At 38.4% G+C, this 72,089-nt stretch overlaps 1 protein-coding gene and 1 long non-coding RNA gene across 3 annotated transcripts; one reads left to right on the top strand and one right to left on the bottom strand.

Moving 5' to 3' along the window:
* Positions 1-13,059: 13,059 nt before the first annotated feature.
* On the bottom strand, positions 13,060-68,136 carry LOC127797228 (uncharacterized). Of its 2 annotated transcripts, none has more exons than XM_052329921.1 (5): positions 67,782-68,132; positions 67,596-67,668; positions 45,144-45,195; positions 44,966-45,035; positions 13,060-13,551 (listed from the first exon to the last, which is right to left on the bottom strand). In XM_052329921.1, exons 1-5 carry the CDS (start codon positions 67,908-67,910, stop codon positions 13,465-13,467), a joined length of 411 nt encoding a protein of 136 aa, XP_052185881.1. In that variant the 5' UTR covers positions 67,911-68,132; the 3' UTR covers positions 13,060-13,464. The 2 variants fall into 2 exon arrangements, with proteins under 2 accessions (XP_052185881.1, XP_052185882.1); XM_052329922.1 differs by lacking the exon at positions 13,060-13,551 and adding an exon at positions 43,480-44,658 and having other exon boundaries at positions 67,782-68,136.
* LOC127797229 (uncharacterized) lies at positions 22,443-29,995 on the top strand. The gene is made up of 3 exons (XR_008022156.1): positions 22,443-22,711; positions 22,910-23,243; positions 29,896-29,995. It is a non-coding gene; the product is annotated as an uncharacterized LOC127797229 (long non-coding RNA).
* Positions 68,137-72,089: the final 3,953 nt, after the last annotated feature.

The raw sequence follows: 72,089 nt of genomic DNA, 5'->3' as shown, positions 1-72,089 counted from the left end.
CCATCACACACAAAGCATGTCCCTAAGTGAATGCAACCCAACCCCCTGTAGCACACACATCATGATATGCACAAATCAAGGTGGAAATCTGGAATACTAGCTCTTCTGACCTGTCTAACTCTTATCGTAACAATTGATGACGGGCGCCCATACATCCAACCATCAACTGCCACGACCCACGATCGACAGTTAGTGACTTTGTACCCCATACCCTTAGACACACTTACTGACACTATTAACTTTATATCCTCTAAACTTAGCATTACACAATATTTCTTCATAACTCTTCATTTACATAATCTCATGAACATCACAATACCGTTCTCATTCTCATCCCTTATAAACATGGAAATAAACCACCTACTTGTCCAATTAAACTCTTTAACATAACCCCATAAATCATACTGACTCTTCTACGAACCTAACCCATCGGGTTCGGCATCATTCCCAAGGAAAATGGAGCGATACAAAGCTCTGTAACGGTCAAAATGAAAGACATCAAGATATCTTTGCTTAACTTATTCTATCAAAAATAATCTCATTAATAACATATAAATCGTAGGGTGGTTGCCACGCGGAATATTATTATTAATGCGTGGAACCGAGTCAAGGTGAAGGAGAGTTTAGAGTACAAGATACCTCGAAGACTTTCACGGAAAATAATTAACACGAGGAGAGAGTTAGGAGCTTGCCTGAAAATGGTTGATTTCGGCCTCTTTTGTGCTCTCGTTGCGAAGTAAAACGTTTTGCTGTATTAATAGGACCGTAACTTAAATTAATTAAATCTAACCTCGTAAACTACATAATCTAACCGTATAAATTTTATAATTTAAACATATAACATTTATACTAACTTTACCCACTTACTTGAATATTTTAAACACTAATAAATCCCCAAAATCTCTTAATTTCCTCCAATTTTATTCCTTCCCAACTGCTGCTCGCGAGCTCTTCTTCTTCTCCCTTAATTTCTCTCTTTCTCTCCCTCTTTTCTTCTCTTCTCTGTTTTGCCTGCAAAATGGCCAAATTTGGCCTCTTAAAATGCAGCAAAATGCTGCTTCGTGCGCAAGGGACAATTGGCGACCCAGGAGCCGCCACGTGGCGCGGCTTGCAACTGCATATGGCTGCCACCGCCTTGGGCAGAAACCACGTCGTTTCGCCCCCCCTTGGCTGAAAAATTCAGCCATTTTCCTCGCGCACGCAGCCTCCCACGAGAATTGAACCTGCGACCTCGCCCAGGCCCGTCTCGCGCGCGAACCACCCGACCCAACTGCACCCTCACACATATAATGCACTCCATTTAATTTAAGGGGACCCTTGGTCTTTTTTCCAAAATCACGCCAACCCCCCCTCCCATCTTTTGAAATTCACACACACACCCCCTCCTAATATTTACACTAACACTAGAAACTTCCAAAAAACTCCCAATTTAATTTATTTCAACTTTTCCCTATTTCCATAAATATTTCAAAATAAAACAATTAATTACCTTAGTTACTCATTTCCTCAAAACAATATAAATAAATATTTTTTCTAAAATCTCTAAATATTCAATAATGACTTCGAATATCAAAATTAATAACTATTATTTATCTCCAAATTTTGGGATATTACAAACACATCCTCTGTTCTCCAACGTTGACCATTTTCTTCCTTCATTGTCGGCGACTTTGGCCCTGGGCTCGCCTCCTCAGAACAAAGACAAATACAACTCCTTTGATGAACACACACACACACACACACAGGTATATATAAATTATATGAAAGAAAGAAAGAAGACAGAGATTGAGGTGAGAAACAGTCCGCCAACCCACCGCCATTGCTTAGGTCGGCTGTCAACCCATCGCCATCGCTAAGGTCGGCTGCCGACCCACTGCCATTAGGGCACTGTGTGTGTGTGTGTGTGTGCGCATGCAACGATCGCGAGGTGGGTCGGCGATAGTTGCCGACCCATTGCCATTGCCTGGGTTCCCCGACTGCGAAGCTTGGTTTCCCTGACCCTTCGCAGTCGAGGAAGCTTGGGTTGGCGGTGGGTCGACCGCCATCATCGACACACCTCACGGTTGTCGCACACACACCCATATACATATAGATATATACACACATAAAACACACACATATACATAATATACACATAGAGTTAGTATATAAACACACACACACACATACATATACACAACAAACATCACATACCTTTGAGATTTGGTTGCAACAGCAAACGATGGAGGGAAGGCGACGACGGCGTGGGTGAGTGTGTCTGTGAGAGGGAGAGAGAGAGAGGCAGGGAGTGAGTGGGTGGGTGGGAGGGAGAGAGAGAGAGACAGAGGGAGTTGCGCTGTGGACGGGAAAATTTTTTAATATCAACCATCAAATATCAAAAATTGATCATAGCCATTGAAATGTTTCTCTTTTGAGACATTTTCAAAAACTGTTGTGCTTTATTATATAGATATAATTTTGTAATTTAATGAATAACACGTGCATTAATTTATTTCACCGGGTGCCTACAAAGCTTTTTGTGGGAGAAAGTTTAAAGGGAATGGAAGTAGAATAGAATAAAATATAAAATATTTTCTCTTAATTTGAGAGAAGAAGTGAAGTAATGTAATGTGAAATATATATAAATATATTCATTTGGGAGAGAAATAATGAAAACAAAAAGAAGAGTAAAATATTAAATAATAAATGATTAATCGCATGGCTTTCTAATGATGAAAATATATTTAATGCCATCAAAATTTTGTAATCGCTTCGACGGTAGTTGCAGATTGGTCTGTAATCGATTCGCCTTTCTTTCCTTTGCTTTTCCTTTTCTTCTACAATCGATTCATCTCGTCTGCAATCGAGAGAATATGTGTTGTGAAGAATAAGTGTATGGAAAATGATTTTTTTTTTTTCATTAATTCAATATAAGAGGTATATACCATATATATACACATTGGACCAAAATAAGCACAATGCCTATCAGTTGGCTACATAACAACTAATAATTAACTTTAGGAGATGGAATATTTGGGATAAGATATTGCCTTGACATGCCTCCGCAAGAGTAGTGTGCCATTGAGGACACCAATCATGTGTTTGAGATAGTGATGACGTTGTTTGGATAGAGGCTTGGTGAGATAGTCAGCAAGTTGGTCGGTGGTGGAGATATGTTGCACGCAGAGAATACCTTTTTGGATAAGATCACGAACAAAGTGCACATCAATTGCTATATATTTCATATGATTGTGCATTAGTGGATTAAGGGAAAGATATGCGGCACTGATATTGTCACAATAGATGGTAGGGACTTGTGGAAACATGGATGTAGAGTTCAGAGATCAAAGACTGAATCCATGTGAGTTTAGTGGAGGTTGTTGCTAAGGATTGAAATTCGGCCTTTGTAGATGAGCGAGCCATTGCACGTTGTTTGGAAGATTTCCAAGAGATGAGATTCCCACCATAAAAAACAAGATAAACGGATGTTGAAATGTAATCATCCTTGTTGCCGACCCAATCTGCATCACTAAAGGCATAGAGAGAAGATGGACGACCTTTATGAAGATGAATTCCATGAAAGACTATAGCTTTGAGATATCGTAGTAGGAGTTTAAGAGTTTCCATGTGCATAGTAGTGGGTTTGTGCATGAACTGAGCTAGGCGATTTACTACAAAGGCGATGTCTGGCCGTGTCGTGGATAAATATTGAATAACACCAAAAATACGTCAATATTGAAAGTAGTCCACAGCTGCAGTACCATTATGCAATGTGAGAGATGTGCTAGTTGAAAGTGGAGTTTGAACCTCTTTTCGCTTCTGCCATTTTTGTTCGTTCAAGAAGGTCACGAATGTATTTATGTTGACTAAGAAAAAGACCAGTCTTGGTAGAAATAGCCTCAATGCCCAGAAAATAATGAAGAGAGCCCAAATCTTTGATGTGGAATTTCGTGGCCAAAGAAGAGATGTAATGATTGATGGTCGAAATGGCGGAGCCAGTAATTAAAATGTCATCCACGTATACAAGAGCATAAAGTAGCATGTTACCTCGATTGAGAATGAAAAGAGACGAGTCTGATTTGGAGGCATGAAAGCCATATGAGCATAGAAATGAGTGTAAAGTAGTGAACCAAGCTCGGGGGCTTGCTTGAGTCCATAAATGGATTTCTTTAAACGACAAACATGGGTGGAAAATTTATGAGTGTTGAATCCAGGGATTTGAGCCATGTACACTTCTTCATTCAAATGACCATGAAGAAACGCATTGTTCACATCCAATTATCTAATGACCCAATGGTGTTGGAGAGCAATAGAGAGTACCAAGCGAACTGTGGTAGGTTTAATAACTGGACTGAAGGTTTGTGTGTAGTCAAGGCCTAGTCGTTGATGGAATCTTTTGGCCACTAGTCTCACTTTATACCTAGAAATTGAGCTATTTGGTTTTCTTTTGATACGAAAGACCTATTTTCATCCAATAACATTTTGCTTTTGATCTCATGGAACTAGATTCCAAGTACCTTGGGCAAGTAAGGCATTAAATTCATTGCTCATAGGCTCACGCCATTTAAGAGACTTCATTACCTCAAAAACACATGTTGGTTCAATAAGGGGTGGAAGAGGATGTTTAGTGGTCAAAATGAATTTTTTATTGAGCTTATGGATATTATGCATGGACTGAGTAACTGGCCTTGAGGGAGCAGCTAGTGATGCACAGGCAAGTATTGGTGACTCAAAAGGTGATGATAAGGCATTGGCACATGAGGATGAGGTATCAACATGCATGGGGTCGGAGGTTGGTTAGCTTGTAGTGGATGATGTTTGAAGTTGAGTGGTAGAATGAGGAATGAATGGGCGTGAGTGTAGAGTATTGAGGGATACATGACGTTGAATTAGGGGATGACATGCAAGAGTTTGAGTAGGATTGGAAACTTGATATGTTGTGGAGGATGGGGAAAGTGACGGAGGAAAGGTAGGTGTGGGCCCATGGTGTAAGAATGTAGATAAAGAAGTAGATGGTGAATGAAAAGAGAATGGGAATTCCGTTTCAAAGAAGACCACATGCCGAGAAAGGTAAATTTTGTTGTGGACATGGTCAAGACATTTGTAGGCATGGTGCTTGGAAGAATAGCCAAGAAAGATACAAGGAGTGCTACGGTAATCAAGTTTGTGATTGGAATATGGACGAAGCCAAGGATAACAAAGACATCCAAATACCTTTAGGGTTTTGTATGATGGTGGTTTGTGAAAGAGTTTGGAAAAATGGGTGTCATGTTGTAAAGTTGGAGTAGGCATGCGATTTATGAGGTACATAACGGTTTGGAAGGCATAGCAACAAAATTTTGGAGGCATGAGTGAGGAGGGCAAGGGTAGTTTCAACAATGTGATGATGTTTGTGTTCGACTAGACCAACATGTTCAGGAGTGTATGGTGGGGAAATGTAATGTGAAATGCTATGAGTTTGAAAAAAAAAAGATTTGAGTTTGGTGTATTCAGTGCCCTCATCACTGTAAATAGAGTCGATTTTGTGATGAAAGAAAGATTCAACTTGAGCACGAAATGTTGGAAAAATGTCAGACACTTCACTTTTAAATTTCAATGGAAACAACCAGACATACCGAGTGAAATGATCAACAAAAATGAGATAATAACGAAATCCATTGATTAAAGGAATTGGTGAAGGTCCCCATACATCAAAATAGAAAAGTTCTAATGGTAAGGTTGAGGTGATAGAGCAGTCAGTAAATGGTGATTTATGACTTTTATTTAATTGACCAGCAAAATAGTGAAAAAAAGCTTTGGACTTGATGGAATCATTGTCCTTGAGAAAGTGTTGTAGAACTTTTAGGGATGGGTGGCCATGGCAAGCATGCTAGAGGATTGGAGTGGAGCGAGCGGTTGAGAGAGCAGTTGGTCTCGTGATTGCATGTTTTGGTGTAGGTTGGATGGTGTAGAGATCACCCCTACTTTGACCGTGCAACAATGTCACTCTCGTGGTACGACCCTTAACGTAAAAAGAGAAATGGTGAAATTCAATAAAAACATTATTGTTTTGACAAAGTTTAGAAATTGAGATAAGATTGTGACGAGCTTTTGGAACACATAGAACATCATGTAAGTTAAAGCAAAGGTAGGGGTGGAAATTTTTGTTGAACCAACATGAGTAATGGACAAACCTGTACCATCCCCAATTGATACTTCATTAGAGCCATCATAATGAGAGTGGAGGTTGAGATTATGAAGATGGTTGATGACTGTCGCATGTGTCAAGCACCCAATTGGTTGAAGATGGGGTGTTGGAGGTCGCAAAATTGATAGAAGGCCCGGGAGAACATTGAATTAGCCAGAACAATATTTGGCTATATATCCCTGGAGGTCACAAAATTGACACTTGGGAGGGGGCCTGTTGCTACGACTTTGTGGACCAGAAGTACGTCTGCGTGACTAGGCACCTAGGCTATGATTATAGTTGTGACTATGTGAGAGGGGACCATTACCATGTGGATTGCGAGGATAGAACCCACCATTGCCACATTAGTGATTGAACTGAAACTGCTTGCTGGCAGAGGTAGTTTTTTGATGAATATGGGCAATGGAAATAAAGATTTCAGAGGGAGGATCATCACGTTTCAAATACTTCTCGTGAGCAATTAAATGACTATGGAGTTCTTCAAAGGAGAATAGACAGTCTCTTATGCAGATGGAGGCAACAATATCCCTGTATTCATCACCTAAACCATTTAACATATAAAGGGTTATATCATTATAAGATGTTATGATCAATAATAGATAATTCATCAACGAGTCGCTTGATAGAAAATAAGTATTTTGTGATGGACTGGGAGCCTTTGTGGCTTCGTTTGAGTTAATTTTTGAGAGACATAACGTGAGAGCGCAATGGATTTGCATATTTGGCTTTAAGAGCAATCCATAGTTGGCGAGAGGTCTCATAAGTCAAAAGAGCTATATTGTCTCTTTTGTTCATAAAGGATAGGAGTAGGCTTACTAAGAGCTGGTCTTGGCAGAAGCATGACTCGTTTTCTGGATTTGAAATGGTGGCACCATCTTGAGTGATCGCAAGCTGTTGGGAGGGAGTAGATCCATCCACATAACCAAAAAGCTTTATTCCAGATGAAGGGATCGCACTTGTCGACGCCATGCTTTATAGTTGGAGGCAGAAAGCTTGAGTGTCATTTGCGTTCTTGAATTAAAAAAGACTATTGGTTTGGCTTGAGAGCCAATTGTGTTTTGAGTGTTGGGTGTGACAGCAAGGGCAGAAAAAGAATGTGAGGTAGCCACGGATCTGACTCGTTGGAGCAACTGCTGTAACTGGAGGTTGTGTAATACCCGGTATTACATGGTGTTAAAAATAAATAATTTTTGGTTATTTTGAAAGGACCTCGGGTGGTCCGGGAAGACCAAGGGTCAATCTCGGGAAATTAATTAATAAAACTGTCGAATTTGGGGCCGGGAGTGCCTCGGGACTTGGATGTCCAGGGAAGAGGGCAAGGGATTGATGAGAGTCTCGAGATGAGGATAGTGACGCTGGAAGCGGTCCGACCGGGAATAATTTTTGGAATAAACTCTGTATAAACCCGAGTGGGTGCCAATACCGAATAGTCAGAGGGGACGTCCTGGAAGCTGAGGGGACCCTAGGGGTGGTTCGATTTTCTGAGTAATGCAACCCTTAAGTGTTTCGGGGTCGAATAAAGGTCCCGTGCAGGCGCAGGGATAAGGTCGGTATTCCCGAGTAGCGATCGGTTATTAATTTCGATTAGACCAAGATTTTGGGTGGCTTAATTATAATTAATTTAAGCATTGGGAGGCCCTAAAGTAATTAGTAAATTCCTAAAATGCAATTAATAAATTGCTTAAGTGGAATTTGGAGAATTAGAGGGTTAATATGTAATTTATATATATGTATATATATATAGCCGCGTGAGGAAGCTTCCTTGAAGCTTCCTAGTGACCGTTTCTGTGCATTTGAAATGGCAGAAATAGAGCTCATGGGAGCTCGGCCAAGAGGAGAAAAGAGGCTCGGGAGAGAGAGCTATGAGCTAGAGAGAGAGAGAGATTGCGAGAGTGATCGAGAGAGAGGGTCGGGCTGGCCGGAGTTGCAGCGTCGCTAGTTGCAGCGACCGATGGCGGCAACACCAAGCTGCAGCCATGGCTGTTCGGCGAAGAAGATCGGGCAGAGCCGGACCAGCTGTGAGGGAGACCGACGACGGAGGAGCTGTAGCGGAGGAAGGCGGCCGCGGCAAGGAGCTTGATGTTCGGCCATGGCGGGCATGCGGGCCAGCAGCATCGAAGCCGCAGCAGCACGCAGGGGGCCGCGATGGCTCGCGCTTGAGGCGGTGGCGGCGTGGTTACGAGAAGCAGCCGACGGTGGGGAGTTAGCGGTAGCAGCGGTGGCCAACGGAGGCGAGGCAGGTGGCGGCCAGTGCTGGTCCGCGCGGGAGTCGCTGAAGAAGAAGGAGGAACAGGCGCGCTGGGAAGAAGAAGCAAGGAGGAAGAAAGAGAAAATAAAAAATATATATATATAGAAATAAAGAAAATCTGGGAAAAAGGGAAAATAGGAGAAAAAATTCCAGAAAAATCCAGAAAAGTTTTGGAAATTATTTCGAGACTCTTGGAGCATACTGAAAGCTCGAGAATGAGATTTTGAGCGCAAGTGGCAGCTCGAGAGTCAATGCCGGTGTGGGCGGTTGGCCGATTTTCGTTTTCAAATTGTCCGAGGTAAATTAATATTTCTTCCCAAATTATTTACATTAAGCGAATTAATGTAGAATAATTAATTATTGGATTAAACCCTGTGTTGGGGTTATTTGAAATCTTGTTGATGGATGATTTTTGGCGATGTGCGGTGTAGTCAAGGGCATTGGTTAAATGCCGGATGTTAATGGAGTTGGGCTTTTGTGTGTTTTGCATCTAGGTTTGACCGGGGAGGCGGTGATCCTAGAGGAACTAGAGGTTCGGGCTAGAGCTCGTGCCGAGGCGGAGTTGAGGCTTCGAGCCAGGTAAGGGATGGCCCCATGTGGAGGTGGCCTTGCAAGTTGGTAAATGTGTTTGATAATGCTTTTATGTTGCATTGGCATGTAGTGTTTATATCTTGTGTGATGCAAGCTCTAGTGGACCTGTGGCCATATGGAGGACTAGTGGTGGGGGCTGATAGGTTGATGCCTCAAACCTTAGTGGGTTGTGAGGATGTGTGAGCCTAGCCTCATTTGCATGCATTTGACATACATAAACATGATTATATTCATATTTACATGCATTGCACCCTTACTGAGTCTTTATGACTCATGAGGTTTTACCTCATGTGTAGATGATGCAAGTCCGGATGCAAGCAGGGATGGCGTCGGGAGGCCGTTGTGGCAACTAGTTGAGTTGCCCGAGTTATGTATTTTTAATATTGCTTGTATGTAGCCAGGGGGCGTGGTGTATGTATACCCTTGTGAGTAAATGTCTGTATTATTGAGCTTAAATGTATTTAATTGTGTAATCATCATAGTGTGATAGATGATTGTGAGATTGCTTGTTGAATGTGGCATAGTCGGTAAAGCCAAGTTTCGGACCGAGTCAAGATCAGCAAGGTATGTTCTCATAAATCTCCAATACTCAGCGAAGTGTTTGTATGCTAGCCTTGTGCCTGGGTCACCTCTGGCTTGCTATGGGGTGAGCTGAAGAGAGGTGAAGCTCACTCGGGTTTCGGGTCTTGGTCCGCTGGATTTTTCTCATTTGAGTTGGGACCGATTCCTGAGTGGAGCGAAGGGAAGGACGAAGCCTAGTTCCCACCTAGGGCGTTTTCTGTTGAAACATAGTCCAACCCTTCAATTGTGGTTGTCGGATGAATAATCCGGTCGATTATTTACCGGTGACGCCCGTAAGTGGGAGCGGGTCGTTACAGGTTGTGGATCTGGGAATGGAAGCAATGTGGCGTAGAGTTAGTGAAGAGATCGTGATCTAGAGGCAACTGTTAGATCTATCAGATCTAACAGCGATGGCGATTGAAAAGTAGCTGTCATAAGAAACGATGACGACAACAATCAACCACGAGACACGATGCCACAGTGAACGACGATGGTGGTCAAGGGCGAGATAATCAATAGCGAGACTCAAACGAGATGTCCTTTAGATCTGGTAGATCTAGCACCTATAGTAGCCTCGATTAGTGGATCTGGCCAGATTTGGGTGGCACGGGTAGTAAGTTGCGGGCTAAGGTTATAGTAGCTGGAGGCAGGGGCTACGATAGCCGTGGCTGGCTACAATTGCGATTGGAGTTGAGACGGCGACAAAGTGCCCAACAGGCGTAGGAAGGAAATCTGTGATGGAACAGATCTAATCGTTGGCTATGGCGGCGGTGTTGTACAACGATGTGTAGGGGCTGGCGTTGGCCGGATCTGAGATGGTGGTGCTACTATGGGGCAGATCTACAATGGGAGAGAGGATTTGGGGCCTTGGAGAGATGTGAGAACCTGTGTAGAAGATATCCAATGATGACCCGCTCTAATACCATGTGAATAATAAGTGTGTGGAAAATGATTTTGTGTTTTTCTCATTAATTCAATACAAGAGGTACATATCATATATATGCACATTGGAGCAAAATAAGCACAATGCCTATAGTGCCTATAAGTTGGCTACATAATAGCTAATAATTAACTTTAAGAGATGGAATATTTGGGTAAGATATTGCCTTGACATGTGTATTGGTTGGAAAAAAGCTCAAAGAATGTAAAACGAAGTAGTGGAATCAGTCAAGCCTTTTTGGAAATGGAGCATACCAAAGGATGAATCGGGGAAAAGCATAAAGGATGTGATTGGGAAAGCACATTGAATGCATGCGTTTAATGAGAAAGGAGACCATGAGACAAGCGCGTGCATTGGATGCGCTTACTGGTGTGGCATTTGATGACATGGCATTTACTCGCAAAAATAAACGCGTGTGTGCACGCACTAATAAACCGTTACAACGAAAATTTAAAATAATATTTTTTAAAAGTTTAGATACTAAATGTTAAATTTTTGCACCTCAAATATTATATTTTTTAATTATTGAGGAGATTCTATACGTATTAAGCTTGCATTATTTTCTTGAATCAAATCAAGTTAGTATGATTACCAATTCAATCCAACTAATTTAATTTTAGTAACTAAACTTAAAGGATTATGATTTGTAATATTGCAGGAAAGAATTCAAGATGCAAATTTTATGCAAAAAGAGTTATAAATTGAAGAATTAATTGTTAAATAAGGTATTAAATTTTGATTAGTGTATTGTATTTTAAGATTTGGGGTCAAATTAGTTAATATATTTTAAAAAGACTCAAACTGCAACTATGGGAGTTCTTCCAAGTCGTGTAGAGCTATTCTGATTAGAGCTAAAGTTTACTCTATAAATAAAATTAAAGTACTGTTAAACGACATTAAAAAAATCTACTATAATAATTAATGTAATATAAAATTTGAAAGTATAGTAATATATTTGATGTTTTTTAAAATATAATAATTTATTTAACTTTTTTTTAAAGTAAAGTGGCCATATTGATCGCGACTACAATACAATAACTTATTTACAATACACTAAAAATTAAAATTTAAATCAAACTATATTTTCTAGTAAATTAAGTATAACTTTTATTATATGAATGATTTAATCCTAAATCTAAAAATAAGTAAATTGATATTTCTTGCGAATACATATTGATTGGCTAAGAGGCAAAAAATAACAAAATATTCATATTTTAAATTTAACAATTGTTAAAAATAAGAACCAAGGCAAGATAGTTTTTATCATTTTGACGTCTAGGTCAATTAATTGGGCCATGAATTGGTGAAAGGTATCATTATTTATTCATAATTTCAGCTTAGTTCTCCGGTGGATAAATTTTCAAATCGGAGCCCAATGAAATTAAATAAAGTAAGGGAATTGACTTGTATCATAATACCTAAGGTTGCAACCGAGTTGAACTAAGTTGAGTTTCGTTGAACTTAGTATTGATAAGAAGTGTAGGGGCTCAAACTTGAGCTCAGATTGTCAGGAAGCTTGGCAAAGGCAAACGATTGCCTTTATCGGAGAAGGCAGATTGTCGTAAGCACAGAGGTCATCGCATACTGATTGATCAAAGAAGATGGACAACAGGGTCGGTTGCGTCACAACCAACGACCAATGAAAGAGGAGAGGAAGCCGTCGACTGTCCCTATAGTGTTAGAAGGGGAAAAGAAGAAGAATAGAACAAACGAAGAAGAGAAAAGAATAATAGTCAGTCCGTTGTCCCTACCTGTAGGTTGCGTTGGAGTAGAAAAAGAAGGAACAATTGAAGGGATGAGAAGGGGAGAGAAGAGAGAGCGATGGCAAAGAAGAATGGGTTTCTTAGAGACCACACAAGGCTCCATTTAGAGGGTGTTTGGCTTATCGGTTTGGCCGCCTATAAGTTACTTTTTTTAGTTTATAATTATATAACTTATTTTGTTATACATTGTTAAAGTTTAAAAACTTAAACTCAACCAAACTTATAAGTTATTTTAGTAGCTTATTCAAAAAGCTCCCCTCGCACACCCCTTCCCCCAACTTATCCTAATAAGCTCTTGACAACTCATTGCATTAACCACCAAATTATGAATTTACTCTTAAACATTTCAAATATTTACAACTTTATCCCTTTTCTTTCATCTCTTTGCCTTCTTTGTCATCGCCTATCTCTAGTTTCTTTGTCGTTGCCTCCAAACCCATTCCCAACCTTCATTGCCTCCAGCCTTCTTCGTTGTTCCCTCTATGTCTGCTGTCGTTGTTCGCCACCTCTTCCATCACCATCTCCATCATCGATGTCCTCCCCCACATGTGTGTATAGAGAGAGATATTTAACATATATATATTATATTAATATATTTTTTAATAATTATACATAATTTATCAACATATAATTATAAATATTTTACCTAGACATCAATTTATAATTTATTTTTATTAAAAAATAATATTTTTATAAATTTTATTTATATGATTCAACAACATATTCATTTTCGTCTTTTTGTTAAATTTTGATAACTTATCAAAATTTTCAAACCAAACACATAAATATATAAATAAGAGTCTAAAACATATTTATTCAAACACATTATCAATTTAAATACTACCCACATTTTTAACTTTACACAACCTGTAAATATAAAGACTTATAATCCCCTAAAAAAAGAGTAAGCCAAACAACCTCTTATGTTTTTCCATGTCGTGGTCATCATTTTTATTCACTAATAGCTGCAAGAAATAGATAGCCACATTCTTCTTCTTCAAAAAAAAAAAAAAAACCTGTCGCATTATCCTCTCTAATATGTTTGAAATCACGTTAACATCATTGAGATCATATGCGTCTTTACTGTACAGAAATGGTAAGACGCCATTGAAGTAACTATTGGGCAAAAAAGGTCGATAGATGTTGCTGGAAACCATGGGGATTTACATGCATTAATGCCATTTGTTGTCAAGATTCAAGATTCTTCCTTTGCATAATAACTTTGTGGCAGGGAAAAAGCTTCCTCCTGATTCATGATTTCTCTGTCTTCCTCGTCTACTTTCTGTAGTCAGTATAGTTCCACCGAAACATATAAGAGAAATTCGTTAACTTCAACTATCCAAATGGAAAACAAAAATGGAACATTTTTCAAAATTTATCTGATAAAATAAGGAATCATGCATTGAAAAAGAACTAACTCAACCCGTGGGTGAGGACTGCATTAAGTAGCTGACAACCAATGCAAAACTCGTTGAATCTAACACCATGAATTCTGGACATATGAGAAAATTGTTGGGGCATAACCCTCTTAACAACAACCTACATTGCTCAACCCCGGTGAAAAATGAGCTAAAGCTGCTGTATCAACGCCCCAATATAAATTTTAAGTTTGCAAAGATTCTCACATAATCAAATTTTTGCATACGGTTACGTGTAGAGAAGTTAGTTTAGGATCATAGATCAAGAATTGGACCATGGAACATCAGAAGTCAGGACATGAACAAGAAAATTTAGGACATGGTGATGGCGGGCATATTAATTAGGAAAAAGAATAATATTATGTTCCAAGAAACAAAATGAGTTGGTGAGAAGGCAGCTAAAATGTTGATAGAGTCTAGATAAAATCTTTGATACTAAGAATTGGACCGTGGAACATCAGGACATTAACAAGAAAATTTTGGACATGGTGAGCACATTGATTAGTGTAATAAATATGGACCCGGATCTGGGTCAAGGATCCGCGTCCATCCACCCATAAGGGCTCCGGATCCAGTCAAGATCTCGAACTGTGAAAACAGTGTCTCGTGAGAATCCATCTTGTGTACAACGAGAAGCAAACTCTCAAAAGCATTCTGTGTGTAAGTGAGGCTTTATATATACTGGGAAAACTAATGATGCAAAAAAGGAAGAAAAGAGTGCTCGTGTGAATCCAACATTGGTATCAAAGCTTAAGGATTGTTTTCTGGTTATACAGCGTGTATGTGCGTGTGGGGTAATACATATATACATGAATGCTGTATACATATATACATAAATAACTCTGTTAATACTATATGGAAGTATAAATGTACGGTAAGTATACATGTAACATATATACATATGCATATAAAAGATTAAATACGTATGTATATGAAAGGAAAATAAGTATTTTCATACTGTATTCGATTGTATGTATGAAAAAGAAATCAAAAGTCACAAAAAAATGAATCCGTTGGAAAAATAACGGAGACTCGTTGGCTATTGGTGATGAAGGGCTGGAGGGAGAAGAAAGTGGTGGCGTCTCCAATATCAATCGTTTTCCCCGGTGAGGATGACCGCATACGACCAGTCGCTTTCTCCAACCGATTCGCCTTCTCTAACCGCCCGCGACCGTTCTGTCTTCTTCGACCGGACGACCGCGTGCATCTACCATTTCCGATGACGATGTGTGGAGTTTGTGCTGCGACCTTTCGTCTTCTTTGTCAATCTCCATGCTGAGACCATTTGCCCTCCCCGACGCAACTTCGTGACTACGGTAGGTCACCTGGTGACGGCCGCAACTGCGATTGCGACTAAGGACAATGGCGACGGTGACGGATGCGGTTGTTCATCTTTTGGTCGTCGCTGAAAGGAGGCTGAGGGCAGTAACGGCAGACGGAGACGAAGGAAGTGACTGGAGAAAAGGCAGTGACCGACGATGGCAGCGGAAACCGCAAGAGGATTTCATGGGGATGGGTTTAGAGCAGTTTGGCCAAGATTTTGATTTGGAAAAGAGTTTCTTGTTTTGATTGAGATCTGTTTGACCTAAAGAGATTTTTAACTAATTTAAAAAAAAAACATTTTTTAATTTTTTAATAATTTTAAATAATTCAGCAAATTTATTGTAATTAGTTAACAATAGTTATTTTATTCTGACATAATTTTGAGATTATTAGTTAAGCTTAGGAGGATGAGTTCATAATATATATTTTTTTATTTTTTTAAATAGTTTAAAGAATTAAATTTGTCAAATTCTTAATCTGTTATATTTTTTAATTTGTTTTTAAAAAAATGACACAAGTAAGAACCTTAGTATTCATCTAGACTCTCGCTCAAAGATCTCAAATTATGGAGATAAAGAGACAATTGAAAAACTATCGAATAATAAATGGATAGAATATATGTGATCATATCATTATTGTCTGATATAATACAAGAGCTCATATTTGCTGGTTAGGAGAGATTACGAACTCATGAAGCAAAGTATTAATTTTTGGTTGTCACATGATAAAGAATTAATGAAAAACATTTGGGAATAAAACTACCCAAATAAAACATTTGTGTGAAAAGTAATATAGGCAATGTACCCGTGGATATCACTAAGGATATTGTTGTTAGAATTTCAAGATACATTCCTTTTGGTGTCATTTATTCTATTTCTCGAAGGGTTAGAATTATTCTTAGATAATTTTTATTTAATCTTTGTATCTAGTTTAACCTTGCTTTTGGAGCAAATTTCTAAATTATGTATAAATTATTTTATTTTTTATTAAATGAATTATTTTATTGTTAGTTATTTAATTTTTGTAATTAAATATGTTACAATGATACCTTAATATGTAAGATTAAACGATCTCAAAATTTGTTTTTGAGGTGAAAAAAAAATAAAATTAATAATATTTGAACAATTGAACTATGGTAATGAATGAGAGTATAGTGAACTTTTGATCTTGTATTTGGTTGAATATTTATTATTAATTTTGTTTAACAAATGTGTGTAAGGCATGGCATTAATGAGATTTATTTCATCCTATTATCATTTGAATATGGCATTTTTCAAGAATATCATAATACCAGAAGAGCAAGAGTCAATAGAAACTCTAAATCAAGCTATGGTGGAACTAAATGAAGGAACTACCGCATAATATAGGAGGGAGGGATAGAGAAGCTTACAATACTTAGAAGAAAAAAAACTCAACTATTCATATTACGTTGTTTAGCAATATCGAAAATGATATTATGCGTGAGTTAAGAAAATATGAGCTGGCAAAAGAAATACAGACCGCTCTTAAGGAGCAATTTGGGGTGACTTTTGTTGCAAAGGTAAGACAATTGGTTATCAAATTTGATACATACAAAAAGCGCTCAAACCACAATATAAGGCAACATTTTTGAGAGACGACTATTATGGTCAATGAACCCAAGGATGCAAGTGTGAATCTCAATGATGAACAAGAAGTATAAATTATCATAAGATCTCTACTCATGACTTGGAACATATGAAGATATATCTCACATAAAGTGAACTTCAAAACAATGGTTGATACTTGACACATTTGGAGTTAAAGAGGATCGTATTGAAGCCTCTAAGCCTAATATTGACATCTATTTGATGGTATCTAGCTCCAAAGGTGCTCCCTAGCTCAAATGGAAATTTTCTCATAAAGGGAAGAAAGGAAATTTTGTCCCTAAAAAGTCAAAGGTGTTTAAAAAAAAAAAATACCTAAGGGTCGTTGTGGAAAGGGTAAGAGACCAACTGACATTCCTTTAAAATAGAACATGGCAAAAGTAAAACCTTATACATGATGTATTATTTGCTCCAAAAATTCGAGAGTCTCTATACATGTTTTTCTTAGTTGTGGATTCAATCTTGTATTTCCATGATTCAACTATTGAATTATTTTTAAATTCAATATATTATAGATATGAAATTTCAAAAAATGATTTTATCGCACTTGATGTAGATTATGCTTCTAGTAGCGACCTACAAAATACAAGTTTTTCCCTTATCACATGTTTTACAAATTTCATTAAGATGTGAATATATGGCCTGCGAGAGTAGGCCATATAGGATAATAAATATTGGATAGATTAGCAAAAGTTAAATTGCAAAAGTAAATCTACCTACCTTTGAAAGTTATTAGTAAAAAAAATGGCAAGAAAATCATTTGGCAAAATCAATTAAATTTGAAACTTCATTGCAATTAATTCACTCTAACATGTGTGATCAATTAATGTAAGGGATGACTTTATTCGTTTTGACTTTATTTATTTGATTTCCCATAAGTCATAAACTTTAGAGTACTTCAAAAGATACTTAACTTTAGTTAAAAATCAATTAGACAAAAAAGTTAAAGCATTAAGAACCGACAGGGGTAGCGAGTATTTGTTTGAACAATTTAAATTATTTTGTGATGAAAAAGAAATTAAAAGACAACTAATCATTCTACACTCTACAACAAAGTGATGTGAAGAGAAGAAATAAAACTCTTTCAAAAATGGTTACGTTAATAATAGTAGGGGCAAAGTTGTCAATTATCTTTTGGGGTGATGCATTGTTGATGGTTGTCTATTTACTCAATTTAATACCCTCCAAATCTAGAACTTCAACTCCATATGAATTATGGACTGAAAAAAAAAAAAAAAAAAACTCATCTAAATCATTTAAAAACTTAAGGTTGTGTCAGCTATGTTGATGACCCTTATAAACATGAAAAGTTGGATCCGAAAGATAAAAAAAAAATATATTTGTAAGATACTATGATCCAAGTAGGAGCGAAACGAGAGTTCTTAAATCTATTTCACGTGAATCTCAAATTAGAAAAAGTAGTCGTGGACATATACCTCGACGTCGTTTCAATGTTGAAGGTAATTTTTTTCTAATTGCCCCATAAAATGAGGAAGAACCTAACACTGTCCAATAGGTTCTTTCTGAACCTGCTAAAGAAAAATGAAAAGCAAGAAAAAATTGACTCAATGAAATCAAATCAAGTTTGAACATTGATTCATCTTCCAAAAGAATGAAAGGCTACTGAAAATAAATAAGTTCTTAAAATCAAGCAGAAAACTTATGGCTTGACACATAAGATGGGAAAGCTATATATATATATATAAACTAGCCATGGCAAGAGAGAGAAAAACAAAAGATGTGATCAAAGTGAAATGAGTAAAAGATAAAAATCAAAAGGTACTAGTAAATGAGGGGGTGATTATTAAGAGATGGATGAACTATTTCTCAAAGTTATTCAATGAAACTAGGAAAATATGCATTATACTAGGGTATCTAATAAATCTAAAGAATAAACAAATTACATATTCTGTATCCATATCTATTCAAACAAAATAAAACATGTATAAAAAAAGATGAACAATCTTCAAGAAGATAGGATCAAATAATTTCCCAATATAAGCATATAAGATTTGGTAAAATACACATTTTTTGGTTAACAAAATTATTTAGTATCTTTAAATGAAAAACAATGTTAGATGAGTAAGGAAATAGTACTTTAGTGCCTATTAGTTAGAATAAAAGAGATTTGCAAAGTTGTGAATATTATAGAGGGCTCGAGCTAATGAGCCACATTATAAAGTCAAGGGAAAGGGTGATTGAGCAAAAATTAAGGCCTTTGAAAGCCAATTTGGTTTTTTTGCCCAGTGGGTCAACAATTGAAATTATTCTTATTGAGGTGTTTAAAGAAAATGTTTATATAAACAAAAAAAGATTTGGTAAATTCCACTCAAACCCTTGTGATTTGGGCCATTTTGACGTACAACTCACGAGGTTCACTTTTGGTATTTCAAGTCCGTGTGGTTTATTTTTTAATAAACAAAGCCCTTATCAATAAAAAAAAAATGCTTATCCCGCAAAATGTGTTTTTCAAAAATCGTAAGTACCCAAAATACAAAAAATAAACCAATGGGGAGTCTATAAAGATACACCAAATCACAAGGCGTCTGGGTATTTATTGACTTGAAAAAAGCTTATGACAGTCTTCAAGAAATCTTGCGGACAGTGTTGGAGAAGAAATGAGTTATTCAAACTTTCCCAATTACCATTGGATTACACTAAGGATTTGCATTGAGCCATTATTTCTTTTTCTTGTGATAGATGAACTCACAAAGAACATACAAGAAGAAAAGCAGTGGTGTGTCATGGGATTGTAATTGTTTTTAGTCAGTTGAATAGGAAGGAACATTAGTTAGGCCTATTTTCAAATTCAAATAATTTGTAATTGTTGATCATGCGGGTGCTTTGGTGCCTTTTCCTTAAGCAGGATCAGTATAAGAAGCACGCTGATACCGGTTCCGAAAGCATGTTGGGAAAAATCAATATAATTCTCCCACCTTTCTTCGCTCTCGTCTCTTCATAATTCTTGTTTCCCCCTCACCTTCCCCCCCCCCCCCCTTTAATTCCCCAATTCTCCTCAATTCAAGGAGAACTCCCCATGTCAGATTCAACTCTGACATTTTGGTATCAGAGCACGATCTTGGGCGAAGATCATCCTTCGTTTTCACCATGATCGATGGTACCCACATGAAACAGATGGAGGCATAACTGCAACAAGTCATAGCAGCGGTGGCCGATACACAGATTCAAATGGGAAGCATAGAATCGACCATGGAGACGATGGTGGAAAGAAGAATTGATGGAGTGATGGCAGGAAGAGAGCTAGGAACAACACAACCAATTGAAGGATTAGATGTAGATGTTCATGAGAATGTTTACGAGCCACAATCAAGTAAGGCTCTCTCCAGAATTCCCTCCCAGAGAGATATGACCTAATCTTGCTAGGACACATTCCGACCTCACGCACAAATGATGCCTTTGAATTTGAGGTAGACCTGGAAGCGATAGGAGAGAATACCATGGAGAGGAGACAAGGAATTTAGGTTGTTCCTCATCAACCTGATTTTCCAATCCCAAAGTTGGAGATTCTCATGTTTGATGGGGTGAATCCAAGATGGTGGGTACATAAGTGTGAGAGGATGTTTAGTTTCTATCATGTGCCCGAACAACAGTGAGTGACTCTCGTTGCTGCTTACCTCAATGATGCTGGGGACACGTGGTTTCAAGGGTGGATAGGTGCTAAGGAAGGGTATCGATGGGCTAAATTTGAGGAAGATTTTGTGAACAGTTTGGTGATAGAAATATGATGGACGAAGTGGAGGAATTCAACAAACTACGTCAAGAGGGATTAGTGCAGTCCTATCAATTGCGATTTGAAGAACTTAAGTTGCTCATGTTGATCTTGAATCCACATCTCACGGAAGGGTATTTTGTTTCCAATTTTGTGAGTTGATTAAGTGAAGAGCTAAGGCCTGCTATTAAGATGCAACAACTTAGAATGATCAAACAAGAAGCCAAGTGTACACGACTGCAAGAATTGAAATAGAGGCATTAATTAAGAAATAGAGGTGGCAAATGAGAAGCATGAGCACAAGAACACTACAGTATGGTGGCAAATGAGTAGGAAGGGAAGAAGGAAGAAACAATCAGGGAGGCAAAAGAGTGAGCAATTCAACCACTATTGTTCTTGTTCCTATAAATAACGGGAAGCTTGCAGAACAGATGAGACAATTAGGATTATGTTACCATTGTGGGGATAGGTATGCCCCAAGGCACCAATGCCAAAGGAAACCATTGCTATTGGAAGGAGAAAAGGAAACAGAAGAGATTGACAATGGAGTGATCACTCAGGTTAAAGGGAAAAGAGAAGAAAATGTGGAGATTTTACTCCATGCCCTCAAAGGTCTCACCAATAGTAAGATAATTAGGGTAGAAGGAAAAGTACAGGTCAACACACTCATGGTGTTTGTAATACCCCGTGTTCGTATGAGGATGCCACGTAATTTTGATAAGTTTAGAATATCGAAAAATTGATTTTATAGCAATTTCAGGTACCAAATCAACTGCAGGAAATGCCTCGGAGTGAAATTGTCTAAGGAAAAGTATATAGTCTCGATGAGCGTATCGAGTTGGGATTTATGGAGTCGAAAGAAATCGGATCAAGAATAATTTTTGGTACAACTAAAATACAGCTGCTATTTAGACTGTAAAACCAAATCGTCGTAGGAGGCTCCCGAAAAATCAACGAAACCCTAGGGGGGCGCTGATTTTGCGTAACGAACAACCCTTCAGTGGTTTCAGGAGGAAACAACAGCCCGGTAAGGACACTGGGGCGGAATCGTTCTTTTCAACTAAGAATTGGATTATTAATTTTGCCCTCTCAATATTAAAATGCAAATTAATTGAATGTTTGAGGACATAATTGCTATTAGGAAGTGCCCAAGTGATATTATGAGAAAATTAGAATTTAATTGTGTAATTTTTATATATTAATATAATATATAATATATATATAAATATATATAAATGTAGGCGTATGTATGGTGGGGTTTTAATTGCATCTTTAACCCATCCCCTTGCCAAATCATGTATAAGAATTGAGTAATCTTCACGCCAGCAGCATGGATAAGTAAGATGGGGTTTTAATTGTGATGTGAAGTGTATATATTTATATATGTACGTGGGCGTGCGTATGAGGCCATTTCACCCATTCTCAGCAAATCCAACTCCATGCTCTGCAATAAGCCATGCCCTGCCAGACTTGAATAGGTTGGCACGCAATAGTTGATGGCTGCCAGTAGAAGTGTTCTTCACGCCAAAGAAAATGGGCAATGCACGAGGGTGATGGTTAATCGGCTATAAATAGGAGAAGGATTAGAGGGAGCAGCCACCAAAAATGAAGAAGAAGGAAGCAGGGGCAGCCATGGTTGAGAGCTCCAGCAAGCTCGACAAGCCAGTGAGCAGGGGCAGCCGCGGTGATGCTGGGGGTGTGCGACGGTGATCGATGGGCTCGATGGAGGCCGAGGCAAGGGGCGACCGCTTGAGGGAAGCTGCAGGCGACCATGGCCGCGAGCTTCGCGGCTAGACGCGAGGAAGGGAGCTGCCGCGATGGCAGCTCACGGCAGCGAGCGCGGTGCGGCCGGCGGAAGCGCCAGCAGGCAGCGAGGGAGGCGGCGGACGCGGCCAGCGTGGGCGGCGGCAAGGTTGGCAGCCACGGTGCTCTGTTCACGCGGGTGCTGTGCGAAGAAAGAAGAAGCAGAGGAAAAGATGAGGGGAAGAAGAAGAAGAAGAGGAGAAGGAAGAAGAAGAAGAAGAAGAAGAAGAAAGAAAGAAAAGAAAGGAGAAAAAAAAAAAAAAGAAAGAAAGAAAAAAGGAGTTGCAGGCGGGAGCAGGAGGAAGAAGAAGGTGGAGAAGAAAATAAGAAAAGAAAAAGAAAAAGAAAAAAAGGAAAAGAAAAGAAAAGAAGAAAAAAAAAGGAAAAAATAGAGAAAATGTTGGAAAAATTTCAGAAAAAATTATAGAAAATAAGGAATTATGTTTCGGTGATATTTCAGAGATTTTGGTGAGAAAAACAGTCCGGGCACACGTTTCAAGGATGGGGCACGCATACCGAGAAAATTCGAGATGCTAAGTTAAGGTGAGTAAAATTTCTTAGAAAATTTCATAAATTCAAGAATATTATTTTATGAATTATCGTGGTGAAATATTTGAGAAAATATTTTAGAAATATTTAATCTGGATTTATTGAGGAAGAAATAGAGAGAAAATTATAGAAAATGCCAGAAATTATGAAAAAATAGCTTTTAATGTTTATTTAAATAATTATGGTGATTAGGATACGTTGAGACTGAATTTGAAGAGACTCGCACAAATTTTGAGGTTGGCACGCAAATCGAGGCAAGACACGGATATCGAGGTAGCCCGATAAGCTCTAGAAGGTAAGTGGTACTTCCTCGATAATGATTTCATCATATTGACATGCCCTGATATGTATCCATCACGTAGATTGCATACATGACTATGAAATGCATAAATACACGTTGATATCATCGATCACACGCATATGAGGCCGTAGGGGGTACGAACTGGCACCGCTGCCTTACCAAGGGTGCACCCATACACCCCGGCTTCGAAAGAGGTGGCCGCTAAAATGGTAGGTAACATGAGGGGTGCAGTTGACACTTACGATGAAAGACATTGCATACACTCATGACATAGCATTATGTTTCCTTACTTAGATGGTTCATCATCTAACTTGGGTTCGCCCCTGGAACATTCAACGTTCCAGTCGGGACATGCAGAGATGATTCCGAGAATGGTGATATGTAGTGACGTGAGACGTCAAGAAGCGAGTAAATGTATCATGTTCTGTTGTAATATGAGTAGTTTAAGAATTATGTACATTGTATTGTCAGACGCTTATCAATTAACTTTGTAATGAATATCATGTCTAGTTATTATTATATGAGCAGGTTCGATTCAGCTTCCGCTTTGTATTTATTTTCTAGTGTAGATATTTCGCACTAGATAAGGTCTTAGGGAATTTCGGGATAATGTAAAGAAAAAAAAAAGACCAAATTTCCTAAGGCATAACACGCCCTAAAGAAGTGGGCTGTTACAGTTGGTATCAGAGCTTAAGAGTATTGGAAGCCCTAAGTGACTCGAATATAGTTGATATCGGAGTTAAATCCTATTTGAAGATTAGGAAATATCAATTTGAAGACTTAAGGGTATCCGGTATTGATGGAAGCAGTTAGTAGGAACCCCAAGTGGAGGCTTAGGGAAAAGAGACAAGGATTCGTAAGACGAAATCCCTATTTAGGAGATTCAGGGATTGTCGGTTGAAGGCTTAGAGGTTACTGGATTTCAGTATTGAGTAGTGGAAGTGCATGTCTAGGCAAGTTTTGGCTAAGGAAAGACTTGGTATTTAAGTGTGTCCATTTGTGACCCACCTCTCTTTCCTGGGAACTTACCTGGTGTACATTTCACGTATAAACACTATTCCTATTCTCGGTGAAATGTAAAAGCCTCGTGGAAAGCTAATACAATGATCTAGCTATTGAAGTTAGAAGCCGATAATATGATTCGGGTATAAGGTTGACTCGGTAATCATGATTATGGATCCGAGAGATTTAGAGACTGTTGATTTGAGGTCATTAGTCAAAATCATTACGAGAAATGATAGGATAACTGTGGTTATCGAATCATGGATGATTAGTCTGATATGACATGGCCTAGCTAAAGAGTTAGGATCAAATGATAAATATTTTTCGAGGGTCATTTAGTGTCTTGGTAATGAGATGTAAAGATCAGGGATCCAACGGATTAGGTCAAGCAAGAGGTCAAAGATGGTCAAATGATGGCGTATGAGTTGTGACAATTAATCAGTGATTGTGGTGCAACCGATGTGACTCGCAGAAAAGGGATAAGGAACTCTAGCAAGCGTAACGACACTACTGGTTCGGTGTTCGTAGTGACAGATCTGGATCTAGGGACCCATGTGCAGATGGTTGAGGAATGGCTTGCGATAAGGTACGGGAAGCCCGTCGATCGAAGCATCATGTTAGACTGCTTGGGAGACAATCAGATGATGAAAATCTAGGACAGCCCAGTAGGGTCTGTACCTTGTATGGAGTCTAAGTCCTAATGGTCTAGCATGCAATGTGTGCCACTAGCTGTGATTAATCGAGGTCAGAAACCTAGGGAGTCAACCCGAAATAAAATCGAGTGTCATATTAAAGAATTGTATCGGGGTTCGCAGTCATCTTGGGAGTAAGTGACACAAAGAACAGTGCGAAGCTCAAGACGTAGAATACCTCGGTATCTAGTATGACAATAGGGTCATGAATGGTCGTGTGCCAATAGTCAACTGATCAAAATGCGAGAGTTAATAAAATTCTCGGTAAACGAGACTATGACCAGTTCAAGGCCTTGGCGATAAATAGTGAGATAGCAACATCGGTTCGAGTAGAGTTCAGGTATCAAAATAAATAAATAAATAAAAATGAAAGAGTTTCTTAATAGGTCGTATCGACCCTAATGATAAAGAGACCTAACCAACAGAGGTTGTGACTACGGTTCGGTGTGCCAAGTGGGCTTAAGGATTCAAAAGTCTGTAAAAGAAGATTCGCGAATAAGTTATGCCTTGTGCATCAGTATGTGGACCTAAATCGTTATTTGAGCTTTGAAGTATCATTCGGTAAAGAGTTCTTGCAAGTTTAAGATTCAGTTGTTTTTAATTGGAACCAGGTAACGTGATCTGAATAGAGATCTTCAAAGATGAATCGATTTTAGATTTGCAAGGAATTTCCTAAGGGATTGGAGTACCATGGGAGACATAGGTACTTACCCACTCCAGTTAGCGGGATGGTTACGAATAGATGTCTTTGAGAGTTTTGGCATGCTTGAGAGAGACAAGTAATGGCAAATGTGCCAGGGTGTCAGATTACCGTATGAAATGTCGCGTTCTTAATAGATCAAAATTTATTGGAGATCTAGAATTTTTGATTATTGAAGAGTAAAGGTCTTGTTAGGATAGACGATTAGTCTAAGATAGCCCTGGTGGGCAAATCGAGGATGTGTAGTGGGGCGATGATTAAAATGATGTCAATGAGTAAAAAAAAAAATCTAGCAAAGATTGAAGTACCGTGGATAACATAAGTACCCACCTGCTCTAGCTGACAATATAGTTATGGATTGTCGTCTCGAAGATTGTGCAAAACTGAGATGTGGTTGAGAGAATCAAGTGATGGTAGATGTACCAGGATAATGGGTCACAGTAGGAAAAGTTGCAGACCTAGATCGATTAGAAACCCGAGATTTTCAATTTTGGAAAAATAAAACCCTCGTATGACTAAACGGTTAGTTTAAGTAGCCTGGTAGGCAAATTGGGAGATGTATAACTAGATATTCATTAAAGTGATGTTAGCAAGTTATGATTACAAGGAGCCTATTAATTTATTGTACAAGCACTTGCTGTTAGTGAAAAACCATAAGAAAAAAATGAAAAATACCATGAGATATTCTCGAAAGATTTAATATGATTATTTCTTAATGATGAAATTGCCAATAAATAGCTTGAGATTATTAGACGCTTAGCTATAAGTGGCTTAATTGAGGACGTAAATTATCAAAGAGATGATAGTTAAGAATCGATATCATTACCTCAAATTTAATGAATTATAAACAACTGAAAGAGGCTAGGATAATTACGATTAATGTGCGGTTGAGGAATGAGACATTTCGAAAAATCGGCAATAGAGTCATGATTAGATGATTTAACCAAGTACCGTCTGCATTAAAGACGCTTTAGTGATGGTGTTTATCGAGGATATATTGGTGTACTCCTCAGATAGGGAAGACGCATGAGAAACATTGAGGATAATGTTAGGGAACGTCGCGATAGGTGAGACTTGCTTGCTAGGTCATGAGCCAATCGAGAAAGAAACGATGAGAGCACGAGGCTCTGTGAAGTCAAGGTCGAGGATTGAAAGTTCCAAAAAGTCAGATAACCCAGTAGGTTTCGAGAGATGAGCCAAATGTTTTGAGTAGAGGTTGGTTCAAGCAAAGGTCGGTAACTTGAGTATGTAGTTCCGAAAAAGGATCGAGCATGATTAAAGTTAATTGACATAAAAAGAGTAATTTGAGGATTAAATGATTGATTTGATGATATAAAATGTTATTTGAGGATCACTTCGAAAAGTTCGAGGAGTTATTTAAGTTATGGTATATGGATAAATAGGTATAAGTTTGGCGACCAAGTAACAAAGAAACAAGCATGCAAGGATATTAGTATTGCTAGACTTAAAAGACAACGTTAAATTTTGATCAAAGTTTTGGAGATAGATAGAATCTATTAACAAAGATTTCTTGAAATTACATTACATGATTAGAAGATGATTGTAGTCAATTGTCAGAAACTTGAGGTTATATCAGGTGATGAATTCCTACGAGAATGAGAAAATAACAGTTATAAGAAATTTCGTATAAGGATCAAGCAATGATTAGGTTTGATATGACCTAAACTAAGGCATAACTAGTTTCAAGAATAGGTGATAATGTATAACTGTGATGTTTTTGGATCCAAGGGTTCGTGAAAACGTTTGATAAAAAAAAAAAATTCTTTAAGGATCAGTGGATAAAAATTAAGATGTATCGAGATCAGGGACTTTTGTACTAAGGTTGGGAGACTATCAAAGCATAATTGATTAGTATAAGAGAATTAATGTCATGAAAAATCGGTAATTAGGAAAGTGTCGTGATATCGAATGGATGACTTAGTGAAAAGTAGATTAAAAATTGATGATATGAGAGTTGTAGGCTCATTATGATGATATGAGTACCGACTTAGATAGGAGCTCGAGCGAAGATTCTTGGCCCAAGGACCGAGTTATGCGATTATGATTTTTGGAAAGTGAAATTCGAAAGGTATGCGTGGTTGCCAAGTGTATTGGTTGATGATCATGGTTAGCACAAGGGTTTAGATTTTGATATGTGCATTGGCATTCACAAGTTTCGAGTAAGATTTTCTCTAGTTATTTGATCAGTCAAGTGTTGATTTCGATGATGAAATTTTGAGATTTAGAATATGTGGCAAATTTCGAGGACGAAATTTTTGTAAGGAGGGGAGAATGTAATACCCCATGTTCGTATGAGGATGCCACGTAATTTTGATAAGTTTAGAATACCGAAAAATTGATTTTATAGCAATTTCAGGTACCAAATCAACTGCAGGGAATGCCTCGTAGTGAAATTGTCTAAGGAAAAGTATATAGTCTCGATGAGCGTATCGAGTTGGGATTTATGGAGTCGAAAGAAATCGGATCAAGAATAATTTTTGGTACAGCTAAAATACAACTACTATTTAGACTGTAAAACCGAATCGTCGTAGGAGGCTCCCAAAAAATCAACGAAACCCTAAGGGGGCGCTGGTTTTGCGTAACGAACAACCCTTCAGTGGTTTCAGGAGGAAACAACAGCCCGGTAAGGACACTGGGGCAGAATCGTTCTTTTCAACTAAGAATTGGATTATTAATTTTGCGCTTTCAATATTAAAATGCAAATTAATTGAATGTTTGAGGACATAATTGCTATTAGGAAGTGCCCAAGTGATATTATGAGAAAATTAGAATTTAATTGTGTAATTTTTATATATTAATGTAATATATAATATATATATATAAATATATATAAATGTAGGCGTATGTATGGCGGGGTTTTAATTGCATCTTTAACCCATCCCCCTGCCAAATCATGTATAAGAATTGAGTAATCTTCACGCCAGCAGCATGGATGAGTAAGATGGGGTTTTAATTGTGATGTGAAGTGTATATATTTATATATGTACGTGGGCGTGCGTATGAGGCCATTTCACCCATTCTCGACAAATCCAACTCCATGCTCTGCAATAAGCCATGCCCTGCCAGACTTGGATAGGTTGGCACGCAATAGTTGATGGCTGCCAATAGGAGTGTTCTTCATGCCAAAGAAAATGGGCAAGGCACGAGGGTGATGGTTAATCGGCTATAAATAGGAGAAGGATTAGAGGGAGCAGCCACCAGAAATGAAGAAGAAGGAAGTAGGGGCAGCCATGGTTGAGAGCTCCAGCAAGCTCGGCAAGCCAATGAGTAGGGGCAGCCGCGGTGATGCTGGGGGTGTGCGAAGGTGATCGATGGGCTCGATGGAGGCCGAGGCAAGGGGCGACCGCTTGAGGGAAGCTGCAGGTGGCCATGGCCGCGAGCTTCGCGGTTGGACGCGAGGAAGGGAGCTGCCGCGATGGCAACTCACGGCAACGAGCGCGGTGCGGCTGGTGCCGCGGTCGGCGGAAGTGCCAGCAGGCAGCGAGGGAGGCGGCGGACGCGGCCAGCGTGGGCGGCGGCAAGGTTGGCAGCCGCGGTGCTCTGTTCACGCGGGTGCTGTGCGAAGAAAGAAGAAGCAGAGGAAAAGATGAGGGGAAGAAGAAGAAGAAGAAGAAAGAAAGAAAAGAAAGGAGAAAAAAAAAAAAGAAAGAAAGAAAGAAGAAGGAGTTGCAGGCGGGAGTGGGAGGAAGAAGAAGGTGGAGAAGAAAAGAAGAAAAAAAAAAGAAAAAGAAAAAAAGGAAAAGAAAAGAAAAGAAGAAAAAAAAATTAGGAAAAAATAGAGAAAATGTTAGAAAAATTTCAGAAAAATTATAGAAAATAAGGAATTATGTTTCGGTGATATTTCAGAGATTTTGGTGAGAAAAACAGTCCGGGCACACGTTTCAAGGATGGGGCACGCATACCGAGAAAATTTGAGATGCTTAAGTTAAGGTGAGTAAAATTTCTTAGAAAATTTCATAAATTCAAGAATATTATTTTATGAATTATCGTGGTGAAATATTTGAGAAAATATTTTAGAAATATTTAATCTGAATTTATTGAGGAAGAAATAGAGAGAAAATTATAGAAAATGCCAGAAATTATGAAAAAATAGTTTTTAATGTTTATTTAAATAATTATGGTGATTAGGATACGTTGAGACTGAATTTGAAGAGACCCGCACAAATTTTGAGGTTGGCACGCAAATCGAGACAAGACACGGATATCGAGGTAGCCCGATAAGCTCTAGAAGGTAAGTGGTACTTCCTCGATACTGATTTCATCATATTGACATTCCCTGATATGTATCCATCACGTAGACTGCATACATGACTATGAAATGCATAAATACACGTTGATATCATCGATCACACGCATATGAGGCCGTAGGGGGTACAAACTGGCACCGCTGCCTTACCAAGGGTGCACCCATACACCCCGGCTTCGAAAGAGGTGGCCGCTAAAATGGTAAGTAGCATGAGAGGTGCAGTTGACACCTACGATGAAAGACATTGCACACACTCATGACATAGCATTATGTTCCCTTACTTAGATGGTTCATCATCTAACTTGGGTTCGCCCCTGGAACATTCAACGTTCCAGTCGGGACTTGCAGAGATGATTCCGAGAATGGTGATATGTAGTGACGTGAGACGTTAAGAAGCGAGTAAATGTATCATGTTATGTTGTAATATGAGTAGTTTAAGAATTATGTACATTGTATTGTCAGACGCTTATCAATTAACTTTGTAATGAATATCATGTCTAGTTATTATTATATGAGCAAGTTCGATTTAGCTTCCGCTTTGTATTTATTTTCTAGTGTAGATATCTCGCACTAGATAAGGTCTTAGGGAATTTCGGGATAATGTAAAGAAAAAAAAAAAAGACCAAATTTCCTAAGGCATAACACGCCCTAAAGAAGTGGGCTGTTACAGTGTTGATTGATAATGGAAGCACTCATAGCTTCCTTGTGAGGGAACAACCAAAAAATTGAAGTGTGAATTGACAGGGACCCAACCATTATCCATGACCGTGGAAAATGGTCACAAGGTTATGTGCAGGTTTGCTTGTGTGGGATTTTATTGGGAGATGCACTAGGGGGATTTAACTACTTAAATTGGGGGGATGTGACAGCCCTTGGAGTGAACTAGATAAAGGGAGTTAGTCCTATGAAGCTTTGACTTCAACAAAATAGAAGTCACATTTGAGAAAAAAGGCAATATGATGACTCTCACGGGCAATCCTAAGACCAGGGTGCGCAAAATGATAACATGGAGAAAGTTGCAGAAAATTTTAAAGACAAAATGGACTCAAGTGGCTCAACTCTTCTCAATCCATGCACTTGAACATGTGGAGGAAGAGCCGGAGTTTGGTGGGAAGGGGAAATACCCCTTGACAATCATCATTGGAAGGTACATGAATTAGATTTACTCAATAAGCTTTTACTTGAATTTAAGGACCTATTTAAAGAACCACATTCACTTCCTCCCCACAAACACTATGACCATTCCATCATTCTTAAACCTAATACTAAACCGATTAACATTAGACTTGTTGGGTTTTGTATTGAGAAATCTATCTAGAAGGTTAAAAGAACAAAAGATCCCTCGAGCGTATGGAAGCGACTGGAAATTCTAAGTTAGAGAGAGACTAGCTTAGGTGTTTTATTATAAGGGTTAGTTTAGTTTTTGTGTAGGCTAAAATAAAAGGCCTTGTAATTATCGCCTTCTAACCTCTATAAATAGAAGGCTTAGGGTGAGGTAGTCGGACATAACAAACTATCATTCTGTCTCTGAATGCAAGTGATATTTCTATAAAAGAGAGGAAAGGCTTTGAGATAGAGAGTTCTTTGTAATCTCTGTGTACATTGTACTCGTGTGATAGAGGATAGGGATCTTGTAACTGTTTTCACCGAATTTCTAGTGAAATTACTCTTGGACTTGTGGTTGGATGTAGAGTTGTTTCCGTAACCTGAACCAGGATACATTGTGCGCCTCTTGTGTTGGTTTGATTGTATATTTTCATTCTTTTTCTTTGTTAAATTCTGTTCTTCTATTACAATTTGTATATTTCTATTTTTAGTTTGATTTTGGGTGAGAGAGAGAATGGGCAATAAAAATGATTGATTGAGTAATCAAAAGAGCTCATAATATAAGAGCCTATAGGTACCCCCCTAAATAGAAAGCAGAGATTGAGAAATTGATCAAAGACATGCCAACAAGGTCTATCATTCAACCAAGTCAAAGCCCCTATGCCTCACCCATACTTGTTAAAAAAAAAGATGGAAGCTGGCACTTTTGTATTGATTACCACTAGCTAATCACCCACACCTTTAAGAACAAATTCTCAATCCCTATAATTGAAGAACTATTGGATGAGCTTAAGCATGTTGTTGTTTTCACTAAGCTAGACCTTCGATAAGGGTACCACTAGATCCACATGAACCTTGATGACATACCAAAAATCGCTTTTACCACTCACCAAGAGCACTACAAATTCTTGGTGATGCCCTTTGGCCTCGCCAATGCTCCTGCCACATTTCAGGCTCTAATAAACCATATTTTTTAGCCCTACCTTTGAAAATTCTTACTTGTTTTCTTTGATGATATCATTTCCTTGTTTATAGCCCCTCATTTCAACAACACATTAACCACCTAAAAACTACCCTAGAAGTCCTTAGATTCAATCAGTTGTTTATTAAGAAATCTAAACATGCCTTTGCAAAGCCACAAGTTGAGTACCTGGGACATGTGATATCCTGTAAAGGGGGTGAGCACTGGTCCTAAGAAGGTGGTTGCCATGATAGCATGGCAAATACCTACAAATGTGAGGGCCTTGAGAGGATTTTTTGGCTTGACAGGGTATTACAATAGATTTGTAAAAAATTATAAGGTGATTAGCAAGCCCTTAACTAACCTATTGAAGAATGATGGGTTCTCTTGGAATAAAAAGGCAGAAGAGGCCTTTATACGACTCAAACAGGCAATGACTAAAGTGCCCACTCTGGGTTGCTTGATTTCTCTAAACCATTCAGCCGAGAAACTGATGCAGGTAACACAGGGGTGGGCGTAGTGCTTACACAAAAAGGGAGGCCACTGGCATTTATTGGCCAAGCCCTAAGTCCAAGGCACCAAGGGTTTGAGTGTGTATGATAAGGAATTGCTAGCAGTGTTAATTATGGTTGAAAAAATGAGACATTACTTAGAGGACTGGTCAATTTATCATTAAGACGGATTATGAGAGTTTTAAATTCCTCTTGCAACAGATGTTGCATACACACCTTCAAAAGAGAGGGATGGCAAGATTGATGAGATTAGATTATGTCATCTAGTATTAGAAGGGAAGGGAGAATAAGGCAACATATGCCTTATCCCAGTGTATAGAAAAGGGAACTATGGCATCCATCACCTCTGTTGTTCATTATTGGTATCAAGGCATCCCAACTAACTATGAGCAAGATGATTGATCAAAGGGATTATTGGAGCAACTCATCCTAAACCCAAGCAGCCGACCTGGGTTTACTTTGAACAACAGGGTGTTGAGGTATCAAGGAAGGTTGGTCATCAAGAACAATGAGACATTAAAGGAAAAGATATTGGAAACCCTATGTGGATCACCTCTGAGGGGGTCATTCAGGTACTTATCATTAGGTTAAACAACTGTTTTATTGACCAAAATTGAAGAAATGGGTGATTGACAATGTGATGAAGTGTGACACCAGTAAAAGATGTATGCACGAGATGGTAGCAACTCCCGGGCTACTGCAACCCCTCCCCACTCCTACTCAAGCTTGGTATAATATATCCATGGATTTTGTGAAATGAGTGACAAAATTCGAGGGGAAGGATTTCATCGTGGTAGTGGTGGTGGATAGATTCACCAAGTTTGCCTATTTCATCGGATTGACTCACCATTTCATAGCCCAAGAAGTATCCCGCCTCTTCCTAAACAAGGTGGTATGACTACATAGGGTTCATCAATCTATAGTCTCGGATAGAAACAAAGTTTTCATCAGTACTGGAATGAGCTGTTCAAGAATTGGGGAGCTAAGTTATATATGTCCTTAGCATACCACCCTGAGTTAGATGGCCAAACGGAACAAGTGAACCAATGTTTGGAGACCTATTTGAGGTGCATTTTCTTCTTATAGCTCAATGGGTGGCATCAGTGGTTGTCCCTAGCTTAATGGTGGTATAATTCTTACCACCACAGTTCTATAAAAATGATCCCTTCGAGGTCTTGTAAGGTTACAAACCCCCTCTACTTCCAACCATTCAAGAAAGTGTTATAATGGCTACCGTGGATTCCTACCTACAACAAAGGCAACAAGCGTTGAAGGTGTTACAGAAGGAACTGGCCAATGCTCAAAAATAGAATCAAGTAGTTTATATACCGGAGGAAGAGGGACAGGGAGTTTGTAGAGGGAGATGAAGTCTATCTTAAGCTCATGCATGCTCACCTAAAGGCCTTAGCTCAGGGCCAGCATTACAAACTTAGCCCCAAGTATTATGGGCCCTATCCCATTGTAGCAAGAATAGGTAAAGTTGCTTACAAGCTCCAGCTGCCCCTAGATTTCCAAATACACCTGGTGTTTCATATATCCTTGCTTAAGAAGTCAGTTGGAGCAAATCCAATGAGCACAGCTTTACCCCTCCCTGCTTCTTGATCCTAATGAGGCTTCTGAACCCATGGCTATCCCTGATAGAAAGATCATATACCGACAGGGAGCCCCTCTAATGCAAGTGTTGGTAAGGTGGTCTAATCTTCATTCGAAACATAGCACTTGGGAATACCTCCCCAACCTGCTCAACCACTTTCCTAAAGTGTTTGGATTACTCTAAACTTCTTGAGGATAAGAAGTTTCTAAAAAGGAGGAGAATTCTCATGGGATTGTAATTGTAATTAGCTGGTTGAATAGGCAGGAACGCTAGTTAGGCAGTTAGGCCTATTTTCAAATTCAAATAATTTGTAATTGTTGATCATGTGGGTGCATGGGCGTATTTTCCTTGAGTTAGATCAATATAAGAAGCACACTGATACCACTCCAAAGGCATGTTGAGAAATATCAATGCAATTCTACTTCCTTTCTTCTCTCTTCTCTCTATTCATTCCATCCTTAATTCCCCAATTCTCCTCAATTCAAGGAGAATTTCCCCCTATAAGATTCAACTTTAACATAGTGTATGTTTTTTGGAGATGATCTTGTCTTGATTGACAAGGCAAAAGAAATCATGAATAGTAACTTGAATTATGGAGATACACCTTAGAATTCAAATGTTTTAAATTAAGTAGGTCGAAAACTGGACACGTGAAATGTAAGTTCAGTAAAAATAGACATGTGTTAATGATGTTATTATGGAACTTAATAATCAAGTTATTTCAAAAAAATATACTAAACAAGGTTGAAAAAAATATATATTTCTCTATTTCTTAAGATTATACGATGATTTTCCTTTTCTCTTTATAGAGGAAAATAATAATACAAAAAGAAAATAACAAAAAAGAAAAAAAGAATATACACAAAATATACATAACTTCTAAGATATACAAAGAATATTCTATATTCAAAATACTTCTATTTCTACACTCTCCCTCACGCTGGCTTGAAGATATCTTCAATGGCAAACTTGCTCACAAGTTTTTCAAACTAAGTTTTGTATACTCCTTTTGTAAAAATGTCAACCAATTGGTCAACTGTTGAAATGTAGGGCGTACAAATTACTCCATTATCAATTTTTCCTTAATAAAGTGTTTATCCACCTCTACATACTTCGTCCTGTCATGGAGAACTAGATTATGAGCAATAGAGATTGCAGCTTTATTATCAGAATAAACTTTAACTCGAAGGGAAGTGAAGACCCTCAAGTTTAATAGAAGTCTCATTATCCACATAACCTCGCAAATACCATGGGCAATTGCACGAAATTCGACTTCAGCACTGCTTCTGGCCACCACATTTTGTTTCTTACTCCTCCAAGTAACAAGATTGCCTCCCACAAAGGTGCAGTACCCTGATGTAGCTCTTCTATCAATTATATTGTCTGCCCAGTCTGCATTTGTATAAGTCTCTATATGAAGATGTCCACGTTTTCTAGAAAGTAGACCTTTCCCAGGGGTTCTCTTTAGGTATCGCATAATTCTGTAGGTAGCTTCAAAATGTTGTAAACCAGGTGAGTGCATAAATTGACTTACAACACTTACAACAAAGGTTATGTCTGGTCTAGTATGGAATAGATAGATAAGTCTACCTACAAGTCTTTGATATTTCTCCATTTCTACTACATTCTTGGCCTCAACAGGTTGAAGTTTTAAGTTGGGTTCAATGGGAGTTTCAACAACCTTACACCCAAGCATTCATGTTTCACTGAGTAAATCCAGAATATACTTATGTTGGTCGACAAAGTTCCCCTCCTTAGATCTTGTAAATTCCATCCCAAGAAAGTACTTTAAAGGACCCAAGTCTTTGATCTTGAACTCATGAATTAATCTCCTCTTAATCTCTACAATCTCTCCCTTGTCGTCAACAATCATTATTATATCATCCATATAGACAATTAAGATTGCTTTCTTACCATCACCGGCGTGCTTGAAGAACAGTGTGTGATCTACTTGGCTCTGAATGTAACCATAGTTTTTCACCACCTTTCCAAATCTTTCAAACCATGCTCTCGAAAACTGTTTTAGACCATATAAGGATTTTTTTAAACGACATACCTTGTTTGTACTGAGGCTCTTCTCAAACCCTAGTGGAATATCCATAAACACTTCTTTCTAAATCACCATTTAGGAAGGCATTCTTTACATCAAATTGGTGGAATGACCAATCAAAATTCAATCGAGAGAAAAACTCGAATGGAGATTATTTTAACTACTAGATCAAATGTTTCTTGATAGTCGATGCCGTATGTTTCGGTGAAACCTTTAGCAACCAACCTTGCTTTGTATCTTTCTATACTCCCATCTGTCTTACATTTTATAGTAAATACCTACTTACAACCTACTGTTGTTTTACCTTCGGATTTGTTCACAATTAGAGATGACAATTGCAACTGAAATCGTGGAGAATCGAATCAAAACCGAACCGATCAACGCGGTAAAAAATCGTTTGACTGGATAATGATTTGGTTCGGGGAAAAACCAAACACTGTTTAAATGGATATAGTTTAGTTATGGTTTTAATTAAATCCAAACCGAAACCGAACCGAATATGTGAGTAACCGAACCGAATATACATATATATAATAGATATTTATTTATTTAATATATTATATATACAAATAATATATATTGACTAATGCATTTTTTTACAAGTATTTTAACTAATGCATTACAAATATATAAAATATTTTAACATTTATAAAGTAATTAACAAATAAAAATAACACTTAATCTTAAATTATTTTATTTTTATCAATCAAATAATTATATCCAAGAAATTTGAAGTTAATATGTAACTTTATGCAAGAAGAAGATAACTTTATTAGAGTTTGTCTTTATTTGTTGTGGAGTTATTAAAAGTAAGAATTTGTCTTTATTATGGATTAAACTAAAAAAGTCATGATTAAAACCAAAACGGAACCGAAACCGAATGGTTTGGTTATGGTTTTTAATTTTTAAAACCAATGAATAATGGTTTGGTTTTGGTTTTAGTAATTTAAGTTTGGTTTAGTTATGATTTTGGCAAAAACCAAAACCAAACCGAACCATTGCCAACCCTATTAACAATCTCCCAAGTTCCATTCTTTCTGAGAGCACTCATTTCCTCCTAGACTGCTAACATTCAATTTGGGTCACCAAGGGCATCCTGAATTGTTCTTGGGACATGCAGTTTAGAAATATTTGAAAGAAATGCCTTATGATGATTAGATAATTTTTTGTATGACATTATTTAGCAATTGGGTGTTTGGTGCAAGATCTCACTCCTTTCCTAATAGCAATAGGGACATCAAGATCGGACAAGTCAAATGAAGAATAATCTGAAGGAGTGAGTTTAGAGTTACCATGAGAAGAAGAAGTATTATCGAAAAGCCCATCATTCGAAGACGTCGATTGTTCGATTGTTAGAGGAATATTCGGATTAATAGTATTATTGCCTTCTTGTATAAAATTGAAGCTCTAATTTTGGAATATTTTGATTCGTTTGTGGTAATTCTCCCCCTAGTTCCAATCCCATCACGCTAGGCACTTGTGAACCAGACACACCCTGTTCTACAACGTTTGGAACATTTATATCCTTAAGTTGTTTATCAAAGTGGAGGAGAGCACCAATCATTGTAGGACAAAGATCATAGAGTTTTAAGTAATTATTCTCCTTAACATTAGAATTCAAAAAAATATCTTCTTTCTCAATATGCTCCCCCTGAAGATAATTTTTGGGAAAGTAAGGTTAAGTTTCGAGGAAAGACACATCCATACTAATATAAGTTTTTTTGGTAACAGGATTAAAGCATTTGTACTATTTCTTATTTGGTGTATAGCCCAGAAAGGCACATTTTTCAGCTATGGGATCCAATTTGGAACGAAATATTTGAGGAATATAAACAAAACAAGTGCATTCAAAAACTTTTAAGGGTAACTCAGAATATATATGACATAGAGGGAAGAGTTGTTTTAAAGAGTGTAAGAGAGTTTGAAACTATAGAACACAAGTGGGCATACGATTGATGAGATAGGAAGCGGTTAAAATTGCATCACCCCAGAGGTATTTAGGGACATTCATAGAAAATATAATGGCCCTAGCAACCTCGAGTAGATATTGATTTTTTCGTTCAGCAATACCATTTTGTTGGGGATCCAACAAAGTCGAGGCCAAAAACAAAATCATAGATTAAGGATTGGGTCATGGAACATAGGAACATTAACAGGCAAAGCTATGGAAGTGGTGGATGTGATGATTAGGAGAAAAATTAATATTATGTGCCTTCAAGAGACGAGATTGGTAGGAAAAAAAGCAAAAACTTTATCAGAAGCTGGATATAAAATATGGTACACAGGAACTGATCGAGCGAAAAATGGAGTGGGGATTATTATGGATAAAAACTTAATAGATGAGGTAGTGGATGTAAAGAAAATAGAGGATAGGATTATTATGGTGAAGATTAGTCTAGGAAGAATGACTATAAATATCTTTAGTACATATGCACCACAAGCGGGGTTAGGTGATGAGATAAAAACAAAATTCTGGGAGGACCTAGAAGGACTCATACAAGTGATACCAAGAGGAGAGAGTGATTATAGGAGGTGACTTAAATGGGCACGTGGATAGAGACGAAAACGGATATAGAGAGGTACATAGAGGGTATGGATTCGGGAAAATTAATAATGAGGGTAAATCTATCCTAGATTTTGCTATGGCATATGGGCTCATTATAACCAATACTAGGTTCAAAAAATGGGACGAACACTTAATCACATATAAAAATATCACCTCAAGCACCCAAATAAATTACTTCGTCATGAGACAAGAGGATCGGTTATGTTGTATGAATTGTATGGTGATACCGGGAGAGTGTTTGACTACTCAACATAGACTTCTAGTACTTGACGTCCAAGTAAGAAATTGGAAGAGAAAAAATCACATAAAACAAAATCCAAGAATCAGGTGGTAGAATTTAAAAGGAGAGAAACAACTAATCTTCAAAGAAAAATTAAGGGGTAGAAGGGAATGGAATGGAGAAAGACAGACAAACCAAATGTGGAAAGAAATGGCTAATGCTCTGAGAAGTACGGCAAAGGTAGTCCTTGGAGAAACAAATGGTAGAGCCCATAACCTTAAGGAGTCTTGGTGGTGGAATGAAGAGGTACAATTGAAAATTAAAAATAAGAAAACTTGCTATAAGGCGGTATATCAATGCAATAATGAAGAAAATCAAAAAAATTATAAAGAAGCAAAAAAGGCAACAAAAAGAACTGTTAGTGAAGCAAGGTCAAAAGCATATGAGAATCTATATAAATGACTTGATACAAAAGATGGAAAAAGGGATATATATAAATTAGCTAAAGCAAGAGAAAGAAAAACACGGGATTTAAATCAAGTGAAATGCATAAAAGATGACAATCAAAATGTTTTAGTAAATGAGGGAGCAATTAAGGAGAGATGGAAGGAGTATTTCACAAAATTATTCAATGATGGTGGTGACACAAGAGTTAGGTTGGGACATCTTAGTAACTCCGAAGGGAATGTGAGCTACACATTTTATCGACGCATAAGTTCAAATGAAATAAGGTAAGCATTAAAAAAGATGAAAAATCATATGGTAGTGGGACCAAATAATATACCAATAGAAGCATGGAAACGCATGGGCGAAGAGGGCATCTCCTGGCTAACGCAACTATTTAACGCCATCCTTAAATCAAAAAAGATGCCAGATGAGTGGAAGAAGAGTACTTTGGTTCCTATATACAAGAACAAAGGAGATGTTCAAAACTGTGAAAATTATAGAGGCATTAAGTTAATGAGTCATACCATGAAACTCTGGGAGAGAGTAATAGAGCAGAGGCTTAGAAAGGAAACAAAGGTGTCAGAAAATCAGTTTGGTTTCATTCCTGGTAGGTCAACAATGGAAGCTATATATTTACTGAGACGTCTAATGGAAAGGTATCGAGATCATCAGAAGGACCTACATATGGTGTTTATAGATCTAGAAAATGCCTATGATAGGGTCCCTAGAGAAGTATTATGGAGGGTTTTAGAGAAGAAATGAGTCAAAATAGCCTAAATACAAGCCCTTAAGGATATGTATCATGGTGTAGAGACAAGGATCAGAACATGCGGAGGGGATACTGAACCATTTACAACTACAATAGGACTGCATCAAAGTTCTGCACTAAGTCCATACTTATTTGCCCTAGTAATGGATGAACTCACTAAAGATATTCAAACAAATGTGCCATGGTGTATGCTATTTGCAGATGACATAGTGTTGGTGGATGAAACAAAAGAATGAGTGAATACTAAACTTGAATTGTGGAGAAACAATTTAGAATCTAAGGGATTTAAATTAAGTAGAAAGAAAACAGAATATATGGAATGCAAATTTAGTAAAAATGCAAGAGTGGATGATGTTATAATAAAATTAGAAGACCAAATCTTACAAAGAAAAGATCATTTTCGATATTTGGGATCAGTGATTCAAAAAGATGGAGAAATCCACGAGGATGCCGCACATAGAATTAAGGCAGGTTGGCTAAAATGGAGAAATGCATCGGGGGTGTTATGTGATGGTAAAATCTCATTAAAATTGAAAGAAAAATTTTATAGGACAGTTATAAGACCAGTCTTGCTGTATGGCTCAGAATGTTGGGCAGTCAAATACCAGCATGAGCAAAAGACGAGTGTAGCGGAGATGAGGATGTTAAGATGGATGTGCGGACATACAAAAAAGGATAAAATTAGAAATGAAGTTATTCGTAATAAGGTAGGAGTAATGTCAATAGAGGAGAAGATGAGAGAGATTAGACTAAGATGGTTTGGTCATGTGAGAAGGAGACTAAGAGACGCTCATGTGAGGAGAGTTGATGAAATGAAACAATTAGTCACAAAAAGAGGTAGAGGTAGACCCAAGAATACTTTGGGAGAGACATTAAAATTTGATATGAAATATATGGATCTAAATGAGGATATGACAAAAGACAGAAATACATAGAAGTCTAGAATTCATGTAGCCGACCCCACATAGTAGGATAAATGCTGGATATGTTGTTGTTGTTGTTATAAGTAAACCCAACAAACTCGAGTATGATCATCAATAAAAGTAGCAAACCCCTTTTTGCCAAACAAAGTGGAGACCTTAGAAGGACTCCAAAAATCACTATGTATTAAATAGAATGGTTTTGAAGGACAATAGGGTTTTGGAAGAAATTTAACACGATCTTTGGATAAATGACAACTCTCGCATTGAAACATAGAATAATCCACTCCTTTAAACAACGCAAGAAATAAATATTTCAAGTAAAGAAAACTAAAATGTCCTAGCCTAAGATGTCATTACATTATTTGATTAGAAACAAAAGTAGAACTAATATCACTCAGGCCATGAGTTTTTTTATTACGCTAGAGATCCCCATCCAAATAATAGAGCTTGTTTATTTCTCTAGCACTGTCAATCGTCTTCCCCAAATTCCGAGCCTGAAAGATGCAATAGGAATCAAAAAAGATAACACGACAGTTAGAGTCTTTAGAGAGCTTACTAACAAAAAGAAGATTACAGACAAGTTTAGGAACATGGAATACTGATTGAAGCTCAATATTGTCAGAAAGTTTAATGAAACCTTTACCTGCAATAGGTAAAAGACTACCATCGATTATTCTTATTTTTTCACTACCAGAACAAGGAATATACGAGTTGAATAGATGCGATAAACCAGTCATATGATCAGATGCTCCTGAATCAATGATCCATGGAATAGATTGAAAAGAGCTAGATAAGGTAAAGGAATTTCTACCTAAATAGGCCAATCTTTAGCAGTCGTAGAATTTGATCAAATTGCTCTTTGTTGAATGGTCCTGCATCATCTTCATGGGTTGTAGGTTGGGATTGCTTCGATTTAGGCTTCCAACTGGCTGGCTTGCCATGAAGTATTCAACAGGTTTCCCGAGTATGGCGTGGTTTATTGCAATGATCACACCAAACACAAGGCTTTTCTTCCGCCTTTCGTTGACCCGTAATATGCCGTCCACCAATATTAACATCAATAGTCACGAGCGCCATATTTTCAGATAGCCCACTTTCATCACTCTTTTTCTTGCCCAACATAACCAATCTTCGATTTTTTTCACATTGAACTTTAGAAAAAGCTTCACTAAGAAACAGGAGTGGATTTCTACCGACGATCCCCTCTCGAACTTCATCATACTCAACATTAAGTCCAACAAGAAACTTAAATACTCGGTTAGCATCGAACATTTTCTGATAATATTTGCAATCTTCTGTGTTTTTCCACTCATATACATTGAAGAGATCCAAGTCCTACCAAATGCGCTTTAAAGAATTAAAATATATGGTGACAATATCACTACCTTGTCGAATCTCACCAAGTTTCAAGTTGAGCTCGTAGATTTGGGATTGATTCCCCAAATCAAAATACATGGCGGTGACTTCATCCCATAGTTCCTTTGCTGTAGAGAAGCACATATAGTTTGAAATTATCTCTTCCTCCATGGAGTTAACAAGCCACATCATCACTATTGAATTCTCGGCATCCCAAATGTCATACAACGGGTCTTTACTATCTAGGGCTGATATGGCGCCAATCAAATAGCCAATCTTTCCCCGACCTCGAATGTACATACGAACAGATTGCGACCAACGCAGAAAATTGGTACCATTGAGACGAATGGTCGTAATCTGTACCGGATGTGAGTCAGAGGAGTTTCGGGGAACTCAAAACTAGTCTTGAGAGGATTGGGATTGCTGGGTCAGAGTGACTGAAGATGCAGAGTCAGTCATGGTGGCTGAACAACCAGATTAGGGTAGCAGAAGCAAGGCGGTGCAGTAGCTGGATCTGTACATAGTGGCTGAATCTAGACATGCTAGCAATGACCCACGAATCTGGACACTTGGATCTGGTTACCCAGTTGCCCAATCTAAATAATAGAGAACCAAACCTTATTTGGGTGACAGAAGCAACGAACGGCAACACGAACAACAGCACAAATAGCAACTAAGGACATCTGATGCGCGATGTAAAAGTAGCACGAACGGCGAATAGGGGCGGCTCTGGTGTGCGATGCAGAGCCGACCTTCGCGACCAAGGACAACGATAGGTGTGACAAATGCAGAGCCAACCTTCGCAAACAAGGACAACGACAGGTGCGACAAATGCAAAGCTGACCTTTGCGACCAAGGACAGCGACAGGTGCGACGGATGGAAGCCGACCTTCGTGAGAGGCTAGGAGGTCGCGGCCATTCCAGAGGTGGGAACCCACTGGAGAACGACGACGACTGTAGAGGCAGCAGCGGTCAGGATGGCCAGATCTCAGAGACGGTGGCCAATGTAAGGGCAGCAGCAACCTGAGGATGCAGTAGTGACAAGCGACTGATGAAAAGGCAGCAACAATTCTTGGGCATAGTAGAGGAATAGAAGAAATTAAGGTTTCACAGTGAACGGCTGTGATTCAATCCCTAATTCTTGCTCTGATACCATCTAAACAAGGTTGAGAAAAAATATATTTCTCTATTTCTTAAGATTATATGATGATTTCCCTTTTCTCTTTATAGAAGAAAATAATAATACAAAAAAAAAAATAACGAAAAAGGAAAGGAATATACACACAATATACATAGCTTCTAAGATATACAAAGAATATTCTATATTCAAAATACTTCTATTTTTACAATTCCAATATCTTGAATGAATTGTTAAAAATAGGGAGATTACGGAGGATATTACTAATGGTATCAAGATAAAATGGTTAAAGTAGAAAAGTGCATCTAACAATTTATATGATCATAAAATTCCTTTAAGGTTAAAAGAAAAGTTTTATCAGGTGGCTATAAAACCATCTTTGTTGAATAATTTAGAATGTTAGACAATTAAGTGCTAACATGTGTAAAATATAATAGGAGTTGAGATTAGAATGTTATGGTCGACATAGCTATACAAGAAAAATATAAAATAAAAAATGATGTCATATATATTTTTAAATAATAAAGTCATAGTAACATCAATTGATGATAAGATGAAAAATTCACAATTAAGATGGGCTAAACATGTGAAAAGAGAACTAATAGAAACTTCGGTAAGCTGCATGGATGAACTGGAGGAAATTTGTAACAGAGGATGAAGAGCACGATCAAAGAAAACTTGGGCAAAACACATGATAGGACCATGGATATACACATTGAGGTCTACAGTTCATGAGTCAACTCCACCTATGTAGGATTAAGGCTTGGAATTGTTTTTTTTTTTTTTTCATTTCCTTTCTTGGTAAGCACATAATATGTGCCATCACAAACACATTACAAATGATAGGACCATACCCGCCCAATCAGTTATTATCCAAGTCTTATCATTTATCAAAAAGCCATATGAATCTTCTCATAAGTTCCTTCCTACTTTTGCTTTCTGATCTCTATATTATTAGCTCATTACCTTAAAAAGCGAGTCACTGTGACAATCGCCACAAGCACTTGTATATTTAGTCAGTGATAAGTCCATGAAATGAGACTTTCTTAAATTTGTGATAACATGTTCTGACAGTCTCTAGTCCACAGCCATTCATGTCATAGGTTCCTTAAAAGCCCTAGAAAACAAAATAGTCCAGTGTGGCTCACATAGCACGCAAAATGAGCCTATCACATATAACATATGAGTTTTTAACTAGACAAGTTTGCCGTTGGAGTTTCAGTAATCATGATCAGTGTAACATGGTCACTGGCACCCTCTAAGGTTGCATGATATATAAAACGTTAAAGATTTATTCAAACAATTAAGTATTTTCAGTATCTTTTAGGGAAAGGTCGCATTCTATTATAATCGCTTTTAGTTTAATAACGATCAGTCATCACAAAGAAGAACATGGTATGACATCAAAATATTGTCACACTTACCAGCATTTCCAAGTTGTAGAAACGATCCAGTAACTGTAGAACATCGGAGGCAGAAAAGTTTCGACCGAAGCTGCAAGAGTAACTTAAAAGTACATAAATGTGCAGGAAAACTACCAGATTTTTAATTGAAGGTCCAGGAGACGTTATTAACTAAATAGAAAATTGGGTGTGGAATAACCTCCGTCCCAGATATTCTGCTAGACCATAAAGGATGAAGTGACGGTGTATGCCTGCAGGAAAGTATTAAAGTAAATAAGTTAGACAATGATACCCTGATACAGATAGAAAATAGAAGCATCTAGATTTTATTTCTTTTTGTTTCTGTAATGATATTTTTGTTCTTTTCCACTGCATCTTCCTAATCTTCTGCTCAATTCCCAGACCTACATTAAGCACACAAGTCATTAACTAACTCTGGGACAAGGCATAACACATTTGACAGGTTGAGACAAAATATAACACAGATGAAGGAAACAAGAGGTTGAGATGTGTCGGAAGATAAGTAGTGTGATTTTCTCAATTTTATCGGATTTATCCGGTGGCTTGTGTCTTATTGTTTTATCCTTCATTTGTTGGTTATTTTGGTTATCCTTATCTGATGGCTATGGTCAAAGTGGACTAAGTCTTGGTTTTTAGGTAATGTGTCGTATTTTTAAGGAAGTGGGTTGTTAACCCTCAGAACTGTATATATTGACTCCTATTTTGCTAGAAATATACACGATTTTTCTTGCTAAAATTTTATCATGGTATCAAAGCTGTAGGAGGTTTTTCTTGAAAACCAATACTACCATTCTTCGTGTCCTTAAGCCCTGCAAACTTGCACTACTGCAAGATCAGATTCTACCCCATTTTTTTGACCTGAGAGATCAAGCAAGAGTAATCTAGAGACCATGGATACCGCAACAAAATCTAGTGGTGCATCCGAGGCACCTATTACAACAACTATCAGGGGAGAGAACAAAGGTACAACTCCAACGGGAGAATTACAAAATATCCACGTAGCCTATATGCTAAATGATAAAAATTATTTGAAATGGTCCCACCTGGTTCGCACATTCTTGAAAGGAAGAGCCAAGTCGAGCCATTTGCTGGGCACTAGACCTAAAAAAGGGGATCCTACATTTGACACTTGGGATGAAGAAGGCTCAATAGTTATCTCTTGGCTATGGAATTCAATGCTTCCGGAGATAAGTGACACAGTTATATTCCCAAACACAGCTCAAGAAATTTAGGATGATGTTAAGCAAACTTATTCTAAAGTTCAAGATGCAACCCAGATTTATAAGATTAAAACAAAAATCTTGGCTACAAAGCAAGGAAATCGGTCAATCAATGAATACTCCAATCTCCAACAAACTTTATAGTAGGAGATGGATCATTATCAGTGTATTAAGATGACTTGCAATGAGGATGCAACCCTTCTTAAAAAGGTTTGCTGAAAATGATAGGATTTATAAATTTCTTGCTAGTTTAAATATTGAGTTTGATGCAATGAGGGTACAAATTCTTGGAAAAGAAAACCTCTTGTCTCTAAATGAGACTCTGGCCATAGTTCATGTTGAGGAAGAAAGGAGAGGAGTTACACACAAAACAACTATTTCCCTTACTACCCTCCACCCCAGCTTGCTATTATGCAAGCCCCCCTCACTTTACCCCTCTTGCCTCTGCCCCTTGGGACGCCTCTGGTAGGTCCAATGGACCGGGCCCTATCAGAGTTATGCTTGAGACTCTTACAGTAGAGAATTCAGCTCTAATGACAAGAAGAATAAACCCCCAACATTCCAGTTCTGAACAACATGGAGGTGAGACTAAAAGAACAAACCAAATGGGTCTCGATCAAACAAGGATCTATTATGATGTACTTATTGTAAGAAGCCTAAACATACCATAAACAAATGCTGGAAGCTACATGGAAAACCTCAAGTTAAGAACAAAGGGACATTAGGCAAGCAGGAAAGACAAGAGCAGGCACATGTGGGAAACACTCAACAATCTAAGGAAGGGGATTCTCCATAATCACTGCCTAAATTTAACAAGGAAGAAGTTACAAAATTGAAGTAGTTAATTGAGTCCCTAGAGAAACCAACTAGATCATTGTCATGGCCTCAGCCTGATAATTCTCCTCTTTCTAATTATAAAGGTTCTCGCAAGAATGAAAGGAGATAAGAGAGAAAGAATGAGGGAGAACATAGAGAAGAAGAGAGAAAATCAGAATTATATAATATTATCGATAAGAAATCCATCCACGAGGATTTGGAGAATTTATGCAAGGCATTTGGAGGAGAGGATTCTCCTACCAGGGTGGGCGCTACACCCTTCACAGTTATAACAATCCTACCGACACCCTTAATGTCACAAGACTAGCCTTGAATTTTGGTCGCCAACTTTGTGATGGCTCTAAGTTCCCCCACTTAGATCAGCCAACAACCCTATGGGGTTTAAGCACAATATAAACAAAAGCACACACAAAGAATATGAAAAAATTCCCAACTTTATATTCAGATCCGAGAATACAAAGAATGGTTTGGGCTTTGCTCTTTAAAAACTACCAAAATCGCCCATCTACCCACATATATATAGGGTACGAAATTACAAGAGGTTATACCACAGAACCGTCCCCTCAGACCCACAAGGGTCGCATGCACCACGTGGGGAAATCGTCTGTTGGGTTGCATGGCCCGCTTGGCTGACACCTGTCACAACTACCTCGACTGCACGCGCGTGCAAGGCCTTCATGGGAGCACATCGTGTGGACGTGCCCCGCATATTATGGGAGTGCACGAGTCGCGCCCGCTCGGGTGCTGTAATCGTTCCCGCCTGTTGGTCTTGCCTCCTGCCAAGGCTACGCGAATTGCCCCCTTGTCCCGCACATCTCGACCAACTCAGCCCGCCAGCGTGTCCCGTGTTTCTCGACCTGTGTGGCTACCCTCTGCCCCCACTCAGTCGGGTCCAACCGCATTTGTGCGTGCCAGCCATGCTAATCGTCGCCTTGTGTGCAGGCGCCTTAGCCACGGAGGCCCATTCCCCTACACGTTTGTTGCATTCCCTCACGTGCTTACTGCCACCTTGGCACGACAACCCTATGCCATCCAACACTTAAGCCTGCCATCCGCCCATATCCCGCCATGACACGCCACCCTCTTGCCACGATGCTTCATCGGAGCCGAGCAACTTCCAATGAGTTTGCCGAAGACGTCACACTTAACCTCTTGCACATGACAGAAACTAACTACTATATCAATAATTACATCAGTAAAAGTGAAGTAAAAAATTAAAAATGGTTGTAGTGTTTAGTTTCTCGTGATATTTTCCCCCTCCTTTACCAATTTCTTCTCCTCAAGAAATGCTGAGGAGGCAAGTAGTCCTTGGAAATTACTTGAGAAGATCAGGAGGTACTCCCAAGTATTGCTAAGTCAAGCAGCCTTGCCATTTAACCAATACCTGAATAAGAGGAGCCCGTTGCTTGTACACCACCATTTTCTCCAATATAGCCTCAAGTTCCACCACCTTGTTAACCTCTTTAGAGAGAATAGGCAATGCAGAACTCCCTGGTTGTGTGCCTACTAACCTCTTTAAGAAGGATACATGAAACACAGGGTGAATTTGCGACCCTGCTGGTAGTTGCAAACAGTATACTACTTTCCCTACTTTAGCTTCTATGGGAAACGACCCATAGTACTTGGGACTGAGCTTGGTCACACTCCCCTAAGCAATGGACCTTAGATAAGGATACCTCAGCCTCAAATACACCCCTTCCCCTACTGCAAACTCTCTCTCACTCCTCCGGTCGGCAAACTGTTTCATTCAATTTTAGGCTGAAACCAACTCCTACCCTAGCTATTGTGTCACCCTCCTCCTCTATTGTAGATAATCTTCCACGGTTGCCACATTATATCCTCCCCCCAGTGCAGGTAAGACAGGTGGTTTGTACCCAAATAAGGCTTCAAATTGGGACATTTTGAGTGAGGAATAGTGGTTAGTGTTATACCACCATTGGGCCAAAGTCAACCACCTATGCCACTCTTTCGGTTGTAAGAGACAAATGCACCTTAAGTAAGTTTTTAGGCTTTGGTTCACCCTTTCAATCTGCCCATCAGATTGGGGGTGATAAGTTGTAGACATACTCAATTCTGTCCCCAAGGCCCTCATAAGCTCTTGCCACATCAAACTGGTAAAGATCCTATCTTAGTCTGAAATGATGGACTTAGGAGTCCCATGTAGTTTTACCACCCGATCCAAGAAAGCCCTAGCCACCTCCTAAGTTGTGTAGGGATAAGTCAACCCTATGAAATGGGCAAACTTGGTTAGTCGGTTTACCACCACCAATATACTATCTTTACCTTCTGATTTAGGCAACCTCTCCACAAAATCCATAGACACACTTAACCATACCTGGTCTGGAATAGGCAAGGGCTACAATAGCTCCGGATAAGCTACTGTTTCTAACTTACACCTCTTGCAGGTGTCACAAGCCAACACAAACCCCTTAACTTCTGTCTTCATCCTCAGCCAATGAAACAGTTGCCTAACCTACAGATAAGTGTTATGTACTCCTGAATGCCCCCCCCCAAAAGGGAGATTCGTGTAGAGTTTGCATTATCTTCTTCTTAAGTTCTGCATTATTCCCAATACTATTTTACCCTAGTACCTCAACATACCATCCACCAAAGTATATCCCTTAGACTCATTGGTTCCCACAATCAGTCTTTCCAATAATTCCTTTACCTTCTCATCCCCCTCATAGTTGTCTACCACATCTCGGTACCACTCCGGAACCACCAAGGACATAGCTACTGAACTACCTTCTTCATGGCACCAGGAAAGGGTATCAACTGCTATATTTTCCTTCCCCTTTTTGTACTATATCATATAATCCAAACCCATCAGTTTAGCCATTCCCTTCCTTTGCAGCTGTGTTTGTAGTTTCTGTTGTAACAGAAACTTCAAACTTTCATGGTCCGTTTTAATTATAAATCTACCATCTTCCAAGTAATGCCTCCACTTGTCAATAGCCATCAACACAGCTATGAATTCCTTCTCATATATGATGAGCCCCAAGTGTTTAGGGCTCAAGAGCTGCCATAGAAATGCCAGAGGTCTTCCTTCCTATACCAAGACTACCCCAACTCTTGTCCCACATGCGTTTGTCTCCAGAACAAAGGGCTTATTAAAATTAGGCAACCCTAATACTAGTACCCTGGTCATAGCCCCTTTCAACTTCTCAAAGGCCTTTCCTGCTTCTGGTCCCAACTGAAACCCCCTTTCTTCAACAAATCAATTAAAGGTTTGCTAATAACCCCATAGTCTCTTACAAACCGGCTATAATACTCAATTAGTCCTAAAAGTCCTCTTAGGGCCTTCACCGAAGTTGGCCTTAGCAAAGACACCATGGCCTCTACTTTTATTGGATCTGTACTAACCTTGTTCTTTGATATGATGTGCCCCAAATATTCCACCAACTCTTGACCAAATGCACACTTAGATTTCTTAATAAAAAGCTGGTTAGATCTGAGGATATCAAGAGTGGTTCTGAGGTGAGTTAGGTGTTGGTCAAAAGTAAGGTTGTACATGAGAATGTCATCAAAAAAATACAAGTATAAATTTTCGAAGATGGGGTTCAAAAATTTTGTTCATGAGGGATTGAAAAGTGGTAGGCACATTGGTGAGCTCAAATGGCATCACCAAGAATTCAAAGTGCCCATAGTGAGTCCTAAAGGCGGTTTTGTGGATATCATCGGGTTTTATCGTAATCTGGTGGTAACTCGAGCGTGTGTCAAGTTTAGAAAAGAATTGGGCATGGTGTAGCTCATCCAAAAGATCTTCCACTAAGGGTATAGGAAATTTATCCTTGATGGTCAAGGTATTAAGTTGGTAATAATCCACATAAAATCGCCATGATCTATCTTTTTTCTTGACTAATAGGACTGGAGAAGCAAAAGGGCTTTGGCTAGATCTAATGATGGATTGTTGGAGCATATTGCTAACCATTTTCTCAATCTCATTTTTTTGAATTGGGGGATAATGATAAGATCTAATGTTAACAGGCTTTGTATTTGGCTTTAGGTTAATAAAGTGGTCAAACATTCTGGTAGGGGAAAGGGATTTGGGTTCATTGAAAAGGTCCTCATACAACAATTTATTAATGAGATCTAAATGGTGTACTTGATCTAGCATTCCCTGAGGTGTGCTGACCGTCAGGTAGATCTCCCCTTGTACTCTATGATCACCATGTCTCTCTTCCACGGCCACAATTGAAAAGAGATGTGCCCACTGATTCCACTTCCCTTTGATTACCCTCTACAACCTTTTCCATAAAGCATTTTGCATGTCCTAGCTTGTTTTCCCCCTAATAAAGTCATCTTTCTCCCTTCTTTCTCAAATGACACCTCCATTCGGTTAAAATCAAAGCTAATGGGGCTTACCCCTTCGTCCAATCAACTCCAAGAACCACATCACAGCCCCCTAACTACAATAGTCTCAAATCTACTTCAAATATCTCCCCTTGCATTTCCCAACAAAAGCTATTGAAGGATGATTCGCTCAACACCGCCATTGGCTATTGTCACACTCAAGGGTGGTGTCCCTGTGAGTTGACACTTCAACCTTTTTGTTGTGCTTTCATCAAGAAAGTTAGGGTACTCCCACTATCGATTAGGATCATTAGGTTGTAGCCTTTAACTTGTTCCTCCACCTTAATGATTTTATTGTTGGCTACTCCCTTCAAAGCATGAATTGATATCTCACCATTGTCCTCCTCCCCAACTTCCTCACAGTCCTCTTCCTCTACCCCCTCTTGTTCATCCTTATCATCCCCTTCCAACAACAAAATTTGCCTCTTGCATTGAGGTCCGAGATGGTATTTACCCCCACATCGAAAGAAGAGGCCAACTAGTCTCCTTTGCTCCCTTAATTGCTCTCCATTAGGGACTGAACTCGACCCTACCGCATTCTTCACCCCATTACTCCTCTTCACCATATCTCGATTATAGCCTCTTTCTCCTACATTGGATGTCCTTGTAACCACCCCCTTTGGTTGTTGCCTTTGCTTTTTCATTAGGGCCTCCACTAGCATCTCTTGCAATTAGGCACTCTTAGATGTATGTTCTACCATCTAGGGCCTCATCATCTTAACCATTGACCTAAGCTCCTCACTAAGGCCACTCATGAAACTTGACACGAAATAAGTTTCCAAGAGGTGAGAATTGTGGTTGATCATATAGGACCTCAACTCTTCAAACCTTCATAGGTAGGCTCCCGCACTTCTAGTTTGTTTGAGTTTATTGAATTCCTCAATAATATCCACCATACTTTTCTCCTCAAAAATGCTCACAAAGATTTTTACAGAATTCTTCCCAAGTATACTCCCCTTTCACCCTCAAACACCCCTAAAACCAGGCGTCCACTACTTCATTGAAGTATGCAGTGACTAAGTTAACCCTCTACATCCTCAATATGTTGTACCAATTGAATAACCTTTCACACTTCCTCAACCACCATTGGGATTATCTCCTTCAAAGACTGGGATCTCCATCCAAGGCATGGGAAACCCCGGATGATGGAGATTAGGTTGGTCGTCCCAGCCTATCATTCTTTCTAACTCCTCCTATAATACCTTGTATTGGCATAAGGTTGTCACATAATTTCAAGAAGCTTGGGATACCGAAAAGTGGGTTTGATAGTAAAATAAATCGCCAAATCAACTGCAGGGAGTACCACGGGGCTTAAATGTCTAAAGAAAATGGTACATCAGTATCGAGTATTCCAAGATAAGATTTATAGCATGGAAAGAAATTGGATTTGAAACGGTTTTCGGTATAGCTAGGATTCAGGTTGAGGAACCGAATGATGGTAAAGGATTCCTGGGAAGTCAATGGGACCCCGAGTAAGGCTATATTAAATATAAGAAGCAACCCTTAAGAGGTTTCGAGAATAAACATAAGGATTTTCAGTCAGCATATGATCCTACGTATAATTGGGCCTAAGTGTAATTTATTAATTTTGGTATTTTGGTCGAGAGAGGTCGAAATGATGGTTTTTCTGAGTCTTCGAGGGTGGAATGAAGGGTTTAAATCTTATGGGGCTTAGTATAATAGTTGGATAATTCAGGGGCTTGAGGTAAGGCCAAAAATGCAAAAGAAAGTTTCAAGGGGCCAAAATGTAATTTCCGAAAACCTGCATAGGCATGGCAAATCTGGTTGCAAGCTTGGCCGAAAAATCTGGAGAAATGGCAGCCAAATCTCGTCAGGGCATAGCCAAGGATGGTCTAAGAGGCGTGTGGGAGAAGCTATGGCCGGTGATTGGCCACGTGGGGGTCGATTTTGGCCTATAAATAGCAAGGGGTTTTGGCTGATTTTAGAGCAACAGATTGCTCGAGCTTGAGGGCGAATCGAAGGAAGCCAATAAGGGGCTTTTGATCCTTGAGTCAAGATGAGAGTTTCTAGAAATTTTCATGGGTTTTCGAGGTGGTTCGAGGGTGTTTCGAGGGTGGTCGGAAAGGCGAGGCAGTCCGCCAAGCCGCGCCTGCAACTGCCCAATCGAGGGCTTTTCCGGTGTGCTTTCGGCCGGAGGTTGGTGCCATCTTGATCGATTGGTTGAGAGCTTCAAGGGGGTACCCTCAGATTGGCCATCGAAGCCGTCGCCGGCAGCTGGAATTCGGAGAAGAAGGTGGCGCGTGAGCTGCACGCGCCACACTCGACGCACAACCACGCGCCAGGCGCGTGAGAATGGTTATTTCAGTAATTTTTCTTCCAGTATTTTTCTAAATTTATTTTAGGAATTATTGTGTTGAAAAATTTGGAGAAATGTTTGAGGAAATAATTATTTTGGAATTATCAAGGAAGAAAATAGAAGAAATTATGAAAAAATTGAGGAAAATGGATTTTGATACTTTGTAATTAAATATGGTGTTTAGGGAGTATTGTGGCTCGAGGTTAAGTATAAGTAAGAGTGTTTTGATTTGGCACGCAAATCGAGGCGGTGCACGAGGATCGAGGCAATCCGAATACATTCGAGATAAGTGATTCTACCGGAAAAACTTGTTTGCGGCATGTGAATGGTTTCCTGTGAGTTGTTCAATCCAATTCCTATGCATATTCTTGTTACTTTTGATCACTTTTGATTTATCGTGAGTGGTTAGTTTCGTGCGATGATTCGTCTAAACGATTATTTACACATGCATTGAATTTCATACAGTAAATTGCATACATTGAAATGTTGATTTTATGTTATGCATGTTATGATTTTCGGCATTGGCATGTTATGTGTTGTCCATGTGGGATGTGGGTTGTTAACCTATGATGTGGCCCTTGAGTGACATCATTCGGGATGCGTGCCGAGCATTAATGCTATGTGACCCACTTGGGACGAGGCTGAGACAGACTTCACCCTATGGTACTCAAGTGGCGGAGCTGAGAGTAGACATCACCCTGGTTGTTGGCTCAAGTGACGGGGCTGAGAGTGGACACCACCCCAGGTTCCTTTGAGCAATAGCATTAATACCGAGGTGTCATTGATTCTGGGGATAGTGCTGATCACTGTTGTTAGAATCTTACGATTCACGATTCGAATCGTACGATTCGAATCGATTCATATAGAAATCAAGTCAAATCTATAAGGTGAATCTAAAATCCCTTAGGATCGTACGATTCATGATTCGAATCGTACGATTCGACTCGATTCATATAGAAATCGAGTCGAATTTATAGAGTGAATCGAAAATCCCTTAGAATCAACTATGAATCGGACAAATCGACCGTGAATCGCATGAATAGCACAATTCGTTCGATTCATCCAATTCGTACGACTTCATTTGCATGTGCGCTTTAATCAAATATTCGTTCAATTTGGTTATCTTTGAAAACAAAGAAGATGATGAAAATGATGAAGATGATGATGCTCTTGAACTTGAAGATGAAGATGATTGATAACTAGTGAAAATTATGGACAATGGAGTTTATTAGTAAGCTTATAGTTGTAGGTTTTTTTTTTTTTTTCTAGCTTGTTATTTTGAAAGTGGTTTGGTTTGGTGCAATTTGAATTTAAAGGCAACATAAATATACTTTTGTCTTTTGGTATAATTTTAAACTTAGCAAATATATTTAGAAGTTTATTTATCTATTTATATTTAAAAAAATTGATCATGGTGGGCACATTATTTATTTTCTATGGATATATATTATTTATAGTTGAAATTGAGAATGTGTACCGAATCTTACGATTCGATTCTCGATTCACGATTCATAAAATAAGGATTTCGATTCTCGATTCGAATCTCGATTTAACAACTATGGTGCTGATGTGATACTCTTGGGGCTAGGGTTGTATTGGGTTTTGGAATGCTTTTGAGTAGAAGCGTAATGCCTAACTATGATAATAGGGTGATTCCCGGGTTCATATGTCGAAGTTGTCCCTCTTAAGCAGGATTGTGTTTGTCAATGGGTCGATGTGGTAGTGTCGCCTTTAGAGAGATTGTATTTTCCCTAGTTAGGGCTAAGTGTTATGTGAGATTCTCTTAAGCTGGGGCATGTCAGGATCTGTCAGTTTTATATATGATTTTGCATATCTTCGTGAAAATGTTTTTGAACTCTCACTTAGATGATTCAGCATCTAATTTGGACTATGTTCCTGGAATATTCAAACGTTCTAGGTGAAAGCAGTGGCGCCAAGGGAAAGGATGTCGTCGAGATGTAGCTGTTATGTTTAGTTTTCATAGGTCTTTGTCTATGATTACGATGTTCAGAGGTTATATAATATTTTGATATTTTCATGTGAAACATCGAGTTAGTTATTTAATTGTAAAAGGAATTTGTCAGTTATATATCATTGAGGTTTCGATCTTGCTTCCACTGATGTGATTGATAATACATGTCTTAGTCTATTATTTTTAAATTTTGATATGCTGAGAAGGTATAATTGGGATTGTTGGGAAATGATTATGATAAGGGTATGTATATCGAGACTTATATTGTGTGTATGAGGTTGAAAAAAAAAAATATATTCCCGAAATCTCGAGGTAATGCGCATCCTGGGAAAACGGGGCATTACACCTCCTCTAGGTCTACCTCAATCTCAAGGGCCCCATTTCCTTGGTTCATCATATTCCCTTGTAAAATTGGTTCGGTCCTTTCTCTAGGAGGGAAGTCAGGGGATATTCTTACCGAGTTCTGATGATTGAACATCACCATGAACTGCTGCATTTGAGCTCCCAGCTCCTCTCACACCCTCACGATCGAGCCTTCCAACCTCCATTCCAGGCCCTCCATGGAACTCTCCAACTTGCAATCCATTGCTGCAATCGCCTCCTGATTCCTGGTGGCTTTGAACTCCAGTTGGTCTACTCGGTTCTGGAAATCCATCATAGTCGAGCTAACGTGTTGCAACTGCAACTCAAGGTTCTTCATGCGGGTTCCTTTCGCCATCTCGCCTATCTAACAAAGCACCAGTGTTCGAAAATTCGGCCTAGACGGCCGCCTAGGAGCTGAGCGGCAACCGGCCGCAACGATTTAGGGCTACTCGGTAGCCCTATGCGCCATGGCCGACTAATCGGTCTGCGGCGCTGCCTAGGCGAACCAGGCGACGCCTAACCGCCTGGGTCGCGCACGACCTGGGCCACCTAGGTCGTGCGCATCTTGGGCCAACCTTTTTTCCCCCTCCCTTTCTCTATTTCCCGATCCCCTTTCCCTTTCTCTCTCTGGTTGTGTTCATCGCGGCTCCTCTCTCTCTCTCTCGCCTTCGATCTCCTCTTGGTTGTTCGCCACCGCCATTGATCTCTTCTCTTGGTCTTGCTCTCTCGTTGCTGCCGACCTCACCTGTTGCCTGTTGGTTGTTCTCTCTCGTCGCCGTTCGCGTCTTGCTGCGGTATGTATCCAACCATCCATCTTCCTCCGCCAACGCAAGCTTGCCTTTCTCCAGCAACTCAGCAGCAAGCAGCAACGCAAAGCTGCTCATGGCTCGCTTGCGTATTGCTTGCTTGCTGCTTGCTCCTTGCTTCTGCTTCAACAAGCAGCAAGCAAGCAATACGCAAGCTTGCTGCTTCAAGCAGCAAACTTGCTGCGTCAACTTTCTGCTTCAAGCAACAGCTGATTTCATTTCATTAGATGAATTTTAATGTATATTATTGAAATTATTCAATACTCAGGGAAAAATAGGAGTCGGGAAGTGAAATGAATGATTCAGATAGGACTGGAAGTACGGGAGCATCGTCCGAGGCCTCCTCAATTCTTAAAAAGAAGTCAAATGATGTCGAATGGGAGTATGGAATGTTAATTGATCCGAAAAATATGGATAAAATTAAATGTAAGTTGTGTGGTAAAATTATGTCTGGAGGTGTTTACAGAGTAAAAGAACACATTGGCCACATTTCTGGAAATGTTTCTGCATGTCCAAAATCTTCTCCAACTGATCAAGCCAAATGTAAGAATGCTATTGCCGAGGCAAAGAATAAGAGGAAAAATAAGAAGAATGAGGAAAATTTGATGAGATCAACTGTTAATATCTCCGAAAGAGTAGAAGGGGATGATGAAGATGAATTGCAAGAGTTAGGTAGCAGAAAAACGTCCCGTACTCTTGGCCCTATTGATAAGTTTGCAAGCTCCATCAGCCCTGAAACTTGTTTGAGTGCGAGAATGAGCCAAAGGCAACAAACTATTAGTGAAGCACTATTTAAAGAGAGAACACAGTCTGTTCGTGAATATTGTACTAGATAGGTGTATGAAGCTGGTATACCTTTCAATGCGATTGACAATGATAGCTTCAAATTGTTTGTTGAGGCGGTTGGTCAATTTGGGCCAAGCTTCAAACCTCCCAATCAATACCAATTGAAGGAACTACTATTAAAGGGGGAAGTTGACAGAATAAAAGAGTTATTGAAGAAGCATGAAGAAGAGTGGGCACGAACTGGGTGCTCCATTATGACAGATGCTTGGACAGATAGAAAAAGGAGGAGCATCATGAACCTATGTATTAATTCTAATGCAGGTACTGCTTTCCTTTCTTCTAGAGAGTCTTCAGATAAAGCACATACAAGTGAACTTATCTTTGAGTATGTGGATAAATGCATTGAGCAAGTTGGGCCACAAAACATCATCCAAGTAGTAACCGACAATGCTGCCAATAATATGGGAGCGGCAAAATTATTGAAGGTGAAGAGGCCAAATATCTTTTGGACCTCATGTGCTACTCACACCATCAATTTGATGCTTGAAAGTATTGGAAAACTGTCGAAGTATAAGAAAGTCATTGATCAGGCCAAGAGTTTCACAATCTTCATTTATGCACACCATAAGACCTTGTCCTTAATGAGGTCATTTACGAAGAAGAGGGATATAGTGAGACCAGGAGTCACTAGATTCGCTTCTGCTTTCTTGACTTTACAGAGTTTGATGGAGAAAAAGACCCAACTGAGGGCAATGTTTACCAGCTCTGAATAGGAGGAGTGCAAATGGTCAAAGATTGTTAAAGGGAAAGCAGCCTATGCTACTGTGATGAGCATTGCTTTTTGGAATGGTGTGACTATATGCCTTAAAGTTTTTGCACCTTTGGTGAAGGTGCTTCGAATTGTTGATGTGGATAGAAAGCCTTCTATGGGCTTTTTATGTGGAGAGATTAAGCAAGCAAAGGAAGATATTAAGGAGGCCTTAAATAATCTTGAAAAGAACTATAGGCCTACTATGGAGATTATTGAAGCAAGGGTAAAAGATAGGCTAGATAGTCCACTACATTTTGCAGCTTACCTTTTGAATCCCTACTACTTTTTCAAGGATATGGATATACAACTTGATAATGAAGTGATGGATGGACTTTTTAACTGTGTGGAGATGTTTTATCATTATGATGGTGAATTGCAAGGCCATGTTATAAATGTTGAGTTGCCAAAGTATACTCGTAAAGATGGAGCTTTTGGAAAATCGTGGGCAACTCAAGGGTGTGCGAAAAATGATGACAATTATAATCCAGGTATAAAATTCTTTTAATCATTTCTATTGTGTATTAGTGTATAAATTAAATTTGTTTACTTTATACTTGTTTGACCTATGTAGTTACATGGTGGATGACTTATGGAAATCAAACTCCAAACTTGCAACGAATGGCGAGAAAGATTCTCTCGTTAACCACTAGTTCATCCGGTTGTGAAAGAAATTGGAGCACTTTTGAAGGGGTTAGTGTATATATGAATTATATTTATTTACTATCAATTAGTTATCCTTATTCAGTTATCATTTATATTGATATTGCTTTTATTTTATTTATGTAGATACATACTAAGAAAAGAAATAGACTAGACGTGAATCGATTGAACAATCTAGTCTATGTTCAATTTAATGCGAAATTGATGAACAAGCACAAAAGGGAGAAGGAAATGAATGTTGATGTGCTACTTGCTAGTGATGCTAGTAATGCACAAGGATGGATCGTTGATGGAGAAGATGATGAAGAAGTTGAGCCTGGTACGAGGCTCACTTGGGAAGTGGTTGGTGAAGCATCGGGAGCAGACGAGATGCTTCAAGCTCGAAAAAGTTCTAGGATGAGAGAGCTTCATGAAGATGATTTTCAATCAGAAGAAGAAGATGAGCAAGAAATCAACGAATTTGATTTTGAGTCCGATGAAGATCGTGTATTGGAAGAATATGGAGAGGAAGAAGACCAATTAGATAGTTAGACTTAGATTCTTCGGATATGGTTTATGTTGTATTATTGCTACTTCTGCCTTCTTGAACTTATAACTAATATAATAGTTTATTTTCTGAGTCTTAATTCCATTATTTCACTTGTCTTTTCAACTTTGATTTACCTGAAAATAATATCAAATTACATCAAAAGGTTTTTAGAAAAAAAAAATAATAATTTTTCCTAGTCGCCGCCTAGGCCCCGCCTAGGCGCCCTAGGCACTAGGCCCCAGCCTGGCGCCCGACTAGCGCCTAGCGCGTTTTTGAACACTGACTGCAAGGAACCAATAAGAGTTTTGTATAAAGACGGATTAGAAAATGACTATCCTTCATTAGTTAAAGAATTTCCAATAGCCATAGGAGTTGCACAAGGCTTGCAATCTTATATAGCAGCCTTTTTCAACAAATCACCAACGTATTTGGACTGAGTTAGATATATTCCACTACTATCTCTACATGCTTCAAACCCCAGAAAGTAATTCACCGAGCCAAGAGTCTTAAGGGCGAAATGTGTGTCCAAGTCATGAATACATGATCTAAGGGCTATGGAATCAAAACCTGTGATGAGTATATCATCAACATATACCAAGACAAAAAGCACATAACCAACTGTCTTCTTCATAAACAAAGAAGCATCTGACACAACCCTAACAAATCCCCAATTCTGTAATGTTGTTTTTAGTTTCATATACCAAGCTCGAAGAGCTTGTTTAAGCCCATACAAGGATTTCTCCAACCGACACACATGATTAGGAAACTGAGAGTTTATGAACCCTTCCGATTGAGTCATAAAAACAGTCTCAATTAGATCACCGTTAGGGAAAGCGTTGTTGACATCAATTTGTTGAATCTCCCAACCGAAAGTGGCTGCTAAAGAAAAGAGAACTCTAATGGTTGGAGCCTTTACTACTGGGCTAAAAGTTTCAGCATAATCCACTCCTGGAGTTTGAAAAAATCCCTTGGCAACCAACCTAGCCTTGTACTTAAGAATAGATCCATCAACATTATACTTCACTTGAAAAACCCATTTACAACCAATTAAGTTCATATTATGAGAAAAAGGAACCAACTCCCAAGTATTGTTCTTCTGCAGTGCTGAGTACTCTTGTTCCATGGCCTTAACCCATCATGAGTCTAAAAGAGCCTCACGAACGAAACTAGGTTCAAGGGAACTCACTAAAGCATTTGGTGAAGGGGCAACTAGTTGCTTAGATTTTGATCCTGTGATCATAAGGTGAATAGAAGGTGCTAGAATAGGTTTAGGCTTTGGTAAGGTTCTAGTGACTGAATAATAGACGGTTGGAGATCTTGTGAGGCATTAGTAGGTGGAGCCAAATTGTCACGTGTACCACTAGAGACAGCACTAGACTGTGCTGGAACTGGCAACTGTGCTACTTGAGGACACATCGAAGAATTAGAAAATGAAGAGATAGGTTCTAAAAAGGCAGTAGAATACCCATTTAATTCTGATGATTGAGGTAGAGAAGAAAAAGAAGTAGAAAACAAAGTATGATAAGGAAATTCACTAGGATTGAAATGGACATGTCTAGATACATACACTCTCCTTGATGGATGCAAGCACTTATATCCAGATTGGGTGTGGCTATAACCAAAAAAAACACACTTGGTAGAATGGAAATCAAATTTGTGCTTGTGATAGGGACGAAAGTAAGGAAAACAAGCACAACCAAAAAGCTGAAGAATCGAGTAGTTAGGTTGTTTGTGATACAATAATTCAAATGGTATACCAGACTTTAGAGACGATGAAGGAAGCAAATTAATAAGATGCACTGTTGTTTGAAAGGATTCAACCCAAAATTTAAGAGGTATATTAGCATGAGACAGCAAAGTTAAACCCATCTTAGCTATATGTCTATGTTTTCTCTCTGCCACACCATTTTGTTGATGAATATGTGGACAAATAAACCGAGGTTGAATACCATTTACATGAAGATAAGGTAAAAAAGCTTTAAATTCCCCTCCATTATCAGTTTGTAATGCTTTGAGCTTAATTTGATACTAAAGTTTAGCAAATTTGTGGAAAGTAATAAAGATTTTCAAGGCATCAGACTTAAGTTTCAAGGGATAAAGCTAAGTGCACCTAGTGCATGCGTCCACAAAAATTATGTAGTATCTAAATCCTTTATAAGGAGCATGCAATGAGAGGTTGTTTAGGTTTGAAGTGATGTAATTAGTTGCCCCAGAATCAACAAACCAGGCTGGATCTGAAAAAGAAGGATGAACAGTAAAGTTATCTGGTGTGTAAGGATTAGAAGGACTACCACAATGAGATCCTTGTATTGAACCCGTGTCATTCATGTAGGCTCCATTAGAATCATTAAAGGAAGCCATATAAGCTCTAGACTCTGACTAATTGGCATTACCAGCCCTATCAAATCCTTAATTAGGCATACGCTGAAAATTTATATCAAACAGGTGATAGCATCGATCCACCAAATGCCTTGGTTTCCCACATAATTGACAATAAACTCTCCTGTTAGATGCTCTACCACGACCTTTTCCTCCTCCTCTATTAACAGATCCACTACCTGAGAATATCCTCCTTTATTATTATTACCAAGGTTATTATTTTGTGTAGTAGGAACTGACGCCACATTTACGTGCATAGAAGACACAAAATTAAATGTTACAGCAAAATTAGGTGAATTCTTGACTGACAATCTTTGTTCATGCATTAACAGTAAAAATTGCAACCTTTCCAGATCTATATCATCCATCTGATAGGTTATAAGGCTCACAACCATGTCATACTCCTAATCTAGTCCATTAAGTATTGCAAGTAATATGTCTTTGTCATTCAACGGTTCTCCAATGGCTGTCAAAGCATGTCCTATCGTCTTAATCTTTAGTATATACTCATTGATAGAGAGTGAATCCTTCTTTATAGATCTGTTATACCTAAGGACACTAACAGTCACTAGATCCCACAAGAAAATCGATCAAGTCACACTTAAATGAGAATATTTAGGCAAGAACAATCCTCTCACACCCTCACTAACCCTCTTGGATTTATTTTCCAATCACAAAACAGAAAATTATATGAAACATAAACAAGAAAAACGGAATAGGAAAAACAAGACAGAAACACAAACAAACAAGAAAAATAGGCAGATTATCCTAGTTCAGATTGCAATGATTGCAACCCAACCCTACATCCAGCCTTCAAACACCCATCAAGAGCAGCCTTCTTTATTACCAAGAATGATCAGTACAACAGCTTGAGTAATTCTCTCCTATTCCCGAGTACATTCAACACTCATTCTCTAAGAGTACAAAGCTTTCTTGCTCACTAGCCTTTCTCTCTAAATGAATGTCCGCTCGATACAATAGAATGAGAAAATCTACCTCTCTTAGCTACCCTTTTTCCCTCTATTTATAATAGGGGGCGGATATCCCAATGAAGACTATTACATATTTACAGTTTAACCCCTCAACTATTACTAATTATATGATTGGGAAATAAACTTCTATTTAATACTTCATTGGCCCTCAAAATACACTGTTTTCACTGATCTTCTTATCCTATACTCTAGACAACTTTTAACAAGATCTTAACTGTTGTTTTAATTGAAATGATTTTGCTGTTGTCTGACGAGAATATAAATTTTCTAAAGAAATCCATACCTCAACAGATGATTCACAGTGAATCACCTGCGCAAGCACTTCCTTATCAATGGTGGAGAAGAGCCATCCCAATAAAAGCTTATCAGATCGAATCCAGTTCAAATATTTTGGATTGATTGTCGCTTCTCCTCCTTCTGAATTACGCAGGAACTTTGATGGAGGAGACAATTTATTGAAAAATGGCACAAGATCAAAAGCTCAACTGTGGCGAGAATTTTTGCTTTAAAAAAAATGTAATTGCTGGAATCAAGTTTGATCAGAATGAAATTAAAGGCTTTGGCTACCGCTGAAAATTCCAATTGAGTAGCGGTTGATAAGGAGGAGGAAGATCGAGGAGGAGGAGATGAAGAGGAGCCAAGAGTGTGATTCGAGGCCATTAGGTTAGAGCAGTGGCTTCGATACCATGTAAAGAAAACCCTACGACGCAAACAATGACAGAAACAAAATTGGAGAGAAGAAACAAAGAGAGAAGTTGTGAATTGAATTGCTGAGTGTAAAATGAAATTGCATTGAGAAAGAATATAAGAGCTGCTTAAATAGGCAGCTCATTACACATGAAGGAGGCAACGCCTCATCACATCAATAACTAATATAACAACAACAGCAAATAACAGCAGAAAACATAAGAGACAAAAACAGCAACAGCAAAAAATATTATAACAAAACTTTAGATGCTTCCACAATCCTTATCTGATGGTTATGGTCAAAGTGGACTGAGTCTTTGTCCTTATCTTTTTTGTTTGTTTTAGGATAGTTGATTAGGTAGTGTGTCCTATTTTTAAGGAAGTGGGTTGTTAACCCTTAGAACTGTATATATTGAGTCCTATTTTGCTGGAAATATACACAATTTTTCTTGCTAAAGTTTTATCAAGATGTAACATTTTTAGCCCAACTTGGACTAACTGTAAAAACTGAATAATTCCTTGATGTCAACATATGTACAAGGTAAGTCCTCTTATAGAGGAGAAAGGATACAAGATAGGAAAACTATAACACTTAAGGAAAAGATACATATGTACATCTTTAGGAAGGTTTCCTAAGTCTGTATTAGAAAAGTATCCTATTCCAGATTTAGAAACTTCTAAATAGACACATTTTGACCAGCATAGCTTTTCTTCTTTGATGAACCTTCGGGAACCAACACCAACAGTTCGAGTTCCTTCAGAATCAAAACTTACCCAGACTATTTGACTAGTAATTCTTTTAGACATCATCCATCTCAAGGAAAACCTACAGCAATATGCACTCACATAGACAAGAAATTATTTCTATGATTACAAATAGAGCTAAAGGGTTTCAGACCCAAAAAGAATAATAAATACCTCAAGTTTACAGTTGAGTCAATTCTTTGAAGGAGCTTTAATTCACTAAAGAATATTTGATTCATTGGTGGAGAAGGTGACAAGTTTTTTTTTTTTTTTTAAGTATTCACTTCTCCTCCTTTTTTTTTTTCTGTTAAGCAGTATTCACTTCTCTCTCTGCTGTGACATTTTAGCTGTATTTTAACTTTTTGGGTTTTGATAAACACTGAGACATGAGGCATTTGAGGTGTGCACCTTGTGCCTGCATTTGAGGTGTGCACCTCATGCACCTAGGCAACACCTTATGGATGGCATTGCATCTCAGTGTTGAAGAGGCACACAGAGATACATCTCACGCTTTTGACAGCTAAAGACTGTCACTACCCTAAATGGAAAACATGATGCTGGAAAGGTGGAAATATGAATATTTCCATGCATTTCCTTGGTTTCGCATTCAAACCATGATTTTATGATGTTCACTACCTTGCAGCGGCTTCAGGAGGAATTTCTAGAAGGGCTCCAAATTTCAGTAAGAAAGTTGTCGTGGGTGTTATGGATGCATTCAAAAGAATAGCAGAAAATCCAACAGAAGAGAAGCTTCTTCATAATCAATTTGTTGTATTTCATATGAAAAAGGGTTTGTATGCAATGGCTACATCACATTACAACACAAATTGATGTGGATGGATTGGTGGTCAACCTCGGGGTCTGAAACTCCAGATTGGAAGAGGTGGTAAAAATGGTATTATCACAGCCTATTACTAGTTTTTCAGCTGTAAGAAAATTGGATTACATACTCTTATATTCATAGTGTCAAGAGTTGATAAGTTGGTCTTCTTTCCCTCTAACCTTCAATCACATTTTACTAAGAAATGAGAATTATTAGGATGGCCCATTTAGAAAGTACGATTATTGATCTGGACACTTCATGTTTAGATGATTCAGTAACTAGGTTAGAGTACATGAGATGGATGTATTTTGATGGAAATTGCATTAACATTTCAAGAGAAGGTGAAGCAATGCAAGAGGCACCAGCAAGCTCAAGATTTGCAAAGAACATAAAAGGTAAAGGAAAATATGTTAAATTCTTATGCTAACTAGTTTTTATTATTTTACAAATGTAGTTTTTCTTTTGTAACTTCTATTTGACAAGTTCCTGTGAATGAAATATGAATTTCTTAAAATCTACGACTCTAGAATGCCAACTAAATGTTCAATGCATAAGTTGTACATGAAAATAGAAAATAATTCAAAACAAACAAACCAGCTTCTATAATAGCAAAGTATCATGCCAACTAATTTTGACCAGAGTGCAACTATAAAATGTAGCACAACCCAAAATAACGAATCAATTAAGCCTAGTGCCCAACCCCTCCATGCCAAAGAATCAGCACAGTAATGTATCCCATACCATTGCCATATCACGTTCCTGGCAACTATGTTCTAAAACAAATGGTCATCCTCTCTAATAATGTTCGTCGTGCCACCTTCAAAGACTAATAAATGCTGCATGCATTGGTTGCACATTCTAACCGTTCCTTCATAAGTGGAAAGCAAATCTAAGATAAATCACCATGTCTATGCCTCTAGAGGTGTCTTTTTTACCATAGCTGAGGAACCTGAAAGGACAATTCTTCCCCAAATTTGTTCAGCAATTAATGCCTGATACAAAAGCCACTACATGCCAGAACAGAGTGATTGGGAAGAAGGAACTAAGCAATGGTCATAGACTCATAGCAAAGATTTTTAAGGTTGAATATCTCTCTAACATAAAACATAGATCTTCTATCTCTCATAAAGTCACCAGAGACAACTAGGATTTTTAATGCATCCGATTTTCCTTTCTCATTTTCTTTGTTGTCAAGTCCCAAGTAGCCAAACTATCAGACATTACCCCTTAGCTTCCAGCCAACTCACCAGTCCATAAGCATTTTCCATTGTCCAATTCTTCACAAAATAAAAAAGAAAATTTAAAAAAAATCCTGTTAAGATTAGGAGCTCTTAGATACTCAATCAATACTTAGTTTATGCCAATTCTCTCAACACTCCTCACCCAAAACCATCCAACAAAAGAAAATATAAACTGTAAATACAAGAACAGAATTTAACAATGAAAGAATGAAAGAGATACAACCAAACCAATCACAATAGGCGCACGATGTATCCTGGTTCGAACTGATCAATGATCAGTCCTACATCCAGCCGCAAATCCCTAGAGCAATCCACTAGAAATCCGGAGAAAACAGTTTACAAGAACCCTCAACTCTCTATCACACGAGTACACTGCCCTATCACAGAGATTACAAAGAACTCTCTACATACAAAGCCTTTCCTCTCTTCTAGCAATCTTACTCGTATTCAGAGACACAATGAATGACAATTTTTTATGTCCGACTGCCTTGCCAATGCCTTCTATTTATAGACCATAGGAGGCATTAATTACAAAGACTTTTATTTAGCCTACACAAAGACTAAAATATCCCCTATAATAAAACATCTAAGTTAACTTCTCTCTAACTTAGAATTCCAGTCGCATTCATTTGCCTAAGTGGTTCTACTGTCTTCTTCATCTTCTAGACAGATTCCTTCATGCAAAAAACCAACAAATCCACTTTCTTGAACGAGTGTTCAGAAATTGGAGGTTACAAATCTAAATAACTCCTCAACACTGCAAAGATGCTTTATCGTTTATTTAAGTTTTTAACAAAAAAATTACGGGCAGGAGAGTAATAATGCACATGTATTGAATTATACATAGCTTACATACAATTCCATCATCAGACACAAAGAGATTTCCTCCTGAGAGTAATTCGTTATCCTGCTTTTGGAACTAGAACACTTGCAAAAAATGCATGTCAATACGTAATTTTCTTTTCTTTTCATTTCCTCTCAGTTGACAAATCCTAGCTCCAAATATTACCTTAGCCACAAGATGGGGGTGAACCGAAAGAACCTATATATTTTCCCAATCTTAAATTGAAGAGAAAGAACCAAAGGGCAACACGAAAATTCTAAACTTGCCTTGTAATTTGGCAGGAGGATAAATGGCGAGAGCCTCTAACAATTTAAGCTCCAGGTCAACCTGTGATTGCTCCTGCTCAAGCCAAAACAAAAATGATCAAACTGAGAGAAAACATCACATATACACACATCAATATGTATATATATATAGAGAGAGAGAGAGAGAGAGACGACGTGAAAGGTGACCTTGCGGAGAGAAGAAGCGGATGAAGGTTGAGCCTTGCACGGAGAATGAACGGACATTCCATCTTGTTCCTCTTCTCTGCCTCCACCACCTCCTCCTCCTCCTCCTCGCCCTCCGCCACCGCCGGCCATTTGGCTTCCTACGTACTTCCGACTATATGTCGCTTACGTAATCTTGCTCTCAAAATGCCTTGATACTACATACATACAAGTGAATAGAAATTCCGAACTCGATAGAAATTGAGAACGAGCTAGGGTTTCAAGTTAGATGCGTATGATCCGGGGGAGAAGCAAAACAGAATTCGTTATACAATTGGGCCACTCCGATGGGCCAGACAGTAGAAATAGAATTGAGCTGAGATGGCAATGCATTGCCAATTCATGGGTTCTAGATAGTTTACACCTCAATACCTTGAATCAATTATCTACTAAATTAAAAATTATAATTATTTAATAAAATATTAGAGTTAAAAAAAATATTTTCTACAACTAAACATACCTTAATTTTATGTTACTATTCCATTCATCTCCGTTACTCTTCCCAACCAAAAAAAATACATTATTTTTTTAACATTCTCTAATAAGGAAAATATTTTTTTTCATTTTATTTTACTCCTCTAAATTAATGTTGATGTGCCCTGCAAAAATAAATAGACGAAGTGAATTATCGAAAATAAATAAAAGAATCAAAAAAATGAGACAGCGCCACGTGGCTAGACGGAAGCCCCGTATGCATGGCTGCGACCCGCCACGCAGCTACTATGGCACCCTCGCATACCCCCAAGCCCACACACTCATGCAACCCAATGCACGCCCTCACTCGAGGGTGCCTCCTACTGCCCTACATGGCCCCAGGCGGCCACGCGTGTGGTCGCGCCCTTACTCGCACTCCTAGGTGACCCTCACCCGGGGGGTCCCTCAAGCCCACACATTTAAGTGACCTTACTTGAGGGTGTCATAGGCGCGCCCTCATGCTCATGCTTGTCATCCGCACACCATCACCCTCATGGAACCCAGTCAAAACTATCTCCGAGTTACTCGCTGAGAAAATCGGGTCATTCGACATCTAGTAGCTTCTTCCATCGCTATAAATAAAAGGGCCATCCCCTCTATTTGGTACACAAACTTACTCACCTCTTACATTTAAGTATTTCACTTCTACGAGAGGTTGATTTAAGCATCGGAAAGTTTGCGCGGGGATTCTCATCTACGCCCCTAACCAATTTTCTTTCCAAGCAGGTCATTCATCGCTGCCACTCCACCCCAAGGGACTCATCCATCATTTTGCTACCCTCGAGAGAGTCATCCATCGTTGTCACTCCATTCTCACCCATCGCAGAGATAAGCTGTATGTGAGTCATTCATTGGCGGTTTTCGATTTATAAAATTATTGTTGTAATCGAGCAACAATAATTGGCATCGTCTGTGGGAAACAAAAAAAAACCATGAAGCAACTCGCTCGACATGGCACAAACTCAAAGCAATCGTCAAACCCTTTCTGGTGTAAAAGATCAACATCAGTCCACTCATCAGGGCCAGCCACCCCTAATCCATCAGGGCTAGCCACTCCTCTCCCATCAATCCCTTCGTAAAGGTCATCTATAATACCCAGTATTTAATATCAAAGGTATTTCTAGAAGTTATTGGGTCAAAATGGAATTCATCAAAATTTTAGGCCAATGTGTAATATTCAAAACTTGAACAAAAGGTAAGTGACCAAACCAAGACGAAACTTGGAGGGTAAAAATGTTCAAAGAGACATGGAATGCCAAGAACAAGAGATTTACAAAGATTTGAGGTCGAAATTATGCGATTAGGGACATTCAGGCCAAAGTGCAGAATCTAGAAATTGATGGAGGATTGTCAAAATGAGGGTTTTTCTAGACTTTCGAGGGTGTAGTGACACATCCTAAACTTGAGGGGTTTAATGGTATTAATGAAAAACCTAGGGTTTTAGTGAAATGGGAAGAATCTTGAAATATCAAATTTGGGGGTGAAAGTGTAATTAATGAAAATCAAGTGTGAAACCTGCAAACCACCAGCCAACTTTGCGGCGGCCGTCGTTGGAACTACCAAGGGGCACCAGGACGTGCTCCGGGCCACGATGGTTCGATTGAACCTAACCATTGGTCGAGATCTACGGTGTGTCGACGTGGTTTAATTTTTAAAGAAAATCGAAATCTAACCAAAAATTTTGAGGCAATTTGGTCACCATTTGGCTAGATGTGAGGTTTGATATGATGAGGATTCGAAGCTTGGCAACCAAGAACGCTTCTGAATGGTCGAAAATTCGGTCGAAATTAGGTATAAATAGGTTTCGAATGGCCGAAGGTTTCAAAACAAATCGAAGTAGATTGGTTGTGTTTTAGCAAGAATCGAGCATCAAAGACAGAGGGCTTTTGTTCCTTGAGTGCTACAGAGTTTTTGTTTAAAATTTGGGAGGTTTTGGTGCAGGTTTTAAAGGGTTTCAGAGCTTTGGCCAGAAAGTTGGGCTCGCCGAAGCCGCAACCTGTAACTGCCTTTTAAGGCATTTTTTGGTGACTATTTCGGCCATCTAAGGGGTCCATCAAGGTTGCCTCGAGGAGAGCTTCAATAAGGTCTAGTTGTTTTGGCCATTAGAGGTCATCGGAGCCGGTCGTCGTCGGAGAAGACAATCGAAGAAGATAACTGCGCGTGGGCTTCACTCGCCGAGGCTGGGGGTGGCACGTGAGAGCACGTGAGCACAGGTTTTTCTCCGAAATTAATTTCAGTATTTTTGGAAAAATATTTTAGAATTTTCTGTGTAAAAATATTTAGTGAAATTGCACGATAGATAATTATTTTGAAATTTCTAAGGAAAATAATTTATGAAAAAATAGATAAAACTATGAAAAATAAAGGAATATAAGAGAAATAGAAATGTTGATTTCTATAGATATGATGATGCACATGAGACAATTTGACTATTAAAGGAAAAGATTACACGATTTTCGAGGTGTGACACACTTTTCGAGGCAAAAATTGACTTTTTCTGAATTAAGGTGAGTGGTTTGATTCCAGTATTACCCTTATATGGGAAGTATGTTGGTGTGTGTGTAGTGACTTCAAATAAGTGATTTTAACCTCCCGAACTTAGGTTACATGTGTTAGAACCAAGTTCCAGCGAGCGGTTATATCTTCCAGAATTTGGGATGTTATGCATAGTGTTGAGCCAACTTACTCATATTAATTAAGTTTTGATGATTAACAAAAATATTTTTATGATATAAATGTATTTCTTCCTCATATAAAAAATAAATTTATTTTGAATTAAAAGTGGGTACAAAGAGTAAATTTATTTTGAATTAAAGGTGGATTATCTTTAGAAATATTTTCTACTTTTGATCATTTATGTCTCAAAAGTTTATGTTTGAATTTTTATTTATTGATAAATATTTTTATTACTTATGCAAAAAGTATATTTATTTTGAATTAAATGATAATTACTTTTAGACATGTTTTTTCTTTTTCATACAAAAAGTAAATTTATTTTAAATTAAAGAGAATTGGTTTTAGACATGTTTTCTCTTACTCATGCAAAAAGTAAATTTATTTTGAATTAAAAGAGATTGCTTTTAGACATGTTCTCTTGTTTTAATCATTTATATCTCAAAAGTTTATATTTGAATTTTCAAATCTTTATTTCGTATGCAAAAAGTAAATTTATTTTAAATTAAAAGTGAGATATATTTTCTTATTGTTTGATAAAGCTTAAACATTTTTTTAATTTCAAATTTCATATTAATCATTTCTTTAGTGGCTAAAATGCTTATAAATACCCCCAAACTCATTTGTTGAGAATCCATTGCACATATTGCACATCCAAAGCTCTCAAAAGCTCTCGAGCTAATTTTCAAGCATTCAAAGGCTCTCAAAGATTCATTGTTCATTCACCGAAGAGCCACAAGGCAAGAGGAGAAAAGTTTTTTAAGTCTTCTACGACAAATCCGAACTTTTCCATTTGAGGTTACAAATTTATTTATTTATTTAAATATTATTACCTTGTATAATTTGTTCTTAATTGTTTATTTATGTCCAAGTGTTGATAAATTATTTGTAACATTTAAATTATTATTGAATATTGTTTAGGTTTCCTAGATCCGTTAAAATCTAGATGAATCTAGTTTCCAAGCTAAATTAGGAAGAAAACCTTGGTGTAGTGGTTGCCTAGAACCTATTGTCATCTAGGTGTGTATCTAGTTTCCAAGATGAGTTAATGTAGAAACCTTGGTGATTTTGATTTAGTTGAACCCCAATGATGGTTAGACATTGGGAGAGTGGACTAGGTGTATG

The sequence above is a fragment of the Diospyros lotus genome, chromosome 3 (genome assembly GCF_014633365.1).
Source record: "Diospyros lotus cultivar Yz01 chromosome 3, ASM1463336v1, whole genome shotgun sequence".
Taxonomy (NCBI): Eukaryota; Viridiplantae; Streptophyta; class Magnoliopsida; order Ericales; family Ebenaceae; genus Diospyros; species Diospyros lotus.
The sequence above is the reverse complement of the archived record's forward strand: the minus strand, read 5'-3'. Positions and strand labels throughout refer to the sequence as shown.

What these genes read in the sequence shown, in the direction of transcription:
- LOC127797228 (XM_052329921.1), bottom strand. Translation starts at nt 67,910, where the DNA reads ATGGCCGGCGGTGGCGGAGGGCGAGGAGGAGGAGGAGGAGGTGGTGGA. An exon ending in TCCTCCTGCCAAATTACAAG is followed by an intron (nt 45,196 to 67,595) that starts GCAAGTTTAGAA and finishes ACTTTCCTGCAG; the next exon opens with GCATACACCGTCACTTCATC. An exon ending in TCTACAACTTGGAAATGCTG is followed by an intron (nt 13,552 to 44,965) that starts GTAAGTGTGACA and finishes TACTGACTACAG; the next exon opens with AAAGTAGACGAGGAAGACAG.